Below are 72,089 nucleotides of genomic sequence, written 5' to 3'. Positions count from 1 at the left end.
GCTGCTGAGTCAGGGAGAAATTTGCTTGTTTATTAGTTAGTGTAGGTATTCCACAACATATCTATATATCCTTCTGAACTAACAGTCCTTCTGAGGACTAATCCAGCTTCATATCTTCAGTGGTGATAGTAGGAATCAGGCAGGCAGAGAAATTTGTGAACACTATACAGCACAATAGTGTCCATTGCATGTTCTGTCTGCTCCTGCTGTTACAGATAGGAGAGTGCCGAAGCAAAAAACAACGATCACATGTCCATGATATGAAAAGCGTATATAGACTTTATTTAAACATTTATTTGAATACAGAAAAATAGAGCAGAATGTCAGGAAGACAAATGGGTACCAAATCATCATACAATTAATAAAAGCATGAATAAAAACAAGCAGGTAACACATAAGATGCAGGTGTCATGTCTCACCACTAATTTCCTCCCCTTGAGCAAGGCAACAGCGCCGAAACGCGCGTTGGGGAAGCACGTATCGTGCGGGTTCTCAGCCTCCCACCTAGGTAATTATGTTTAAACTGCTGACTATGTGAGACCATAAGGATATATAATGTTCACCTTGGGATATGGCTATTTATAATATATATTGATTTTCCTCGGGGTGTCCCTCTTCATATATTTGCTATGGTCTCTTAATACTTGATAATAGCGAGGAAATTAGTGGTGAGACATGACACCTGCATCTTATGTGTTACCTGCTTGTTTTTATTCATGCTTTTATTAATTGTATGATGATTTGGTACCAATTTGTCTTCCTGACATTCTGCTCTATTTTTCTGTATTCAAATAAATGTTTAAATAAAGTCTATATACGCTTTTCATATCATGGCCATGTGATCGTTGTTTTTTGCTTCGGCACTCTCCTATTTATAGTTTTTTCAACGATTGGCCACAGATATATATATCCAATGAGTGGGTTGCATCATGGATGGTTTATGTTTACCTTTCTTGATATACAGTACAGACCAAAAGTTTGGACACACCTTCTCATTTAAAGATTTTTCTGTATTTTCATGACTATGAAAATTGTACATTCACACTGAAGGCATCAAAACTATGAATTAACACATGTGGAGTTATATACTTAACAAAAAAGTGTGAAACAACTGAAAATATGTCTTATATTCTAGGTTCTTCAAAGTAGCCACCTTTTGCTTTGACGACTGCTTTGCACACTCCTGGCATTCTCTTGATGAGCTTCAAGAGGTAGTCACCGGAAGAGGATTTCACTTCACAGGTGTGCCCTGTCAGATTTAAAAAGTGGGATTTCTTACCTTATAAATGGGGTTGGGACCATCAGTTGTGTTATGCAGAAGTCTGGTGGATACACAGCTGATATTCCTACTGAATAGACTGTTAAAATTTGTATTATGGCAAGAAAAAAGAAGCTAAGTAAAGAAAAACGAGTGGCCATCATTACTTTAAGAATTGAAGGTCAGTCAGTGCGAAAAATTGGGAAAACTTTGAAAGTGTCACCAAGTGCAGTTGCAAAAACCATCAAGAGCTACAAAGAAACTGGCTCACATGAGGACCGCCCCAGGAAAGGAAGACCAAGATTCACCTCTGCTACTGAGGATAAGTTTATCCGAGTCACCACCCTCAGAAATCGCAGGTTAACAGCAGCTCAGATTAGAGACCAGGTCAATGCCACACAGAGTTCTAGCAGCAGACACATCTCTACAACAACTGTTAAGAGGAGACTTTGTGCAGCAGGCCTTCATGGTAAAATAGCTGGTAGGAAACCACTGCTAAGGAGAGGCAACAAGCAGAAGAGACTTGTTTGGGCTAAAGAACACAAGGAATGGACATTAGACCAGTGGAAATCTGTGCTTTGGTCTGAACGGATGGACTCTACGTGCCTGGTTCCCACTGTGAAGCATGGAGGAGGAGGTGTGATGGTGTGGGGGTGCTTTGCTGGTGACACTGTTGGGGATTAATTCAAAATTTAAGGCATACTGAACCAGCATGGCTACCACAGCATCTTGCAGTGGCATGTTATTCCGTCCGGTTTGCGTTTAGTTGGACCATCATTCATTTTTCAACAGGACAATGACCCCAAACACACCTCCAGGCTGTGTAAGAGCTATTTTACCAAGAAGGAGAGTGATGGGGTGCTACGCCAGATTGGGTCACCAGACCTGAACCCAATCGAGATGGTTTGGGGTGAGCTGGACCGCAGAGTGAAGGCAAAAGGGCCAACAAGTGCTAAGCATCTCTGGGAACTCCTTCAATATTGTTGGAAGACCATTTCCGGTGATTACCTCTTGAAGCTCATCAAGAGAATGCCAAGAGTGTGCAAAGCAGTCATCAAAGCAAAAGGTGGCTACTTTGAAGAACCTAGAATATAAGACATATTTTCAGTTGTTTCACACTTTTTTTGTTAAGTATATAATTCCACATGTGTTAATTCATAGTTGTGATGCCTTCAATGTGAATGTACAATTTTCATAGTCATGAAAATACAGAAAAATCTTTAAATGAGAAGGTGTGTCCAAACTTTTGGTCTGTACTGTATGTATCTATAGTGTGCAACTCTAAACTCTGCTCTAATTCACAATTTTGCGTCCTGCTGTTACAGATATCAGTGGACATAGCCACAGATATCAGGGGCCAGGGCTAATTTTTTTATCTTAATCCTGATTATTTGCTTAAAAAGCAATCCAGAGTACACAATTTTTCTGCTCCATTTGTTTGTTAGTACTGCAGAATACAGCCAGATCTTTTCCATATTAAAGCGAAATTTATAGTGAATGTGAAAATATTGGCCTCCATTTACAGTTTGTTGCAGTGTGTCAGTGAAGCTGTTCACACGTGTTTGCTGTGAAGAATAGTAAACTATAAGCCCGCTATTTAAAACCGTGGTTGTCCGTCTGATGTATCACATATAACTGCGCTCCAAATTCAGCCATTTCTGTCCTCCATTTACAGTTTGTTGCAGTGTGTCAGTGAAGCTATTCATACGTGGTCGCTGTGAAGAATTGGAAACTACAGGGCCGCTGTTTAAAACCGTGGGTGTTCGTCAGACGTATCACATATAACTGCTGTCAAAATTCAGCCATTTCTGTCCTCCATTTACAGTTTGTTACAGTGTGTCAGTGAAGCTATTCACACATGCTCGCTGTGAAGAATAGTAAACTAAAAGCACACTATTTAAAACCGTGGTTGTCCGTCAGACACATCACATACAACTGCGGTCCAAATTCAGCCATTTCTGTCCTCCATTTACAGTTTGTTGCAGTGTGTCAGTGAAGCTATTCACACATGCTCGCTGTGAAGAATAGTAAACTACAAGCACACTATTTTAAAACCGTTGTTGTCCGTCAGATGTATCACATATAACTGCTGTCCAAATTCAGTCATTTTACAGTTTATAGCGGTGTGTCAGTGAAGCTATTCACACATGGTCACTGTGAAGAATAGTAAATTAGAGGGCCGCTATTTAAAACCGTGGGTGTCCATCAGATGTATCACATATAACTGCGGTCCAAATTCAGCCATTTCTTTCCTCCATTTACAGTTTGTAGCAGTGTGTCAGTGAAGCTATTCATACATGGTCACAGTGAAGAATAGTAAATTAGAGGGCCGCTATTTAAAACCGTTGTTGTCCGTCAGATGTATCACTCATAACTGCGGTTCAAATCCTGCCATTTGTAGCGAACATGGAAAATATTGTAATCCATTTAAAATGGGCAAGACGCGTGGCAAGTGGACATGATGGTGATGGTTCATGCAGAGGCCGAGGCCATGGGCAAGATGAAATTGTGCCACAACAAACACCCACAACTTCCTGCTCAACCTTCCTGTCCCAATTACCAGGGAACATCAGTATTGAATATAGAAGAGTGTCAAATGGTTGTTGGTTGTATAGCAAATAATTCTTCCAGTCACTTTGCAATCACCACCACCCTGACTTCCACACGGTCAAGTATCAGTAGCCATGAATCTGGGCCGCATATTCGTCATCCTGATCCTTCTTCCTCCCACCATGCCGAGTGCCCGGAGACAACTGATCCCACACTTGGATCCTCCAAAGAGCTGTTCACATTTCCATTTATAGACTCGGGCCTCTCACCCGGCCAGCTTCAAGCAAAGCAAGAGGAGAACGCGGGTAGCCATGCATAAATATTTGAGCAGCCACGGTCACACAAATGCAACGGTGGGAAAGTGCAATTATTGTCGCAAGAGGTGGATGATGAAAAGGCACAATTGCCAGAAAGTCATGAAGAGGACCAGGGTGCGGAAGTGGAAGACGAGGTTGTGGACGATATAGTCACTGACCCAATCTGGCAGGGGGACGTGCAGAGTGAGGACAGCAGCACACAGGGGGAGGGGGGCATAGCACCACCACAGGCAGGAAGAATCAGTGTGGTGACCATAGTCACAAGGCTGGAAAGCGTTCCTGTAACACCAACACAATGGAACTTGTTAGAGCAATTGTTAGGTCTTCCCGAGTCTGCTTGTTTTTTATAGACTCTGCAGATAACTCCAAAAAGGGCAGTTTCACCATCTGCCAGGCCAGCATCAGCAGGGGTAGCAAAACTAGCAGCCTGACCACCACCAGCATGATCAGTCACATGACAGCAAAGCAGCAAACTAGATGGGCTAAACGACAGGGTCCAGAAACAGTGTCTGCAGGTGACAACACTGCTTCTTTCACTCTTGTGCATTCACTCCAATCCCCTGTCCTTGGGGCATGCAAAGATGCATCCCACCCTGTAACTGTAGTTGCACACTCTCAACTACCACCATCAGCAACCACGCCCACATCCTTCTCCCAGTGCAGCGTTCGGTTGTCCCTACCCCAGTCCTTAGAATGCAAGAGCAAATCCACAGCCAATGCTCCACAGGCAATACTACTAAATTCACACATTTTGCAAATTCTTGCACTAGAAATTTTGTCTTTTGTATTGTCTCGCTGATGGCACACTGGGTTAATATAGTGGAAGCCGGGACCCAGTCGGACTTTGGGACGGAACAAGTCCTCCCGAAGCCGAGTATTGAGGGCCCTGGGTCAATCAGGGTTGCCCCCACAGTCTACAGCTGCTGCACCTCCTCCTCCTCCTCAGAATCCATCTACGAAATGACCACATCAGTCGCAAGATGGAAGCACTGCAGCACTGCCTCAGCCATACAGCAACAGGCTGTTAAGGGGACGATTGCAAACAACTTTATTATATTGGAACGCAACCGAACCCGGGGTCCGCGATGCAGCCTGGAGGACTGCGGCCGAACACCTTCCGGGTGAGAAGGAAACAACCAACTTAAATCGCAATCCCCTCCGTGTTACAGCACACCGGAACGGGAATAGGGATTCGCACAATCTCTGTTAACTGCACGAGAGATGTGTGAGAAATAATATTTCTGTAGTCCTGTTGCGGCACAGGGACTACACTGTTGGCGCTAGCATGCGTGTGTGACTCACGCCGGCGAATACGTGCACTCAGCCGGCGTGCTACCGGACTGAGGAGTACCTCTCCACGTGGCTTACAGGAGGTACCGGGAAAAGGGAGTCTGCAGACTGCTCGGGGTGTAAGGCGACCCCTTTGTCAGAACCAGGCTGTCAGATGAAGCTACCTGCCTATTTCATCTAGCCTGCCTATTTCCACTAAACCTGCCTGCAGAAACTAAAGCACACGTGGAGCCCAAGAGACCAAGCGTCCACACAACACCATCACTGCTCAAAGATCAGAGTGCGCTGCCATATTTGTGGGCGGGCCTTTTAAAGACTAAGCCCTGCCCAACCGTCGCACCATTGGTGACATCACCCGCGACCAATCAGGCGGTGCCAGGTCACCGGATCAGCTGACTCCCAAGCCACCAATCATAGTCCGCCATGTCACGGGCATGCTCAGTGCGGTGTATCCTGGACTTAGTCTGCAGCAGCCCTGTCTCCCTCCCAACCTATGCTTCATGTTGCTAGGCACAAATACCTAAGAGACAACCTGTACATCTCGTGCACCAGCTAGGCATTGGGACCGACGTTGATGCTGAGCAGCATCTGCTCTGGCTGGACCAGAATGGGAAACCACAGAATCTACTGATGATTCTGAACCCATTTCAGATCCAGCAAACGCCTGACGCCTAACACAGTCTGTGCTGAAGCTAATATGCTTAGGTGACAAACCAAACAATGCTGAAGAGTTGTGGATAGCTCTGAAAGAGCAGGCAGATCTGTGGCTGACACTGCTGAACCTAAAGCCGGGCATGGTGATGTGACAATGTCCGGAACCTGGTGGCGGCTCTGAAGCGAGGCGAGCTCACAAATGTACCATGCATGGCCCATGTGCTTAACCTTGTGGTTCAGCGGTTTATCAAAACCCACCTGGATCTGCCAGATCTAATTGTCAAAGTACGCTGCCTGTGTGCCCATTTTAGAAAGTCAGCTACAGCTTCCTCCACCCCTTGCCATGCTTCATCAGAATTTGCAGCTTCCAGCACACGAACTGGTGTGCAATTTGGGAAGGATTTGTTAGCAGCAGAGGGCAGTTGTTGATTACCAGCATCAACACAGCCGTCTGTATTCAGGTCAGCCTCCACACATAGGAGTGGACATGGATGTCAGACATCTGTGCCATCCTCCAAAACTTTGAGGACTCCACCAAGAATCACCCATACAGGGTGATTCCATACAGTTATAGACGGTACTACCCGCACATTTGTCTTACCGTCTGTTCAGCGTGGATGGCCTGAGGACAGGGGTGAGGAGGAGAGCATAGTCAGTCATCTTCTTGGTGAGTAGTGATGAGAGAATATGTTCGAAATCCGATCTCAAATGTTAAGTTCTACACGAATGTGGCACATTCGGATTTGTGATTGGAAAGGCTAGCAAAATTTGTTAAATTCTGGAAAAAAGGTAACTTTTGGCAAATTTACAGTTAGGTCCATATATATTTGGACAGAGACAACATTTTTCTAATTTTGGTTCTAGACATTACCACAATGAATTTTAAACAAAACAATTCAGATGCAGTTTAAGTTCAGACTTTCAGCTTTCATTTGAGGGTATCCACATTAAAATTGGATGAAGGGTTTAGGAGTTTCAGCTCCTTAACATGTGCCACCCTGTTTTTAAAGGGACCAAAAGTAATTGAACAGATTAAATAATTGTAAATAAAATGTTCATTTCTAGTACTTGGTTGAAAACCATTTGTTGGCAATGACTGCCTGAAGTCTTGAACTCATCACCAGACGCTGTGTTTCCTTCTTTTTGATGCTCTGCCAGGCCTTCACTGCGGTGGTTTCAGTTGCTGTTTGTATGTGGGCCTTTCTGTCTGAAGTTTAGTCTTTAATAGAGATGAGCGGTGTTCGACTCGAACTGTTCGCCAATCTCAAATTCGAGCTGTTTTGGGCGGTGATCGAGCCGTTCGGCGAACACGAACGATTTGAAAAAAATTCGGCTGTTCGAGGTGATGTTCAATAACTGTTCGTGCACCAAAATCATAACTGGATTTTTTCACAGTAATGGTGAACATTAATGTTAATACGCAGTTTGAGTGTACAGCGGGGCGGGGGGAGGGGCAGGGTATGGATCTCTGCATAAATAATGAAGATCTCCAGTTTTTTTTCTCTTTCCCGCATTTACAGTGGGGAGGTGCAATCTGTCATCCTATCAGCAGCGCACACACGGAGCGAACTGCTTTTTTTCACACAAGCAAGGGCATGTGTCATTGGCAGTGTATGTCACATGTCCTTGCCCTATAAGACCCAGCCATTTTCCATGTAGCCACCATTTTCTCACTGCTGCAGCTGCGTGTTAGACGGCACCGCTGTTGCTGTGTGCGCTATACTTTGAGTGTTAATTTCAAGCCAATTTTTGCACAAATCTACAGATAGCTTGGTAGTAGGGAATAGTTGTGATTGCAGTCCTTTTGAGGACTAGGTTACATCATTTCCTACAACTTTTATCAGGCAGGTCTGTGCTCTTAAATAGATAGGTTGGGAGAAGGGACTAATTGTATTTGCAGTCCTTTTCAGGGCTAGGTTACAACAGTTCCTATCACTTTTTGCCTGGCAGGTCTGTGCCAGTGCTGTGCAAGTTTTTTTCACAGCATTTGGCTAAATCTAGCTAAGCAAATCCTTTTTGGCCTCTTGCAGTGTGAATTAGTCAGTGGAGTAGCCTATCTGTCTTGCAAGCTACACCACCTGTGTATAGAATACAATTTTTTTTACTGCACCTAGCCAAGTAAAACCTTTTGGGCATAGCATCATTCTATTTGTCCATCTATACTAACCTCCACCAGGTTGCAAATTAAAAAAATTTTTTATCTGCATCTAGCTCTGAAAGAATATTTGGGCTTGTAGCAGTGTGTGGGACTTGTTCTATTTGTCCATCTATACTAACCTCCACCAGGTTGCAAATTAAAATTAATTTTTATCTGCATCTAGCTCTGAAAAAATATTTGGGCTTGTAGCAGTGTGTGGGACTTGTTCTATTAGTCCATCTATACTAACCTCCACCAGGTTTCAAATTCAAAATAATTTTTATCTTCATCTAGACTTGAAAAATTATTTGGGCTTGTAGCAGTGTGTGGGACTTGTTCTTTTAGTCCATCTATACTAACCTCCACGAGGTTGCAAATTAAAAATAATTTTTATCTGCATCTAGCTCTGAAAAAATATTTTGGCTTGTAGCAGTGTGTGGGACTTGTTCTATTAGTCCATCTATACTAACCTCCACCAGGTTGCAAATTAAAAATAATTTTTATCTGCATCTAGCTCTGAAAAAATATTTGAGCTTGTAGCAATGTGTGGGACTTGTTCTATTAGTCCATCTATACTAACCTCCACCAGGTTGCAAATTAAAAATAATTTTTATCTGCATCTAGCTCTGAAAAAATGATTGGGCTTGAAGCAGTGTGTGGGACTTGTTCTATTAGTCCATCTATACTAACCTCCACCAGGTTCCAAATTAAAAATAATTTTTATCTGCATCTAGCTATGAAAAAATATATTGGCTTGTAGCAGTGTGTGGAACTTGTTCTATTAGTCCATCTATACTAACCTTCACCACCTGTGTATGTAATAAAATTGTTTTACTGCATCTAACCCAGCCAATACTTTTGGGCTAATACCACAGTTTGGCCACTCTGCTCTGCTCCGTTCCCATCCATTGTTTTTTTTGCAAACAACTCCAAAGTTGTCAATTAGTTAACCACCAAAATAAGTGGAAAAAGGCCTGCTGCTGGTGGAAAGGGGAATAGGTGTGTTGGGAAGGGAAAAAATGGTTGTGTCCGTGGGGTATGTGTTAAAGCAACAGTAACATCTGCAGAAGAAAGACCATCTTCTAGCCAAACTAAGATGTCTACTTCTTTTAGCGGACAATATGATAAGATCCATTTCTTACGGCCACGCCAAACGCTACAAATTCCAGATGAGGCACAAAGTGCTTCAACGGATATCAAGTGCTACTTTAAGTGGGCTCTCCTCCACCTCAACTTCAACATCACAAATACTCCAGTCCTCAGAGGTGTCACCCCAGTCGCACTTGCTTCCTCACAGCTCCCAAATTTCCAGCTGCCCATCTGAGTATGAGGTAGAACAGATGGTTGAGTCTGCAGAGCTGTTTACTCATACTATAGCCTGGGAATCAGAGGTCGGCTCCAGAGCTTCTGTAAATCCAGACGAGGAAATGATCTGCACTGATGCCCAGATTCTTTATGAGTCGGATCCAGGAACAGACGCAGAAGGTTCTGACCATAATGTAGACCCTCGTTCCCAAACTGTAACTCATGTTGGTGGAGACAATGAGGAAGACTATGATGAGACTCAAATACCTGATTGGAGTGACAACTTGAGTTTTTTGTCAGGGCAGGAAGAGGTTGGCTCTGACGACGACTGGTGTGATAACAAACAGAGTGATGATGACGAGGTTGGAGATCCCACTTACTGTCAACCCACAGTCAGCCAGTCGATGAGGTCAGCAGAGGAGGTGGAGGAGGATGCTAATGACGACGAGGTCAGGTTGCGCCTTCCTGGACAGAGACGTAGTACTGGAAGCACGTCAACAACTGCATCCTCAAACACAACTCTGCCTCTGACCACAAGTCGTGGTGGCTCTTCAGGTCACATGGGTGCTAAGCCTTGCATAGCCTGGGCATTTTTTCAGATCGATAAGGATGACCCAACTCGTGTTATCTGTAACATTGGTCAGCAAAAGCAAAGTAGAGGCCAAAAAATACATAGTTTGAGTACTTCATGCATGACTCGGCACATGGATATGAAGCATAAGTTGCAGTGTGAAGCTCACTGTGCTACAATACATCCTAGCCGGCCGGGCCAACCACCGTCTGCCACATCTTGTGCATCCGCGGCCTCTTCATCCTCTGTGACTGGGGGGACAGCAGTCACACCTGTTTTGGGACGCAGACCTGCCAACTCTTTGATTGGCAGGTCATCATTTTCTTTGGAGGTGGAAACACCAGCTGGTGTTCAGCGCTGTCCGACATCGATAGCCCCACCTTTGGATCAAGGCAACCTAACATGTCCGCCTGCATCTTACTCACAGACTGGCAGTTTGCCGGGGACACCCTTCTTAACCCAGTCTAAGCACAACAGCCAGCCCTTGGTCCCTCAGATGTGGATAAGTAAAAGACCATTTCCTCCTAGCCATGAGAAAGCTAAGAGGTTGAATTTCACCATCTGCAAGCTCTTGGCTACAGAAATGCTGCCTTTCCGCCTGGTGGACACAGTGGATTTTCGAGACCTTATGTCCGTCGCAGTGCCCCAGTACCAGATGCCCAGTCGGCACTACTTCTCAAAGAAAGGTGTGCCTGCTCTCCACCAGCATGTCGCACACAACATCACCGGTTCTTTGAGAATCTCTGTGTGTGACAGGGTGCATTTCACCACAGACGCTTGGATGAGTAGGCATGGACAGGGGCATTACATGTCGCTGACTGGGCAGTGGGTATCTATGGTGACAGCAGGACAATGGGCTGCTGTCCAAGTCTTGCCATCCCCACGAGTTGTGCGTCAATCCTCTTTATCTCGAATATCCTCCACTGCTTCTGCCTCCTCAACCTCCTCTCGGTCCTCCATCTGCACCCAAAGCCTGTCTGGTCATGCCACAAGCTTTCTAACTGCACAGAAGGGATCCTGAACACCTCCTTACTATGCTGGCAGCAGGGCTCAACGTCATCAGGCGGTTTTTACTTTGAAATGTCTGGGAAATGTGACTCACACAGCTGAGGAGTTGTAGTCAGCTCTGGAGAACCAGTTTAATGAATGGTTGTCTCCACTGCGCCTGAAACCAGGGAAGGTCGTGAGCGACAATGCTGCAAACCTCGATGCGGCCCTTCGCTGGGGCAATGTCACACACGTGCCTTGTATGGCTCACGTGTTGAACCTGGTTGTCCAGCAATTTTTAGCCCACTATCCCGGACTAGATGGCCTTCTGCAGAGGGCACGGTTGCTGTGTGCTCACTTCTGCCATTCGCATCCCGCAGCTCAGCGACTTACATCTCTGCAGAAGTCGTTTGACCTGCCACTTCACCGGTTAAAATGTGATGTGCCTACCCGTTGGAATTCAACTCTGCACATGTTGCAGCGACTGTGGCAGCACCAACAAGCCCTGGTGCAATATGTTCTGATGTATAGCCTGGGCCAAAGAGATCCAGAGGTGGGGCAAATCACGCTGGAGGAGTGGTCTCATATCAGGGACCTATGCACCCATCTGCACAGTTTTGAAATGGGGACTAAGATGTTTAGTGCTGACGATGCCATTATCAGCATGACTATTCCAGTGATTTACATGCTGGAGCACATGTTAAACAAAATTCGGAGTCAGGTGGTGGCACAAGAGGAGGTGGAGGAAGTAGAGGAGGAGGAGTTGTATGCGGAAGGGCTAACATCTGCAAGGTCCAGACGGTCGGCAGCACCAAGGCGGCAGGCATGTGAAGGTGGGGGAGATGGTTTTACCATGGCGAATGGTAGCAGCAAAACTAATGAGGAAGGTGCAGGAGCCCAGGAAGAAGTGGAGGACGAACTGATGGAAGACTTATCAGATGAGGGAGACCTTGATCACATTTCTGTTGTGCGAGGTTGGGGGGAGAGGGCAGAGGAAGGAAGCATGATTGTTACCTCGCCACCAACACAACAGGGACTTGGTGCTCCTGGATGCGCAAGACACATGAATGCCTTCTTGCTGCACTACCTGCAACATGACCCTCGAATTGTGAGAATTAGAAATAATCCTGACTACTGGGTTGCCACACTGTTAGATCCCCGGTACAAAAGTAAATTATTCCTGCCATAGAAAGGGATGCACGCATGCAGGAGTATCAGCAGAGACTGTTGCAGAATCTTACATGTGCTTTTCCACAAAACACCAGTGGTGCACGTAGTGAATCTCACAGTTCCAACTTGTCAACCGTGTTCAGCACTCAAAACGTAACAGAAACACAGTATCTGCTGGTAACATCAATTTTTGCGGAATCATTTCACAACTTTTTTAGCCCATCCTTTGCAAGGCCACAGGAGACAAGAAGTCTGACACATAGTCAATGATTAGAGACGATGGTACAGGAGTACCTCCAAGTAAACATTGAAGCCATGACTGTGTCACTGGACCCTTGCTCTTTTTGGGCTTCCAATCTGGATAAATGGCCGGAGCTCGCCACTTACGCCTTGGAAATCTTGTCATTCCCAGCAGCCAGCGTTCTGTCTGAACGTGTGTTCAGCGCTGCTGGTGGTGTGCTGACAGATAAGCGCACGGGGCTCTCCACTGATAATGTAGACAGACTCACGTTCATAAAGATGAACAAATCATGGATCTGAAAGGACTTTTCTACCCCTGTGTCATCCTAGGGAGAGTAAAAGCTTGATGATTTGTTAAAATCACATTACCAACAGTTTTAAGCTTTCAAATTACTAATCATGTTTATCTGTATCTTGGCTGGAAAATAATTTGGGCACTGTAGCAGTGTGCAGTACTGATTCTATTAGGCCATCTATACTAAACTCCACCAGGTTTAAAATTACTAATCATGTTTATCTGTATCTTGGCTGGAAAATAATTTGGGCCTTGTAGCAGTTTGCAGTACTGATTCTATTAGGCCATCTGTACTAAACTCCACCATATTTAAAATTACTAATCATGTTTAGCTGTATCTTGGCTGGAAAATAATTTGGGCCTTGTAGCAGTTTGCAGTACTGATTCTATTAGGCCATCTATACTAAACTCCACCAGATTTAAAATTACTAATCATGTTTATCTGTATCTTGGGTGGAAAATAATTTGGGCCTCGTAGCAGTTTGCAGTACTGATTCTATTAGGCCATCTATACTAAACTCCATCAGATTTAAAATTACTAATCATGTTTATCTGTTTCTTGGCTGGAAAATAATTTGGGCCTTGTAGCAGTTTACAGTACTGATTCTATTTGGTCATCTATACTAAGCTCCACCAGCTTTCAAATTAATAATAATTTTTAGCTGCATCTAGCCCGGAAAATAATTTTGGGGCTCCTAGATGCGCAAGACACATGAGTGCCTTCTTGCTGCACTACCTGCAACATAACCCTCAGAATGTCAGAATTCGAAATAATCCTGACTACTGGGTTGCCACACTCTTAGATCCCCCACACTCTTCGATCAACCTTTTCATTTTAATAAAGAACAAAAAAATGGTCATTTTTGAAATTATAAGCATTAGCAGGTTATTAGAAACAGAAATCAAACAGTTTTCAACTCAAAACTTTATTCTAGGTGATGTTACATTTGCACATAGGACCCCTTGTTCGAAAGGAGCTTCTGAACTCTCTTGTCCATTGAATTTGTCAGGTTTTTGATGGTTTCTGCATCAATTGTTTTGCATGAGGACAGAATACCCTCCCAGAGCTGTTGCTTAGATGTGAACTGCCTCCCGCCATCATAGACACTCCTTTTGATGATGCTCCAGAGGTTCTCAATGTGGTTGAGGTCAGGGGAGCATGGGGGTCACAACATAAGTTTATCCCCTTTTATGCCCATAACAGCCAGAGATGCAGATGTGTTATGTGCAGCATGAGACGGTGCATTATCATGCATGAAAATGATCTTGCTGCGGAATACACGGTTCTTCTTCTTGAACCATGGCAGGAAGTGCTGTTTGAGAAACTCCACATACATTATGGAGTTCATCTTTACCCCTTCAGGAATACTAAAGGGGCCGACAATCTCTCTCCCCATGATTCCAGCCCAAAACATTACTCCACCTCCTCCTTGTTGGCACCGTAGCCGTGTTTGCATGGGGTGTCCATCAACCAGCCATCCTCCACTCCATCCATCTTGACCATCGAGCGTTGCACGGCACTCATCGGTGAACAAAACAGTTTTGAAGTCAGTCTTCATGTATTGTTTGGCCCACTGGAGCCGTTTCTGCTTGTGTGAAATGGATAGAGGAGGTCGACAGGATGGCTTACGCACAGCTGCAAACCTCTGAAGGACCCAGCATCTTGTTGTTCGGGGGACGTTGGAGGCACCAGCAGCTTCAAAAACTTGTCTGTTGCTATGACAAGGCTTTTTTGCCGCTGCTCTTTTAACCTGACGTAATTGCCTGTAGGAAAGAGTCCTCAATTTTCCCTTATCAGCACGCACACGTGTGTACTGTGAATCAGCTACATATTTCTTGATTGTGCGATGATCAGGATGAAGTGTCTTGGCAATGTTGATTGTAGTCATGCCTTGACCTAAACACTCCACAATTTGTTGCTTCTCAGCAGCCGACACATCCTTTTTCTTTCCCATTTTGGCAGAAAATGTAGGCTGCTTAATAATGTGGGACAGCCTTCTTATGTAGTCTTGCCTTTCATTGGACACAATTGCCAAACTAATTAGCACAGGCGTCTGCAATTGCTTACAGTGATATAAAGAGCCCTGACACACATCATTATCAATGAGTTTAACTGACAAACAAAAAAATTCTTACCTTATCACTCCTAAACACTTTTTGCATAATAATTTGGAACACAGTGTACATGTGCTTTTCCACAAAACACCAGTGGTTCACGTAGAGAATCTTACAGTTCTAACTTGCCAACCGTGGTCTGTATGGAGTTGTTCAATAAAGGACCCAAAATTAACATAACATAGACGGGAGAGGTCTCTATGAATAGGAATTCCTAAGTATTTGATACCCTGTGAGGGCCAGGCAAAGGGAAAGTTGGACTGGATGGAATCCTGTATGGATTTGGGGAGGGAGACATCAAGGGCCTCAGACTTCGCTGCATTGATTTTAAAATTTGACCATGTAACAAAGTGATCTATTTCAGCCATAACAGCAGGGATGGATATATGTGATTGAGTGATATATACTAGGACATCATCAGCAAATGCAGAGCACTTGTACTCAGTGCCTCTCACCTCAATCCACCTAATATTGGGGTTATGGCGAATTGATGAGAACAGGTGCTCCGTCACTAGGATGTATACGAGAGGGGACAGAGGATATCCCTGACTTGTCCCATTGGTGATTATGAATGGTGATGAAAATGTTCCAGGTATCTTCAGCCTAGGTGACGTATTGCGATACAGGGCCGTGATTTTGGCTATAAAAGGGTCCCCTAGACCCCTACCCCAAGCTTTTTAAGAGAATAATATATGGCGTGCCAGAAGACTCTATGGAATGCTTTCTCAGCAACCAACGAGAGTATCTAATTACAAATTTTTAACTGCATCTAGCCCAGGAAATACTTTGTGCCTAGTAGCAGTGTCTGCTAGTCAGCGGATTATCCCAGCTGTTATGCAAGCTACACCACCTGTAGTTTGGACACTTAATTTTTTCAAAGGAAGTGGTTCGGGCCCCCGGGACACTCAGTGAAGAGCATCGGGAGGCACCCCAAGTCACAGGGGCTGGGACTGGCGGTAGGACGCCTTGCGGTGGACAGCCAAGCTCGATCCTTAGAAAAGCTTTTTAACTGCAGTAGCTTTAGTGGACGCTACTGGAGCTGGAATTCCCACAGCTTCTGGCATCAGACTTGCCCTCCAATAGATCCTTGTAAAAGTATTTAAAGTGTACTCATTCAAATTAGAGAGACAATTTAAATTAAAAAGCTTAGACCTGCCTCCACCGCAGGGGGGCTCGCTCAACCCACCAGCGGACAGGCACCAGTATTGGGAGAGGGGGGCTGGCCGTCAAGGTCCACCGCAGCTCTGGCACAATCCCGGCGACACGGAGGTCGCATGGGCAGGAACGGACTGGCCATGTCGGCTTCGCACTTTTTTGGTTTTAGAAGGGCATGACATGCCTATATCTGTGTCTCCCCCTCCTTTTACTCCTCCACCTCTTTTCTTTTCGCATGACTATATGTACTTGTCACTTTTCCATGTGGTAGTTGTGTCTTCTGAGCAGTTTGTCAGCTTTTGGACACCTTTGAAGTGTTTTCTATGTGTTTTCTATGTGTTCCTTTGTTTTTTTGTTTGCCTGCCATTGGTTTTAACGGTGTTCGAAGATGTTCGGCGAACAGTTCGGCGAACAGTTCGGCGAACATATGGGTGTTCGACGAACCGAACCGAACTCGAACACTACTAGGGTGGCTCAACACTAGTCTTTAACAAGTGAAATGGATGCTCAATGCATTCAAGTTTTTGCACTTGCTAATGTGATAAAGCATGCAAGCCCTTGTAGGCCATTTTTTGTTTTTTTGTGGGGTTGGAATTCAGCTATATTCAGAACTTGTCAGTGCAGAGCTTCTGAGTGCAGAACACAAAAAACTTTTTTTTCATTTGCTAATATGATAGTGCAAGCTGTGTTTGCCCAGTTTGTCATGTTTTTGGTTGTTGAACTTCCGCTTTATGCACAGTAAAACAAATATTCTTTGCTGTTGCTAGCCACAGTCAACCAAAGATTTTTTTGTGTCGCAGACGTGTTACACTCTGCTTTAAGCCACTTACTGATTTTAATGGCGATGAAATTCAGCTGTATTCAGGGCTAGTGCAGAGTCAAAAAAAAAATTTTTTTGGCTGTTGCTAACATTATACAGCAGCCTAGATCTGAGTTTGAAATAGTTTGGAGGATATCTCCTATATTATACAGGCATCATCCACAGTTAAAAAATAATTTGTTCGGTTCCTAACGTTAAGGGACATCTCAGTTTGAAATAGTTTAGAGAATATCTCCTATGTTATACAGGCCTCATCCACAGTAAAAAAAATACTTTGGTTCTTAACGTTTACAGCAGGGACATCTCAGTTTGAAATAGTTTGGAGAATATCTCCTCTGTTACAGGCGTCATCCCCAGTAAAAAAAAAAAACTTTGTTCGGTTTTTAACACTATACAGCAGGAACATCTCCGTTTGAAATAAGTTGGAGAAAATCTCTTATGTTATATAGGTGTCATCCACCGTAAAAAAAAATCCTTTGTTCGAGTAGTAACGTTATCTACAGTAGCAAGCCATATCTTACCTTGTCATTTAGTGCCGCTGAAATTCAAGTGTGTGCAGAGCTGTTGCAGAGGAAAAAATCTATTTTTGTTTCGTTAATAGAATGCTCTTACTACAGTATCTGAGCAACATGAGTGGGAAAAAGAGAGGTTGTAGTGGAATAGGTTTGGTATTTAAGGTATACGTGGTGTAGGTGGTAATGTTAGTGAAAGCACCAGTGAAACAACACCGTCATGTCCTATCCAAAGACAACTGACAACTTCTGTTAATGGATGAGCAACTACACTCCCTTTCTTTGGCATCTGCACAGTGATAAGCTTTGTTGATAAGGGCCAGAAACAGCAGGTGCTCCAGTGGATGGCAAACGCTGCTTCAAGTGGACTCTCCTCTACTTCCTCCACCTCAACATGGCACACAGTACAGTCCACAGAGGTGGCACCCCAATTACCTTTGCTTCCCCCCATGCCACAACTGTCCAAGCACCCAACTGTCTGTAGCAAACGACAGATGGGCAAGTCTGTAGAACTGTTCACCCATTCTATACCATGGGCATCAGAAGTAGAGATGAGCGTTGTTTGACTCGAACTGTTCGCCAATCTCAAATTCGAGCTGTTTTGGGCGGTGTTCGAGCCGTTCGGCGAACACGAACGATTTGAGAAAAATTCGGCTGTTCGAGGTTATGTTCGATAACTGTTCGTGCACCAAAATCATAACTGGATTTTTTCTCAGTAATGATGAAAATTAATGTTAATACGCAGTTTGAGTGTACAGCGGGGTGGGGGGAGGGGCAGGGGATGGATCTCTGCAGGAATAATGAAGATCTCCATTTTTTTTTCTCTTTCCCGCATTTACAGTGGGGAGGTGCAATCTGTCAGCCTATCAGCAGCGCACACACGGAGCGAAGTGCTTTTTTTCACACAAGCAAGGGCATGTGTCATTGGCATTGTATGTCACATGTCCTTGCCCTATAAGACCAAGCCATTTTCCCCGTCGCCACCATTTTCTCACTGCTGCAGCTGCGTGTTAGACGGCACCGCTGTTGCTGTGTGCGCTATACCTTGTTAATTTCAAGCCAATTTTCGCACAAATCTACAGATAGCTTGGGAGTAGGGAATAGTTGTGATTGCAGTCCTTTTAAGGACTAGGTTACAGCATTTCCTACGACTTTTATCAGGCAGGTCTGTGCTCTTAAATAGATAGATTGTGGGAGTAAAGACTAATTGTAATTGCAGTCCTTTTCAGGACTAGGTTACATCAGTTCCTATCAGTTTTTGCCAGGCAGGTCTGTGCCAGTGCTGTGAAAGTTTTTTTCACAGCATTTGGCTGAATCTAGCAAAGCTAATCCTTTTTGGCCTATTGCAGAGTGTGTTAGTCAGTGGAGTAGCCTATCTGTGTTGCAAGATATACCACCTGTGTATAGAATACCAATTTTTTTACTGCACCTAGTGAAGTAAAATCTTTTGGGCATAGCATCATTCTATTAGTCCATCTATACTGACCTCCATCAGGTTGCAAATTGAATATAATTTTTTTCTGCATCTAGCTCTGAAAAAATATTTGGGCTTCTAGCAGTGTGTGGGACTTGTTCTATTAGTCCATCTATACTGACCTCCATCAGGTTGCAAACTGAATATAATTTTTTTCTGCATCTAGCTCTGAAAAAATATTTGGCCTTCTAGCAGTGTGTGGGACTTTCTCTATTAGTCCATCTATACTGACCTCCATCAGGTTGCAAATTAAAAATAATTTTTATCTGCATCTACCTCTGAAAAAATATTTGGGCTTCTAGCTGTGTGTGGGACTTGTTCTATTAGTCCATCTATACTGACCTCCATCAGGTAGCAAACTGAATATAATTTTTATCTGCATCTAGCTCTGAAAAAATATTTGGCCTTCTAGCAGTGTGTGGGACTTTCTCTATTAGTCCATCTATACTGACCTCCATCAGGTTGCAAATTAAAAATAATTTATATCTGCATCTAGCTCTGAAAAAATATTTGGCCTTCTAGCAGTGTGTGGGACTTCTCTATTAGTCCATCTATACTGACTTCCATTAGGTTGCAAATTAAAAATATTTTTTTGTCTGCATCTAGCTCTGAAAAACTATTTGGCCTTCTAGCAGTGTGTGGGACTTTCTCTATTAGTCCATCTATACTGACCTCCATCAGGTTGCAAACTGAATATATTTTTTTTCTGCATCTACCTCTGAAAAAATATTGGGCTTCTAGCTGTGTGTGGGACTTATTCTATTAATCCATCTATGCAGACCTGCATCAGGTTGCAAACTGAATATAATTTTTTTCTGCATCTACCTCTGAAAAAATATTTGGGCTTCTAGCTGTGTGTGGGACTTGTTCTATTAGTCCATCTATACTGACCTCCATCAGGTTGCAAATTGAATATAATTTTTTTCTGCATCTTGCTCTGAAAAAATATTTGGCCTTCTAGCAGTGTGTGGGACTTTCTCTATTAGTCCATCTATACTGACCTCCATCAGGTTGCAAATTCAAAATAATTTTTTGTCTGCATCTAGCTCTGAAAAAATATTTGGCCTTCTAGCAGTGTGTGGGACTTTCTCTATTAGTCCATCTATACTGACCTCCATCAGGCTGCAAATTAAAAATAATTTTTATCTGCATCTACCTCTGAAAAAATATTTGGCCTTCTAGCTGTGTGTGGGATTGTTCTATTAGTCCATCTATACTGACCTCCATCAGGTTGCAAACTGAATATAATTTTTTTCTGCTTCTAGCTCTGAAAAAATATTTGGCCTTCTAGCAGTGTGTGGGACTTTCTCTATTAGTCCATCTATACTGACCTCCATCAGGTTGCAAATTAAAAAATAATTTATATCTGCATCTAGCTCTGAAAAAATGTTTGGCCTTCTAGCAGTGTGTGGGACTTTCTCTATTAGTCCATCTATACTGACCTCCATCAGGTTGCAAATTAAAAATATTTTTTTGTCTGCATCTAGCTCTGAAAAAATGTTTGGCCTTCAAGTTGTGTGTGGGACTTGTTCTATTAGTCCATCTATACTGACCTCCATCAGGTTGCAAACTGAATATAATTTTTTACTGCATCTAGCTCTGAAAAAATATTTGGCCTTCTAGCAGTGTGTGGGACTTTCTCTATTAGTCCATCTATACTGACCTCCATCAGGTTGCAAACTGAATATATTTTTTTTCTGCATCTACCTCTGAAAAAATATTGGGCTTCTAGCTGTGTGTGGGACTTATTCTATTAATCCATCTATGCAGACCTGCATCAGGTTGCAAACTGAATATAATTTTTTTCTGCATCTACCTCTGAAAAAATATTTGGGCTTCTAGCTGTGTGTGGGACTTGTTCTATTAGTCCATCTATACTGACCTCCATCAGGTTGCAAATTGAATATAATTTTTTTCTGCATCTTGCTCTGAAAAAATATTTGGCCTTCTAGCAGTGTGTGGGACTTTCTCTATTAGTCCATCTATACTGACCTCCATCAGGTTGCAAATTCAAAATAATTTTTTGTCTGCATCTAGCTCTGAAAAAATATTTGGCCTTCTAGCAGTGTGTGGGACTTTCTCTATTAGTCCATCTATACTGACCTCCATCAGGCTGCAAATTAAAAATAATTTTTATCTGCATCTACCTCTGAAAAAATATTTGGCCTTCTAGCTGTGTGTGGGATTGTTCTATTAGTCCATCTATACTGACCTCCATCAGGTTGCAAACTGAATATAATTTTTTTCTGCATCTAGCTCTGAAAAAATATTTGGCCTTCTAGCAGTGTGTGGGACTTTCTCTATTAGTCCATCTATACTGACCTCCATCAGGTTGCAAATTAAAAAATAATTTATATCTGCATCTAGCTCTGAAAAAATATTTGGCCTTCTAGCAGTGTGTGGGACTTTCTCTATTAGTCCATCTATACTGACCTCCATCAGGTTGCAAATTAAAAATATTTTTTTGTCTGCATCTAGCTCTGAAAAAATGTTTGGCCTTCAAGTTGTGTGTGGGACTTGTTCTATTAGTCCATCTATACTGACCTCCATCAGGTTGCAAACTGAATATAATTTTTTACTGCATCTAGCTCTGAAAAAATATTTGGCCTTCTAGCAGTGTGTGGGACTTTCTCTATTAGTCCATCTATACTGACCTCCATCAGGTTGCAAATTAAAAAATAATTTATATCTGCATCTAGCTCTGAAAAAATATTTGGCCTTCTAGCAGTGTGTGGGACTTTCTCTATTAGTCCATCTATGCTGACCTCCATCAGGTTGCAAATTAAAAATATTTTTTTGTCTGCATCTAGCTCTGAAAAAATATTTGGCCTTCTAGCAGTGTGTGGGACTTTCTCTATTAGTCCTTCTCTACTGACCTCCATCAGGTTGCAAACTGAATATATATTTTTTCTGCATCTACCTCTGAAAAAATATTTGGGCTTCTAGCTGTGTGTAGGACTTGTTCTATTAGTCCATCTATACTGACCTCCATCAGGTTGCAAACTGAATACAATTTTTTTCTGCATCTACCTCTGAAAAAATATTTGGGCTTCTAGCTGTGTGTGGGACTTGTTCTATTAGTCCATCTATACTGACCTCCATCAGGTTGCAAATTGAATATAATTTTTTTCTGCATCTAACCCAGCCAATAGTTTTGGCCTAATGCCACAGTTTGGCCTCTCAGCTCTGCTCGGTTCCCATCCATTGTTTTTTTGTGCAAACAGCTCCAGAGTTGTGAATTAGTTAACCACCAAAATGAGTGGAAAAAGGCCTGCTGCTGGTGGAAAGGGGAATAGGCGTGTTGGGAAGGGGAAAAAAAGTTGTGTCCGTGGGGTAGGTTTTAAAGCAACAGTAACATCTGCAGAAGAAAGACCATCTTCCAGCCAAACTAAAATGTCTACTTCTTTTAGAGGACCATGTGATAAGATCCCTTTCTTATGGCCACGCCAATCGCTACAAATTCCAGATGAGGCACAAAAACAGCAGGTGCTTCAACGGATATCAAGTGCTCCTTTAAGTGGGCTCCCATCCACATCAACTTCAACATCACAAATACTCCAGTCCTCAAAGGTGTCACCCCAATCGCACTTGCTTCCTCACAGCTCCCAAATCTCCAGCTGCCCATCTGAGTATGAGGTAGAACAGATGGTTGAGTCTGCAGAGCTGTTTACTCATACTATAGCCTGGGAATCAGAGGTCGACTCCAGCGCTTCTGTGAATCCAGACGAGGAAATGATCTGCACTGATGCCCAGAATCTTTATGAGTCAGATCCAGGACCAGACGCAGAAGGTTCTGACCATAATGTAGACCCTCATTCCCAAACTGTAACTCCTGTTGGTGGAGACAATGAGGAAGACTATGATGAGACTCAAATACCTGATTGGAGCGACAACTTTAGTTTTTTGTCAGGGCAGGGACAGGTTGGCTCTGAGGACGACGGGTGTGATAACGCACAGGGTGATGATGATGAGGTTGGAGATCCCACTTACTGTCAACCCACAGTCAGCCAAGAGATGAGGTCAGCAGAGGAGGTGGAGGAAGATGCTAGTGAAGACGAGGTCAGGTTGCGCCTTCCTGGACAGAGACGTAGTACTGGAAGCACGTCAACAACTGCATCCTCAAACACAACTCTGCCTCTCACCACAAGTCGTGGTGGCTCTTCAGGTCGCATGGGTGCTAAGCCTTGCATAGCCTGGGCATTTTTTCAGATCGATAAAGATGACCCAACTCGTGTTATCTGTAACATTTGTCAGCAAAAGCTAAGTAGAGGCCAAAAAATACAGTTTGAGAACTTCATGCATGAACCGGCACATGGACATGAAGCATAAGTTGCAGTGGGAAGCTCAGTGTGCTACCATGCGGCCTAGCCGGCCGGGCCAACCACCGTCTGCCATATCTTGTGCATCCGCAGCCTCTTCATCCTCTGTGACTGGGGGGACAGCAGTCACACCTGTTTTGGGGCGCAGACCTGCCACCTCTTTACCCGCAACAGCCAGCGTGATTGGCAGGTCATCATTTTCTTTGAAGGTGATAACACCAGCTGGTGTTGAGCGCTGTCCGACATCGATAGCACCACCTTTGGATCAAGGCAACCTAACATGTCCGCCTGCATCTTCCTCACAGACCGGCAGTTTGCCGGGGACACCCTTATCAACCCCGTCTAAGCACAATAGCCAGCCCTCGGTCCCTCAGATGTGGACAAGTAAAAGACCATTTCCTCCTAGCCATGAGAAAGCTAAGAGGTTGAATTTCTCCATCTGCAAGCTCTTGGCTACAGAAATGCTGCTTTTCCGCCTGGTGGACACAGAGGATTTTCGAGACCTTATGTCCGTCGCAGTGCCCCAGTACCAGATGCTCAGTCGGCACTACTTCTCAAAGAAAGGTGTGCCTGCGCTCCACCAGCATGTCGCACACAACATCACCGCTTCTTTGAGAAACTCTGTGTGTGACAGGGTGCATTTCACCACAGACACTTGGACGAGTAGGCATGGACAGGGGCGTTACATGTCGCTGACTGGGCACTGGGTAACTATGGTGACAGCAGGACAAGGGGCTGCTGTCCAAGTCTTGCTGTCCCCACGAGTTGTGCGTCAATCCTCTTTATGTCAAAGTTCCTCCACTGCCTCCTCAACCTCCTCTCGGTCTTCCACCTGCACCCAAAGCCTGTCTGGTCATGCCACAAGCTTTCTAACTGCGCAGAAGGGATCCTGCACACCTCCTTACTATGCTGGCAGTAGGGCTCAACGTCATCAGGCGGTTTTTACTTTGAAATGTCTGGGAAATGTGAGTCACACAGCTGAGGAGTTGTGGTCAGCTCTGGAGAACCAATTTCATGAATGGTTGTCTCCACTGGACCTGAAACCAGGGAAGGCCGTGTGCGACAATGCTGCAAACCTGGGTGCGGCCCTTCGCCGGGGCAATGTCACACACGTGCCTTGTATGGCTCACGTGTTGAACCTGGTTGTCCAGCAATTTTTAGCCCACTATCCCAGACTAGATGGCCTTCTGCAGAGGGCACGGTCGCTGTGTGCTCACTTCCGCCGTTCGCATCCCGCAGCTCAGCGACTTACATCTCTACAGAAGTCATTGGGCCTGCCACTTCACCGGCTAAAATGCGATGTGCCTACCCGGTGGAATTCAACTCTGCACATGTTGCAGCGACTGTGGCAGCACCGACAAGCCCTAGTGCAATACGTTCTGACGTATAGCCTGGGCCAACGAGATCCAGAGGTGGGGCAAACCACGCTGGAGGAGTGGTCTCAGATCAGGGACATATGCACCCTTCTGCACAGTTTTGAAATGGCGACGAAGATGTTTAGTGCTGACGATGCCATTATCAGCATGACTGTTCCGGTGATTTACATGCTGGAGCACATGTTAAACAGAATTCGGAGTCAGGTGGTGGCACAAGAGGAGGTGGAGGAAGTAGAGGAGGAGGAGTTGTATGCGAAAGGGCTAACATCTGCAAGGTCCAGACGGTCGGCAGCACCAAGGCGGCAGGCATGTGAGGGTGGGGGAGATGGTTTTACCAGGGCGCATGGTAGCAGCCAAAGTAGTGAGGAAGGTGCAGGAGCCCAGGAAGAAGTGGAGGACGAACTGATGGAAGACTCATCAGATGTGGGAGACCTTGATCACATTTCTGTTGTGCGAGGTTGGGGGGAGAGGACAGAGGAAGGAAGCATGATTGTTACCTCGCCACCAACACAACAGGGACTTGGTGCTCCTGGATGCGCAACACACATGAGTGCCTTCTTGCTGCACTACCTGCAACATGACCCTCGAATTGTGAGAATTAGAAATAATCCTGACTACTGGGTTGCCACACTGTTAGATCCCCGGTACAAAAGTAAATTTGCAGAAATTATTCCTGCCATAGAAAGGGATGCACGCATGCAGGAGTATCAGCAGAGACTGTTGCAGAATCCTACATGTGCTTTTCCAGAAAACACCAGAGGTGCACGTAGTGAATCTCACAGTTCCAACTTGCCAACCGTGGGACCGTCAAGTGTTCAGCACTCAAACCGTAACAGAACCACAGTATCTGCTGGTAACATCAATTTTGCGGAATCATTTCACCACTTTTTTAGCCCATCCTTTGCAAGGCCACAGGAGACAAGAAGTCTGACACATAGTCAACGCCTAGAGATGATGGTACAGGAGTATCTCCAAGTAAACATTGAAGCCATGACTGTGTCACTGGACCCTTGCTCTTTTTGGGCTTCCAATCTGAATAAATGGCCGGAGCTAGCCACTTACGCCTTGGAGATCTTGTCATGCCCCGCAGCCAGCGTTCTGTCTGAACGTGTGTTCAGCGCTGCTGGTGGTGTGCTGACAGATAAGCACACGTGGCTCTCCACTGATAATGTAGACAGACTCACGTTCATAAAGATGAACAAATCATCGATCCGAAACGACTTTTCTACCCCTGTGTCATCCTGGGGAGAGTAAAAGCTTGATGATTGGTTAAAATCACCCTACCAACCGTTTTAAGCTTTCAAATTACTAATCATATTTATCTGTATCTTGGCTGGAAAATAATTTGGGCTTTGTAGCAGTGTGCAGCACTGATTCTATTAGGCCATCTATAATAAGCTCCACCAGATTTAAAATTACTAATCATGTTTATCTGTATCTTGACTGGAAAATAATTTGGGCTTTGTAGCAGTGTGCAGCACTGATCCTATTAGGCCATCTATACTAAGCTCCACCAGATTTAAAATTAATAATAATTTTTAGCTGCATCTAGCCCGGAAAATAATTTTGGGGCTCCGAGATGCGCAAGACACATAAGTGCCTTCTTGCTGCACTACCTGCAACATGACCCTCATATTGTCAGAATTCGAAGTAATCATGACTACTGGGTTGCCACACTCTTAGATCCCCCAAACTTTTCGATCAACCTTTTCATTTTAATAAAGACCAAAAAAATGGTCATTTTTGAAATTATAAGCATTAGCAGGTTATTAGAAACTGAAATCAAACAGTTTTCAACTCAAAACTTTATTCTAGGTGATGATACATTTTCACATAGGACCCCTTGTTCGAAAGGAGCTTCTGAACTCTCTCGTCCATTGAATTTGTCAGGTTTTGGATGGTTTCTGCTTCAATTGTTTTGCATGAGGACAGAATACCCTCCCAGAGCTGTTGCTTAGATGTGAACTGCCTCCCGCCATCATAGACACTCCTTTTGATGATGCTCCAGAGGTTCTGAATGGGGTAGAGGTCAGGGGAGCTTGGGGGTCACACCATAAGTTTGTCCCCTTTTATGCCCATATCAGCCAGAGATGCAGATGTTTTATGTGCAGCATGAGATGGTGCATTATCATGCAAAAAAATGATCTTGCTGTGAAATACACGGTTCTTCTTCTTGAACCATGGCAGGAAGTGCTGTTTGAGAAAATCCACATACATTATGGAGTTCATCTTTAGCGCCTTCAGGGATCCTAAAGGGGCTGACAATCTCTCTCCCCATGATTCCAGCCCAAAACATTACTCCACCTCCTCCTTGTTGGCGCTGTAGCCGTGTTTGCGTGGGGTGTCCATCAACCAGCCATCCTCCACTCCATCCATCTGGACCATCGAGCGCTGCACGGCACTCATCCGTGAACAAAACAGTTTTAAAAATCAGTCTTCATGTAATGTTTGGCCCACTGGAGCCGTTTCTGCTTGTGTGAAGTGGATAGAGGAGGTCGACAGGATGGCGTATGCACAGCTGCAAACCTCTGAAGGACCCTGCATCTTGTTGTTCGGGGGACGTTGGAGGCACCAGCAGCTTCAAAAACTTGTCTGCTGCTATGACGAGGCTTTTTTGCCGCTGCTCTTTTAACCTGACGTAATTGCCTGTAGGAAAGAGTCCTCAATTTGCCCTTATCAGCACGCACACATGTGTACTGTGAATCAGCTACATACTTCTTGATTGCCAAGACACTTCATCCTGATCATCGCACAATGTTGATTGTAGTCATGCCTTGACCGAAACACTCCACAATTTGTTGCTTCTCAGCAGCCGACACATCCTTTTTCTTTCCCATTTTGGCAGAAAATGTAGGCTGCTTAATAATGTGAGACAGCCTTCTTAAGTAGTCTTGCCTTTCATTGGACACACCTGCCAAACTAATTAGCACAGGTGTCTGCAATTGCTTACAGTGATATAAAGAGCCCTGACACACATCACCATTAATGAGTTTAACTGACAAACAAACAAATTCTTCCCTTATCACTCCTAAACACTTTTTGCATAATAATTTGGAACGCGGTGTACATGTGCTTTTCCACAAAACACCAGTGGTTCACGTAGTGAATCTTACAGTTCTAACTTGCCAACCGTGGTCTGTATGGAGTTGTTCAATAAAGGGCCCAAAATTAAGATAACATAGATGGGAGAGGTCTCTATGAATAGGAATTCCTAAGTATTTGATAACCTGTGAGGGCCAGGCAAAGGGAAAGTTGGACTGGATGGAATCCTATATGGATTTGGGGAGGGAGACATCGAGGGCCTCAGACTTCGCTGCATTGATTTTAAAATTTGACCATGTAACAAAGTGATCTATTTCAGCCATAACAGCATGGATGGATATATGTGATTGAGTGATATATACTAGGACATCATCAGCAAATAGAGAGCACTTGTACTCGGTGCCTCCCACCTCAATCCACCTAATATTGGGGTTATGGCGAATTGATGAGTGCTCCGTCACTAGGATGTATAAGAGAGGGGACAGAGGACATCCCTGCCTTGTCCCATTGGTGATTGTGAAAGGTGATGAAAATGTTCTGATGCACCCCCTGGGCCTTGGGACACCCGGAGCCAGACCCTTTTTGGTGGATGCTGGTGGTTGTAGTCTTCGTGGCGGCGACCCGGTTCTGTGGCTCAGGGCGGTCAAACCAGTGGCGGAACTATTTATGTGGTTTTGATGTTTAAATGTCCGACTACGCCACCCGTGGATTGCGGTCAGAGTGAACCGCCGCTGCAGGGCAGACCGCTGAGGCTGGTGTTGTGGGTGCAGCAGAGCGTAGCATAACTCCCCACGGGAGGAGTATAGGCTCAGGGCAGTGTATGCAGAGGATGGGGGTGATGGTGCAGGGCAGCAGCAGAAACAACACGGAGTCAGTGATGCAGTCCAGGGCCTTTACTCACAGTTCTTATTATCCAGACCACGTCTGCAGGTAACGGCTGCCCACGCCGTACTGTGCTCACCAGGTGAGGGGCTCAGACAACTCCCAGATAACTTTGGAGCGCTTCACAGGACCCCCTTTGTGTGTCCTTTGTCTGGCCTTTCTTACCAACCCTTCTGTCCGGCTGCTTCGGGCCTCCTCTTGGTAAACTTGGCGCCAGTTTCCCTGACCCTATGTGGTGCCTTCCTAGCGGGTGTAGCGAGGGGCTGCGCCACATAAAATGTCACAGCCTCTGGTTTCTAGCTGAGGGTCATTTCCTGCCTCCACTAGTTTTGGGGACCGGTCTCCCCCTTTGGCCGACCACTCCACGCAGGTGGATTCGGGCGTGCGGTGGCGACTCGCCCGTCTGCACCCCTGGGATCCCTTCATTCCTCGTTCCTGGAGCCTTCTCTGCTCCTCTTCCTTCCTTCTCCCTCTTCCAGGCCTGGGCTTCTGTTACTAGGCCCGCCTCCGGAGCAGAGCTCATGCAGAGCCCCTGCTCCCTGCCACTTCTGCTCAGACTTCTCTGCACTGAACTAAGATGGTGCCCACCTTTTATACTCCCTTCTCAATGCACCCAGGAACTGCTTCCTCCCTGCTCCTGCACTACAGGGTTCCCCTTCCTCAGTGTTCCCTCCCCCCACTCCAGCCAGGGACAGGGACTGTCGTGCCCATCTCAGAGGCATATTGGTCGCCCTGCCCCACGGCAATGTGGTGTAATGCATGCAGGTGTCGGGTCCTGATCCACACTCCATCCTTACCTGAGAGTGAGATATCACACCTCTGGGTGAGGTGCAATACGTCTGTAGCAGCCGAGCCCTCAGGGTGCTACAGTTCCATTTATCTTCAGCCTAGGTGACGTATTGTGATACAGGGCCGTGATTTTGGCTATAAAAGGGTCCCCTAGACCCCTACCCCAAGCTTTTTAAGAGAATCATATATGGCGTGCCAGGAGACTCTATGGAATGCTTTCTCAGCATCCAACGACAGTATCTAATTACAAATTTTTAACTGCATCTAGCCCAGGAAATACTTTGTGCCTAGAAGCAGTGTCTGCTAGTCAGCGGATTATCCCGGCTGTTAAGCAAGCTACACCACCTGTAGTTTGGACACTTAATTTTTTCAAAGGAAATGCTTAGGGACCACGGGATACTCAGTGAAGAGCATCAGGAGGCACCCCAAGGCATAGGGGCTGGGACTGGCAGTAGGATACCTTGCGGTGAACAGCCGAGCTCGATCCTTATAAAAGCTTTTTAACTGCAGCAGCTTTAGTGGACGCTACTGGAGCTGGAATTACGCGGCTGCTGGCATGAGACTTGCCCTCCAATAGATCGTTGTAAATGGATTAAAAGAGTATTAATTCAAATTAGAGAGACAATTTAAATTAAAAAGCTTAGAGCTGCCTCCACCACAGGGGGGCTCGCTCGACCCACCAGCGGACAGGCACCAGTATTGGGAGAGGGGGGCTGGCCGTCAGGGTTCACCGCGGCTCTGGCACAAACCCGGCGACACGGAGGTGGCACGGGCAGGAGCGGACTGAACGTGTCGGCTTCTCACTTTTTGGATTTTAGAAGGGTATGACATGCCTATATCTGTGTCTCCCCCTCCTTTTACTCCTCCACCTCTTTTCTTTTCGCATGACTATATGTACTTGTCACTTTTCCATGTGTTAGTTGTGTCTTCTGAGCAGTTTGTCAGCTTTTGGACACCTTTGAAGGTGTTTTCTATGTGTTTCTATGTGTTTTTGTTTGCCTGCCATTGGTTTTAACGGTGTTCGAAGGTGTTCGACGAACATTTCGACGAACAGTTCGGCGAACACACGGGTGTTCGACGAACAGTTCGGCGAACACACGGGTGTTCGACGAACCGAACCGAACTCGAACACTACGGGGGTGTCTCAACACTAATCAGAAGTGTACTCCAAACATTCACAGAGTCAAGAAGAGGAGGGAAGCTTCTGCACTGATGCCAATTTGTTTTTATGTTGGATTCAGGACAGGACGGAGTAGGATCCGAGTAGGTTCCTGACCCTCATCACCAGACATTAACAAACGGGGAGGGGGGCAAACTTGATGAGAGTCAGATACCTGAGGCTCCTGCAGACTGTACTGTGCTGTCAGGGCAACAAGAGGAGAAGGGTCACTCTGATGGCGAGGAATGGGATAAAATATTGGATGATGACGAGGTTGAAGATCCTACTTGGTGTGAACCCAGAGTCACGCAGCTGAGTAGGTCATCTGAGGAGGTGGAGGAGGAAGACATGGAGGTTACCTTCTGCCCTACAACACAGACACGGAGTGATGCAAGCACGAGGAGGCCTGCATCCTTAGCCACAACTGTGGCTGTGGCCAGCAGCGGTTGCAGGTTTGAAGCTCGCAGGGGTGGCAAGGTTGCCTAGCTTGGGCCTTTTTTGAGACCGCAAAGGATGAGCCAACTCACGTTATCTGCACACTTTGCAAGGAAAAACTCAGTAGAGGGAAAAGTGCAATAATTTGACTACTACATGCTTGAACCTTTACATGCGCACACAACATGTGTTACGTTGGGAATCTTACTGCGCTAAAATGCAAACCAGCAGACCTAAACAACCATCAGCTGCCCCATCAAACACATCTTCTGCTTCTTCCTCCTCCTCTGTTATTGTGCCAAGTATTGGCACACAGGTCTTCCACCGCAAAACTTCTGGTTCTGTAACTGCTCCAGTCAGGCTGAGTGAGAGCCCGTCAGCTGCAACGGAAGCGGACATGCCTGCTGTGTTTGTTTCACTGAGCACATGACACGTTTCTCAATCCACCGTAACATCTGCATCTCACTCACAGTCCAGCAGTTTGTCCATTTCACCATACTCTGCCCTGTCTCAGCACCGCAGCCAGCCCTCGGTCCCACAGTTGTGGTCACGTACAAGATTGTTTCATCCTACACATGAAAAAGCTAAGAGGTTGAACTCCACCATCTCAAATATGTTGGTCATGGAGATGCTGCCTTTCCACCTGGTAGATACAGACAGTTTCCGAATCATGATGGCCGTCACAGTCCCCCAGTATCCATTGCCCAGTCGCCATTACTTCTCTAAAAAAGCTGTTCCTGTGATACACCAGCATATCACAGACAACATCACCCGTTCCTTGATTAAATCTATATCTGCCAGGGTGCATTTCACCACAGACACCTGGACGAGTAAGCATGGCCAAGGGTGCTACATCTCGCTGACTGGGCATTGGGTGACTCTGGTGGCTGTGGGGGCAGGCAGTGAAGGGGCTGCTCCACAAATCTTGGAATCCCCAAGGCTTGCAGAAGAAACCTCTGTATTTCACACTTCCTCCACTGCTTCTGCGTCCCCCACCTCCTCTAGGGCCTCCACCTGCACAATCAACCTCTGCCTTAACGAGACACGTGTTCCAACAGTGCAGAGCGGATCCACACCACCTCTGTACTGCGCAGCCAGGGCTCACCACAATGAGGCAGTCTTCAAATTAACATGACTTGGAGATCTCAGTCATACAGCTGAAGAGTTGTGGACTGCTCTCCAGGCTCAGTTTCAGCAATGGCTTTCTCCGCTGAACCTTGAGCCAGGGAAGGCAGTGTGTGATAACGGTGCAAACCTGTTGGTGGCCCTACGCCGAGGCAAACTCACACACGTGCCTTGCATGACTCGCGTCCTCATCCTGGTGGTACAGCGTTTTCTCCACCACTATCCCGGCCTGGATGAGCTGCTTCAGAAAGTACGGAAGCTGTGTGCTCACTTCCGCCATTCGCATCCCTCATGTCATCGACTTGCATCGATACAGAGGTATTCCTCCATGCCAGTTAACAGGTTGATATGCAATGTGCCAACGCAGTGGAATTCCACTTTGCACATGTTGCAGCAACTGTGGCAGCAGCGACCTCTGATGCAGTATGTCATGTCGTATAGCCTAAGCCAACGCAGTACAACAGAGTACAAGTCTGACATGTGGAGAACAACTGGAGAGGATGGTGGAGGACTATCTAGAGCTCAATACGAATACCATCAGTGAGGATTTTGACTCTTTTACATTTTGGTCTTCAAAAATGAATGACTGGCCTGAGCTCGCCTGTCACGCCATGGAGGTTTTATCATGCTCGGCAGCCAGCATTCTCTCTGAACGTGTGTTCAGTGCTACTGGTGGTGTCCTGACGGATAAGCGCACCCATCTGTCCCATGAATGTGTTGACCGCCTAACTTTCATCAAGATGAACAAGTCATGGATCTCAAAGGACTTTTGCACCCCAATTGCAGACTGTACAGAGTAGGTGATGTTGTAGTTTTAAGTGTGCTGCATTGGAATTGCAGTCTGTGATATGGCTTGTGTGCCTGCTCTTGCTGCTGCTGCAGGTTCTAGGCCTTCATTTTTGGAAATATGGGGAATCCTGATTGGATCTCCATCTATTGGGCTGGCTGTAGTGGAAGAGGTGTCAATCCCCCTTATACTACTTATACTCTAGTGAAATTGATGCCACTTTGGTGGTTTTAGGCCCAAATGTTTTCAAATGGGAACAGTCCTGATTGGGTCTTCATCTACTGTGTTGGCTGTAGGGGAAGAGGTGTCATTCCTAATTGTACAATTTCTACTCTACTGAAATTGATGCAGCATTGTTGGTGACTGCAGGAATTTTTGGAAATGTGGGGAATCCTGATTGAGTCACCATCTATTGGGCTGGCTGTAGTGGAAGAGGCGTCAGTCCCCATTTATACTACTTACACTCTAGTGAAATTGATGTAACTTTCGTGGTTTTAGGCCCAAATGTTTTCAAATGGGTATAGTCCTGATTGGGTCTCCATCTACTGTGTTGGCTGTAGGGGAAGAAGGTGTCGTTCCTAATTGTTTAATTTCTACTGTACTGAAATTGATGACACTTCGGTGGTACTAAGCCCTAATTTAGGGAAATGTGAACACTCCTGATTGGGTCTCTCAGCACCGCAGCCAGCCCTCGGTCCCGCATTTGTGGTCACGTAAAAAATTGTTTCCTCCCACACATGACAAAGCTAGGAGGTGGAAATCCACCATCTCCAATCTGTTGGCCACAGAAATGGTGGTATCAGGTCCTAATTTTTTGATTTGTGAACACTCCTGTATGGCTGCTTTTTTTTAACCGGAGAACCTGAAGGAAACCTCCGCAAACACGGGGAGAACATACAAACTACTTGCAGATGTTGTCCTCTATCATCATAAAGGAGTTAGCTAGTTGTCTAGGAGACCGGCCACCGCTGCTGTCTACCTTGTAAACATTGTGTTGAAGCTTGCAAGGTGTCCGTGACAGAGGAGCCAGAAGACCGCAGTGTCTGATTGCTTCCACTCCAGCAGTCATTAAAAAGAAGCCTTACGCCTTCATATTAATCGGTGCAGGGGTTAATCTGCTCAGTTGTGATCTCATGGAAGCTTAACATGATATATGCTCTCGACATATTTGTCCCGTGCATCTCCCCTACTATGATAACGCTGTACCCCAACACATCAGACTGTCGCCCACTGTGGAAACCTTGAAATGGAAGCTGTAGACCCACTTCTTGTGATAAGCGTATAATCTGCGGTAACCCTCGCTCCAGCATACCGTTGCACGACTTGCTGTACCCTGACCTACTGTATCCTCACCCATCCCTTGTATATTGTTTGTATGCCCTGGCGGGCTGGGTCCTCTCTCCTCTTGTACCATTCTGTGAACCCTTTTTACATGTAACGCGCGACGGAATAAATATCACTGTAATAGTAATTATAATTATAGTACTTGTACTCCGAGTCAATTGATGGCACGTTCCAGGTGTCTACCCCAAATTTAATGTGTTTAATGTGTTTTGGCAGCTTTTGGGCCGGTTTTAAGGTCTTGCGTATGCGTTTTTTTTGTCCCCCCCCATTGAATCCTATGGCGTTCGGTAATGTTCGCAAATTTGGCCATTGTAATCCGAATCGAATATTGAAACATTCACTCATCTCTATTGGTGAGGAAATGGAAGTTTTGCCTGTAACAGTCTGGCACATATGGCTGAGTTTATGTTATGCTGCCTTATCCGTGACCCTCGCGTTCTCCAAATTTTGGGTGACAGTCATTACTGGTTGGTGACACTTTTAGACCCACGCTACAAGGAGAAATTTCTATCTCTTATTCCCGCAGGTCTGCTAAAATGGGGCAGTACCAGAAGGCCCTTGTTGCGGAATTATTAAAAAAAATCCCATCTGAAAACGCTGGAGGTCACAGTATGTTGGACAACCAAGGAGTACAGGCTAGAGAAACACAAATCCAATCCAGCAGAGGAAAAGGAACACTGTCAAAGTTCTGCAGGTTTTCTGAGACCCTACCATCGCACAAGCCCTGGGTAGTCTCATAAGGAGGGAAAAGTTTGGGAAGATGCAAAAGGAGTACCTTGCCGTCCGTACCAATGTCCTCATTGATTCCTCTGTGCCTTAAAATTATTGGGTATCCAAGCTGGACACATGGCATGAACTGGCTCTCGATGCCTTGGAGGTCCTTGGAGGTCCTGGCCTGCCCTGTCGCTAGCATTTTGTCAGAGCTCGTTTTAATTGCCGCCGAGAGAATTATAACTGATAGTCGCATCCGCCTGTCAACTGAAAATGCTGACAGGCTGAATTTTATAAAAGTGAACATGGGCTGGATTGGGCCAGACTTCTCAACACCAATGATAGCAGCATAACTAGCATAACATAAACTCAAATACAGTGTATTTTTTTGGGGGAGGGCTAACTCTATTCCCATGCACCTGTCTTCACACCCAGATAAGGATATACACATCCTGATTTTGTCTATTTGCTATTGATCTCCTCCTTCTCCTCATCCACCACCATATCACCACAATATCTACCATGTCACCATATCTACGTCTCCTGCAAGGTGCATTGGAGTGCCTCCAAATTTTTGGCACCTGTTGCATTCACTGCATAGGCAAACAATATGGGAGACCCGCTTCCTAATAATGGCAAAAATTTTTTCATGAGGCCCTCCGACCTCTACGTCTTTTGCAAGGGGCATTGGAGTGCCTTCAAATTTTTGGCAAACGTTGCATTCACTGCATAAACAAAGAATATGGGAGAGCCACTTCCTAATAATGGGAACATTTGTTTCAGGAGCTGCTCCTACCTCTATGTCTCTTGCAAGGGGCATTGGAGTGCCTCCTAATTTTTGGAAGCTGTTAAGTTCATTTCATAGGCAAACAGTATGAGAGACCCAATTTCTAATAATGGCAACATTTTATCTAAGAGGCCCTCCGACCTCTACTTCTCTTGCAAGGGACATTGAAGTGGCTCCAAATTTTTGACAGCTGTTGCAATCACTGGATAGGCAAACAGTATGGGACACCCACTTCCTAATAATGGGAAATTTTTTTCAGGAGGCCCTCCTCTACATCTCTTGCAAGGGGCATTGGAGTGCCTTCAAATTTTTGACAGCCATTGCAGTCACTGCATATGCAAGAATAGTATAGGAGATCAGCTCCTTTCTAACAGAAACATGTCGTGCTCGTTATTGAGACCCACCTCTGTGTGTATTTAAATTATTATTGTGGTTTTTCATAAATTGTGGCAGCCGTTGTACTCACTGCATACCCTATAACTATATAGTAGACCCGCTCCTTTGTAATGGGAACATGTCATTACTGTGGCCCACCTCTATGTGTCTTTAAATTGTTATTGGGGTTTTTCCCAAATTTTGGCAGCCCTTGCAGTCACTGCATGGGCATTATCACTACAGGAGACCCACTCCTTTATAATGGGAACATTTTTTTTTACTGAAGCCCTCCTTTATGTCTCTTCAAAGGTGTACTTTGGTGCTTCCAAATTTTAATAATTGGAGCAACAAAGCATAGTTGGCTGATGGCTCTCTCACAATAGTGATGGCCGGCTGCTGGCCCTTTAAGAATAGTAAGGGCCGCCTGATGGCCCTATAAAAATAGGCTTTGTGACTTTCAGAGTCACTCCTTCATAAATGAAACAGGATGTGTCTGATCATGTCTCACACACCACATGGCCAGATAAGGTAGTAAAATGTTAAAATGACATTTACCGGTGAATGTATTTTTCACCCTTGAAAGCAATACAAAAGTGCAAAAATGCTTTAAAAACGCTACATGTGAACATAGCCCAAGGTGTGGATCAGCATTTTTTTTGCATATTTATTCTGCCTTATATTCAAGTCATTACCCTGGAAAAGATGATCCTTAAAATTTTTCCAAGGAAAATCCATTTTGGTTTCATTTTTGTATGTTTTATTTTGAGTCCGTAAAAGTGGCATAATACTCTGACAATTTGTTGCCAGCAGTAACCAGGGAGCCAGAGATGCTTTCAGGGGTCTTCCCCATGCTGTTCCCATGTCATTTGAACACTGTTCCCATCGATTTGGGCAATTTTTAGGCCCTCTGCAGACCGCCGGACAATCACAAAGGATGTTCTACTATAATCACCAGTAGAAAATCCTTTTAAACTATCCATCTAATCTTTCATAAACTTTTAGCAGTATATCCATAGCTGTACAAATACTGCTCTTGTTGAAGTTCAGTAGAGATTTCATGTTCAATGATCTGACCGTATGTGGTGATCAGTCATTTGATATTTGATGGTAAGTATTTTTATTAGCAATGATCAATGTAATAATGTTCTTGTGTTATCACTGAATCATGCAAATGTACTTTTAATGAAATAATCCCGTATTTTATTTTGGTTACAGTTGGCAATTGATTCTACCTATAATATATATCAAACAATATTCATCAAGCAGTGACAATAGAACAGCTCAAAAACATACAAAACATTAATTATATTTCATTCATTTCCAGATAGCAGATTATTTTCCAATGTAAAAGCGAGAATATACTAAAACTGCCAATATTCTCTGTTTTTAGGAAGTCCTTGAAATAAAACAATAAATGCAATCAAGGGAAAATATATTATGTCCTGTTTTGTTTCTTTTGTAAAATATAATTAAAAAGGCAAATTAGCAAATCTATGAATAGCTGACACATGAAAAATTGCATTTTCATCGGAATTTGAATTTCATGATACACATTCTTTGAAGTTTGCAAAATTACCTCTTCTCGTGTTATTGCAATAAGGGCCTGTCAGTCAAGATGAATCATATACACTGACCCGTTCACAAATGAAGAAAAACTGATGCCTGGGTTGGGGACATACCTTTAGTACTTGGGATATAAAAGTGGCCTTTAAAATTCAAATGATAATTCCAGTAACCAGAATATAGATATGATGAGAAGCAATGTGAGGTCTAGTTGCCTTTAAAACAAAATATCCTGCTAAGTAAGTTCTGTCAAAGTAACAATATAATTTGAATTTAAAATTATTTCAAATTTCAATTATGCAGAACATATGAAATAACAAAAGAACAAAGATGACATGAAAATACTTACAGGGAATCTGTCAGCTCATTCTACTGCCCCAAACCGAATACATGTGTGTTTAGCTTATAAGAACACAAGTGAATCAATACCTTTAATAAATAAAACACTCTACTACTACTGCAGCATGTCAATCACCTAGTGCGGGGTGTATCAAAATATTTTGGACAATGCAGCATATCAAATAATTTTAGGCAGTATGCTTCCAACTTTGGTGAAACAGTGTGGGTAAGGTCGTTTCTGATCCATCATAAATATGCATAGATTCCCCTAGCAAGGGCCATAAAGGCATGGTTGGGTGACTTTGGTATGGAAAAACTTGACTGGACCACATAAAGCCTGGACCTTAACCCTATTCAACACCTTTGAAATTAACTTGAATGGAGATTGCAATTTGGGGATTGAAACCCTCTCATTCCATAAAGGTATCTGACCACACAATATTTTTGGTGAATTGCCAATAATTCCCAATTGCAAAACCTTGTAGAAATGAAAGATAACAGAAAAACTTCTGCAATGATGTCTGCAGAATAATGCTGGATTATAAATTAAGGCGCAAATCCTATGAAAAAATTACTATTGAATCCAAGTTATTAGACTGTGATGGCCACTCTAGAATCTTCTAGGACTTCTTCATAAGACAAGCCTTGATCAACTTTGAGGTATGCTTTGGTTCATTATTAGTGATGAGCGAGCATGCTTGCCACTGCTAGGTACTCGCCCGAGCATCTCAGTACTCGAGATACTCGGAGCTCGCCGAGTACTTGCGCAATGCTCGGGCGGGAGCTCGGGTCCCCGTCCTGCATGTTTGGCGCTATTTAGAGCACCAATCATGCAGATGATCTCGGCTCATCTGGATACCGTCACAGCCAGACACTGAGGAGCGCAAGCATGCCTGCGCTTCTCAGTGTCTGCAGCATGGCAAGCTGGATGGCAGCTTTCGGCTGCGATCCAGCATGTCATGTGAATGTAGCAGAGCTGAAGCTGTCCTGGGAACCATGGAAAGGTAAGGATGAGGTTGCTTTATTATTTTACTTTTATTACAGAAGACATTGGCTTCAGCTGGAATGGGCGTGAGGGTAAGTATGGTTTAATTTAGAACATTAAAAAATTGTGTGTTTATTTCTATTAAAGGACTTTATTCTGGGTGTTGTGTTTTTTTAAAATACTTTACTAGAAATTCATGGCGGTCATGTCTAATATTGGCGTGGCCTCATGAATTTCGGGCTGAGGGCCAGCTGATAATACCAAGCTGGCCCTAACCCCTTTATTACCCAGTGAGCCACCGCACCAGGGCCCTGGATGAGTTGGGTACAGCGCCAGAAGATGGCACTTCTATGAACGCGCCATTTTCTGGGGTAGCTGCGGACTGAAATTTGCAGTGGGTGGGGCCCAGAAAGCTTGGGCCTCCCTGCGCTGTGGATCCCAGCCCCCAGCTGCCTAGTTGTACCTGGCTGGAAACAAAAATAGGGCGAAGCCCCACGTATTTTTTTTTTTTATTATTATTTCATGAAATTCATGAAGTAATAAAAAAAAAAGGGCTTCCCTATATTGTTGTGTCCGGCCAGGTACAAATAGGCAGCTGGTGGTTGGGGGCAGCCCGTTCCTGCCTGCTGTACCTGTCTGGACACAAAAATAGGGCGAAGCTGTCTGCCTAGCCTTTGCTAGCTATTAAAATAGGGGGGACCCCACGTCATTTTTTTCGGGGGTCCCCCATTTTAATAGCTGGTAAAGGCTAGGTATTCAGCTGGGGGCTGATATTAGTAGCCTGGGAAGCTCCGTGGGTATTACCCCCTTCCCAGGCTTCAAACATCTGCCCCAGCCATCTGCTTAACCTCCGCTAGAGACTAAAATTACTGGGAACCCCACACCAATTTTTTTTTAAATAAATCCTTTATTTTAACACTAAATGACAAGTACAATAATCAACACTATCACTGTACTTATTATATATGTGACTGACATGTTTCTATCTATCTAATCTAAGTGTGATGCTCTATTCTTTCTGTTCTAAATTGTCGGGTACCGATGTATGCCGCTGATGAATTGCCGGCAGGCTTTTTTAAAGAGACGGGTGCATGAAAATCGGAGAGAACTAGTGTGTTCCAAGTCCCCTGCTATGTTTTTCATGTACCCTCCTATATACCCTGCCTGCCTGTCTGGCTATATGTTCTGCCTGCCTGACATTTAATTGAGCACCGTTCCCATCAATTTGGGCAATTTTTGACCATCTGCAGACCACCGGGGGGAACCACCAGAAAAATGCTCAAGTTTCCCATAGACTTACATTGGGCTCGTTGCTTGGGTCGAGCACCCGAGTATTCCAATGTGCTCGACCCGAGCTTCGAGCACCCGAGCATTTTAGTGCTCGCTCATCACTATTCATTATCCTTAAAGTTCAGTAATACCAAAACTTCAGCTTCTTCACAGAAGACATGACATATTCTTATACGGTTTCCTGATACTTGATTGAATTCATTTTGCCAACTACATATTGCCGGTTTTAAGTGGCAGTATTCATAAACTGTAGGCCATTGCCCATAAGGGCTGATCTTGGTACATCCATGTTTGAACATACTAACACTACACTGCACTCCTGAGCAATGCAAGTTAAACTTCGAAAGAGCTGACAACTGTGATCCCTCCAATCAATGAACATGTGTTTTACTACAGAAAACTGATTATAAGATGTAATAGTTCTCTGCTATGAGCCTAGTCAGGGTCACATGAATCCTGCATTGAGCAGAGGGTTGGACACGATGACCCTGGACGTCCCCTCCAACTCTAACATTCTATGATTCCATGATTCTATTTTAACTGCCAGCAGTCTGCTGCAAGCTTTTAGTTATAGTTTTCTATATACCCAGGTCTGCTGTTAGCAATAAAATCTTAGTGATCGAGTTTGTTTATGACAGTTGTTACTGACCTTGAACCGTTTGGCTAATTTCTTTATTATTCTGTCCCTGACTCCATCATCCTAGTATTAATTTTCCATTTTCTGACCCAGATTTTGTTCAGTTTTTCCACCTTTACTTATGGCCCAATTAGACTACCCTCTTCTGCCAGATCACTCTACCATCAAATAGCGACTCTGTGGACATGGTCCAAGAGACCCATATTTCTGTATAAGGGTTAAAGGATGCTGTCCAAGTTAATACTGGGACATTCTCAATGTAGTTAGTTTAGCTAAACCTATCCAAGAAAACCCCTATTAAGAATTGCCAGTGGAGATGACTACATTTATTAAAGTAGAATTGAATTCTCTTCAAATTTTACAAAAATTTGTATTCTCCAGAATTCAAACTTTTAGCAATTTGCTCCATGCAAATTCAGCAAAGTTGTGGCCAGTGTCTGATACATGCTGCCTGTGGACCGGGCAGCATGTATCAGCGGTCAGGCTCCTTTTAATTTTTTTTTCAGATTTACTATGCATTTAATATCACCTTGCATGATTTATAGCTATTTTACATTTGATAACGCATTCAAAATATGATGATAAGGTTAGGCCACATAATTGTTGGTTATCTCAATATTTTTATGTTTGAAATTGTATTTGTGTTATTATAATGAATATGCATTTGAATTTTTAGAAAATCTTGTTCTATTTATATTTTTGGTGCATATTTCGGTGCTGTGTGTGCAGCTACAGCTTTCTGCTTCAAGATATTTTTGGCATATTGGTATAGTTAATGCATTTTGTGTTAATAAATCCTACATCTGTATATTATAAAACTGGTTGAATGTTCTTACTTATGACAGGTCTTATGAGAGTGTTTTTCATTGGATATGTTATTGTCTTCAAAGACATTGTCCCATTTTAATATAAAATTTGAAGTGGTACTTAATATAACTTTCAACTTTCTATCCAGTGCGCATGACATGCTATTTGTAGCTGCCAGCAAATCAAAATCTTATCTCTCAAGAAGAACTGTGAAGACTGTCTCTACTTTTAAATTATTTTAAAGAATCTTGTTATCAGTGTTCATTCACATATTTTGTATTCAGATTTGCATTGAGTCAATGCCACAATACAAAATAGGATATTTGTATTTTATGAAAAGGATCTAGTTGGACTTTTCTTATTTTGTAATTCTGGAAATATTAACTTCATATATCACTGACAATGCACAGGTCAGGTTGTTATTATTTTTTAATGCCATTTAGACTTTTTAATAAATGATTTACTGGTAATCATACTTCAAATCTGTCGGGACAAAACTGATACAATATCACTCATTGCAGTTAATATGTATTAATACAAATATATCAGCCTTATATAGGACAATTAATTGTGTTCATGATGCTTTTTACATTCACATGTGGAATGACATATTATACAACACATTTTAGAGTGAAATGATGGCTAATTCAATTCAGCAAAGTAACTTGCACTTGGAGCAACATACTGACTTTTTTATACTGTATATTTGTATTCATTATTTGTAATACAAAGTGTATCGAGTTATCCCTTAATGGCATACTACGTGACAATTAGGTAAATCAGCATTGAAATAATATGTGCTGTCTCATAGCAACAAATTATGGTCATGTTCTACTATACATTAAATAATACAAACAAAATTGATATGCTACCAACGAAGTGAATTGCAAAAATTACATATTCTGGAGAACACAAGTTTTTGTGCAATTTTAAGAGAATTCAATTCCAGTCAAATAAATTTCTAGCAATTAGTACTGTTTGGGGTTTCTTGCCCTCCATCAGTAAAAAGCAGAGTACTAGTTGGCCGTATGCCTTGGATACAGATCAGGGGAAACTTGGTTGCATTGAGGAAACCCAGCTGTGAATGGAGACTTGAAAATGCTTCATTTTGAAAAAAAGTATACAAAGTAGCTCAGAATATTACAGCAGGGATCTGTCAAAATGCCGGTATAGAATAATAAAGGAAGTTTTCTACTTTATGGAAATTTGAATGATGCTTGTTTTTTAAACTATCTTCTAGAATTTTTTAAGGATAGTATAGAAGATTGTCTTGTGAATTATCAATGCAGCTCAACTTTGACCATTTTAAATTTCCTGTTGCTGTTGTAACATGATCCTGATAATGAGTTATTTTCCTATCTACCAATAAACATAAACCACCAATACAAGACAAATAAAAAAAATATTAGCAAGTTTCCTTTTCTATATGATTTTTTTATGTTTTAAACTAATAATATTAATTTCTATGAATATTCATCATAATCTAGCACCTTCCTACGCATTGCAATTTTAGCACATAATGTAAAAGACTTTGCTTGAAAAGAATTCAGTTTACTAATACACTTGTCAATCATTAAACTGTCAATTGTGTTCTAAATCACAGTCGTATCCATGCAACTCTATTATATTATGTATAAGCAAATATTACATTGTGTCATATATTGTGCATTCCTGACTAATATTTTAATAGGCCGTTGGTCACACAAAACAAAAAAAATACATGATTTATTTTTTTATTCAATACCGAAATTTATTATATATGTAATATATACAAATTACTGCTACATCAGAAAGGGCTTTGAATTTCATAGTAAAGTATGAAGCCACTACTCTATCTGGAAAATGCATTGGTCCCTGGTTCTAATTTATTACCTACTATAAATTTCAAATATGCCATATATGTCAAAACAAGGAACAAATGAGTACATTTATTAGCAGTACAGAGTCGAGCCAGAGATCAACTGAATATTTTTCTGGTAACATTTATTTATTGTCCATGATTTTCAGTGGCATGCCAAAGAAATGTCTGAAATATATGTTGTAGGTGTAAAATACTAGGTACGGAACTCCTGCAAACTGAAAAAATGAAAAGTGAAAGATATTTAATGATCAAGTATGAATTGAATACTTACACAGATTTATAGCAAACTTCTTCCTCAAGTCATAAATGTATATTCTACCCTTACAAATCGATGTGAACTGTGTTATCTAATACATATAATAGTTAATATAAATAGGCAGTATATTTACCTTCTGCAATAGAATACTTAGAAGTAGGGAAATCAGAATAAATTATTCACACACACAGAACTGCATCAATATTCTAACTTTTCCACACATAGTAGTAAAGGAAAACAGCCATTAGAAATATTGATTTCATTTTTAAGCCTTATATTTTTGGCTGATTCAAAACTATTTAGGAGTGGTTTGGTGGATAAAAGCATCAAATTCTATATATATTTGAAGAAATAGATTAAATGTATGCATTCTTGAGTCATTTCCAAATGTAACTACTTTCCAAGCATCCCTACTCTGAGAGGGTCTGTACAATATTAGTCAGGTTTGTCTGATAACAAGAAAATCACAAAGGTATGCCTCAACAGAAACTTACAAATTTTATATGCACAGATAATATTACGTTATCAAAAATATAAGATAATTAAAATTATTTTCAAAATATATATTCATGGTGCTAAAATGAATAATAAAAAATGCCTAATAATGTTATAAAAGCAAATTGGCTGCTGATAACCATATTTGCCTATAAGCCTACTCTCACTGAAAAAAAAGTAATCACATGGAAAAGTTGATTAACAATTGGAGGAGACTGATGCACAGATCTTGAGCACAGGATCCTACACTAGTAGTGATTTTGTGCTCAGCAAAGCTGTCGAGTCTATATGGAAGGTTGCTGTGACAAGTACAATAAAACCTGTAATACTATTACTAAGTAGTAAAATAAATATAGAAGTATCTGCCACCATTATTTATTATGTTTTGTTTATGTAGCACCTTCGTATTCCACAGCAATTTAAACATTATTATCACTGTCCCATTGGACCTCACAATCTAAATTCCCTATCAGCATGTCTTTGGAGTTTGGGAAGAAACTGGAGTATCCAGAGAAAACGAATGCAAACAGTAAGAGATAGCATACAAACTCCATGCAGATGTTGTCCTTGGAGGGATTTGAACCCAGGAACACAGCGCTGCAAAGCTACAGTGCTGACATTGGAGCCACCATGCTCCTATGATGATGTGCGGAAAAACTCCATGCATGATTCCAGCTTAAAATCGTCAATTAACTCTAGGAGTTTTACAAAAGGAAATAAGAATATATTTCCGAAAATGCTCTAAATAACATAATCATTCCTATTATGGCTTAAACAAAGTATTTCATATGTTTTGCAATCAGAGGAAAATGCATTTGATTCATTACTTAAAACACATTATCATTTCTGAAAAGATGTGATATCTGCATTTCTCAAAAGCTCTGGCAACAGTGTTCCTATTTTTAAAGACTAGCCCTTTATCATTTCTGTCATCTCTTGCTGTAGGCTAATATGCGCTTGTTGATATATTGGTCTCTTGTTTTCATATCTCTGCTTCTCTTATTTTAAAGATTGATTCTCGTGAGCTTCTGTATTATTTCTGAGGTTGAGAGCTACATTTCTTAATCTGCACTGTGTCAACTGGTGACTTTTGAATGGAAAACAAATAGGGAACTATTTCATGCTATTATTAGGAGTATGTCTTATATTTACTTTTTTTATCAGATGCCTGTCAGTAACATATAGCTTGGTTTATTTAATTTGATCTAGATTTGTATTGTGTTGAGTATTTGCCCTGTTTTCATTACTGCCATAATTCTGTGCTGTTGATGGATGCTGAATGTCCCTTTCTGACATAAAGAGCATGTACTCTTGAGACAACATGAATCAATAGCGATGTGCCGAACTGTACAAAACTCATTTAGTTGGTCACCACACAGTAAAGCTTCCCAGCTTGCAGAAACCTGTAAAAAGTAATACTGTATATATGAGTAAGTTACCATACACAGTATTTTTTATAGAAATGTTCTTAATTATATTACTGAAATTATTTATTACAATCAAATGAAATAAGCACTTAAAGAAGCACTCCTATCTAGATTTATTTATTAAATGTGTGTATATATGCATGTAATTTAGTGTGAGTGTATTAATATTCTCAACTACAGCTGCTCTCTCCAGTGTCCAGTGCTGTTCTGCTCCTCTTCTCTGTGACGTCACCATAATTGCGGCTAGTCAGCTCGCTCTATGCTCTATGCATGAGCCGAAAGTCTCTGAACGCAACATAACCCGGAGAGTCTGCAGAGGGATGATGTCACTGAGAAGAGGAGAAGAACGTGCGCTGAACAGCATTGAGAGTAGCGGTAGGTGAGTATATTAATACACTCAAAATATATTACATACATAGATGAAACATTTAAAAAAATATATAGATTGGAATAGTATTAGATGTTCACTTTTGCCACTTTGTATTCTGTGGCAATCATTTTATATTTTTTTAACTGTATTGATAAGTTTCCTCCTTTAAGTTAAAGTAGTGCTCCAGTCAAATTTTCATAATTATTAAAAGTGCACTTAATTCATGTAGTCTAACATACCAAGCTAATTGTTTCTCTTCAAAATAATCACATAACTTTACACAAACTTTAGCAGCATTAATTGTTTACAGTCGTTTCTTCCATATTTTGTCTCAATCTTACTGCCGCTTATTAGAATGAAGTTTCCAAAAGTGTTCTGGACAAAGTAGTGCCCCCTACATTTTGAACTTTCTGACACTAATGGTGGTATCCTTGACACACACCATAATGTTGTATACTTCAATGGTATCACTACTGTCAACTCCTCACTGATAAAAGGTACTATATATGTGCGGATCTCCCAAAATTCTAATTCATTAAATCATGCAGATTTCCCAGGAGCTTCTATTGAATGTTTCCTATTATGCTGTGTGGTATCTCTAGACCTCAAAGCATAATAAATGTAAGATGTAAAAGACAACAGCAAAAAATTATACTTACCTTAGTACCTGTCATGCCGTTCTGCTGCTCACTGCTCACATCTAGTCCACAAAGACCCGTCTTTTTCCCTCCATTGCGTGCTGCATCTCCCAGCTTGTTCACTCTAGGCTGGAACTTTATGCTGGGATGTGTCACAAACAGTGACCTCTGAGGCCTGATTGTGGCCAGAGATACAGGCTCAGAGCAGACAGTCTATTACAACAGAAAGAAGAAACTATTCTATCTGCTGTCATATCTTCAGCTTGTTTACTCAAGGCCGGAACTTCTAGTCACCACCAGCCACCATTTTGCTGAATCCACACAAATTAAATTTACAAAAATCTGCATTTTGTAAAAAAAACAAACAATTTATTTGCATATTTACATATTCAAGTAAAATTCAACTCCACTGGAATAAATTCCCTCATATTTACTAGGTACCTATCAAAGATCTAAGTGACAAAGGCCCGATCATTTATTTCAAAATTAAGATTTACAACATTCTTCAGGAAATTATTACACAATTCCCAAGTGGCATCTATCCCTTTCAAATCCATGCTTACTCTAGTTCTCTCTGTATTTGATCCAATAAAATGAAGCCGCGAGATTCCTTTCTTCTTGAAACCCTACAACCAGCACTAGCAATTCTCTTCCTCCTGCCCCACTCTGATTGTCATTAATGTTTAACTATAATGCAACATTCTTGATTCTAGTACATTTTCTACATTTGTAAACATTTTGTTATAGTACATTACAGAAAAAATATCTCTTCTGTCATAAACTGCCTTCAACCTAGCTATATAATTTATACTTCATCTTTATCCAATTTCTGAGAAGATACATTTTCATTTTTGCTCTTCTTTCTCCCCTTTTTACAATAAACATAACTTTTTTATTTTATTTCACTTTACTGTAAGGTAAATATAGCAATATGATGGCTTTATATTGTATATGATGACTTGTGGTTTTGTATGATACCATTCATTTTACCATATAATTTACAGAAAAATGCAAAAAAAGATACACGTGGGGAAAAGTAGTGAAAAAATTCAATCCTGCCATTGTTTCTAAGTGACTTAGCATCATGATTGCTCAGGTCAGTGTGATCTCTTCATGCATTAGGTCTTCCACTCCCACTTCCACGCCCACCAAAACCTGAATACATATATTTTTCTTCTTTTTTCTATATTGTACACACTTGTTTTTTAACCTTGAGAAAGGTTCTGGTCCGGTGTCGAAATGGGTTAGACATTAAAAAAACATTTTGGAACACAAAGGCTTCCCATTTATCACATTCAATGTGATATCGTCCTCCTCTTCTATAATACATCTAGAAGATTTTCTCGTCCAGCAATAGGGCCACAGCAGTGGATACACACTTCTACCATTTTTTTGCTTTCACATAACATTGCCAGGTGAACGTATGCTCATGCCTTTCACTATCTCTTCCAGGCGATACTGCTCTGTGTGTATGTGTGCTTTTGTCCTCCACACAGATCTTTGATCTAGGGAAAATATATATTCTTATACCGTGTTATCCAGTAAATCTAAATATTTTTCACACAGATCTTTAAAATTGAAGAATGGGTAGAGTACCTGAAGCTGAGAGCTTCTTTCTCTAATAGGTCAATTGGTAAAGATGCTGGGTCTATATTATTTTTAATTCACAAATCATTCTACTGTTAGTCCTCTTTTCTGCTCCAGATTCAGATACTGTAGTTCTGTAAAAAATGGTGCATTCTAAATCAGCACGCAGTTGGAGGTCCAACTGCTGGGATCCCCACCGATCCTGATAATATGGCTCTAAAATTTATTATGCTCCAGCATATTCCACAACAATTTCCAGACATTATCACCACTGTTCCATTTCGGGCTCACCATCTAAATTCCCTGTCAGTATGTCTTTGGAATGTGGGAGGAAACCAAAGCAAACATGGCAAGAAGATACAAATTCTTTGCAGATATTGTCCTTGATGGGATTTTAACTCAGGATCCAGCCCTGCAAAGCAACACAGCTAACCACTGAGCCACCATGCTGCTCATCTTAAAATTCTCCATTAAATGGGTAAATGGCCAAACATGTTCCATTTATTGTCTATAAAACTGCTGGAAACAGCTGATTGCTGTGCTCAGCTATTTTCAGTAGTCCTATGAATAATAAATGAAGTGATAGTCACAGCTCTATTCAAATGGGGCATTTCAGAGCCCCTCCATTCTTAGTAAATTTACTATATGTGTATATGCAAAATCTATTCCCTATATATCTTTTTGTAAGATAACATTTTGTTAATCACTCTTCACTTTCACTTGAGAGCTTCCTGCTACATGAATGAACATCATTTAGTAAGAAATCTGTGATATAAACTCAGTTCATTATCAATAAATATATGCTATAAAATGATCTTTCACATATGTTTCCTATGTATTCATTACGTATTAGTAAAGCATTTTTTTTTTCGAAATTCTTTATTGTCAGGTCATTTCAACCTTTAAACAAAAATCAATAAGCTTACAAGCTAGAGAAAACTGTTAAAATTTAACATCTTTGTTTGTATTGAAACAAATCTGAATACCTCACAGAAAGTGGAACAGCACGCTAAACATGATTTTACTATGAGATAGAAAAAAGACAATATTTGAGCATTCACTAGACCCTTTTAGAAGTATACGGCTGCTGAAATGTCATACTGATAATGAAATGTCATCGTTAGGTCAAGTCAATTTTTGAGAAAAGGAATGGCAGTTTTTTTTTTATTCTCCGTATTTGCCCATTATTTTTTTCCACGTCAATATTGAGAAATGTGTATGAATGAAGAGCTAAAAATGAATAAAACATATCTTTGTGTAATTTTGTAAAGAATATATATCAATACTTAAACATTTCTACATCGAATTCTATTCTAGATTCAAATATTTCCTTTACAAACCGACATGACTTTAATAATACAACTTACAGTATTTTAAGTAGAGTTCTGCCCGCCACTGATTGACAGCGAAAGTGAGAACAACATGTCCTCTGGCTACTCTGCAGGGGTTGAATATATTATTATTTGTTCTAATGTGAGCAAAATCAAAACAAACTGAAAAGTTGCATCTACTACTTCATATGTTTGGTTAATAATTCATGAGAAAATATACAGTGGTGTATGACTTGAATATCATATTCATAGCTAAAGTGACTTTCATTTTTGTTTCTTCTTAGAGAAATATATCGCTACAAAATTGATTATATTTATCTGAGATATTTTTTATTTTGTTCAATGTCTACATTTACAAACACACTAAATTAAATCTAATTTAAAACAAACAAAAACAATCCTTTCAATATTATTGTCTGATTTTGTGGAAAAATAATTCAATAAAAATTGTAATGCAGCATAGAGAAGTGTTTGTTATTATCTGTCAAGGGCATGGGGAAACCAGGTGTCCACCCAAATAGTAAATTGATCTTCTACATGTAAACAGAAAATGGCGCTGATGAATGCCTTTTAAATTTAAGAAATAAGGCTTGATCACATAACCTACAAGCTTTACTTTTAGGCCTGCTATGCATACAGACTTAACTCTAGGTTGTGTACTTTGGAAATGAATGAGTTAAAATAATATTCTAATGAAGTTAAGAAGCTAAAAAACAAAATTTTCCTCAAGTTTTTTTTAGATAATTTAGCTTCATCATTTCCTAATCACATATCATAGATGAACAATGCTTACTTATCTATTATTAACTTGAATGAGCAAAAAAAAACCTAAATACTAACTATAAAGCATTAAATATGAGCAGATTGATTCATGAATAGGAATGAGCAAACTTGAACTGTAAAGTTTGGGGTTTGTACCGGACACCTAGTACTGAATTCAGGACACTGGCATTTTCACAGAAGTCCGCGTTACTGTTCGGGTTTGGTGGCAAATAAAGTTTGTTGAAAGGTTGCAGCACAGTTAATCAACAAGCATTTAGGCTGTGGGCACTTCTAGAGCCATCACAGCTATGCCAAGTATTGGCATGACAGTGATTGACTGGCGCAACACGTGACCCAGCCTGTATAAAAGTAGGACTGTAGATGGTACTTACTAATCATCGAGATTAGCTGCTGGCACTGCCTTTCCTAATTTTCTACCAATGATGTCTTAGATGTGCTTGATAGAAGACAAGTCCGGAGATGTTTCAGCCCATGGTAGCAAGTTTAAGCAATGCAGTTGGCTTACATTAGCTCAACATGCGAGCTGGTATTATCATGTTGAAAAACGGTTCCTGAAACACTTTCACTTTCCCTCATCAAGGCCTCTTCATTTTCTTTATGTTGTTGCCCATGTGGTCCCATACCATCTATTGCTAATACTTCATTCAAGTTAAAGTGTGTCCTCCATCCCAGCTGCTATTGATCAATCTCATCTAAACCACTAAACCATGAGAGCCTTCGAGAGTGGTAGCCTGAGGTCACTGTACATCTGGCTCTTAACCAATTTGGGCTAACATTTTCATGGTTTTTGTAGACACTGATTGACACCTTAGGCTTGATATTTGACATGTAATTTTACTTGCGGTACAGAATGAATCACTTCACACCATTCTTTGAATTTGTCGAAACCATTTAGGCAACGGCATGAAGAGTCCTTCATGAGGAACATTATATTAGTCCTATTTCTGGGATTATCATTTGGGGTGGCATAATGTATGGTAGCTGTACCCATCTAATCACCATTCAAGGTACACAAGCAGATCATTGTTAAATTAATTTGGTTATTATGACACTAGTGGTACAGTCATTTCTGCAAAGTGTCCCAGGAGACATTTTTCAACACATCACTAGACCACATGTTGCTTGTGTTACTGTGAGCATGCATAAATGTGCTATCATGGCATACATCATCTCCGGGTATGATTAACATTTAACACATTTGGGATGTCAGTGACTGGCAATTGAAAAGGGAGCTGTCAGCAGTGGATTTTGCATGGCTTGCATTAACAAGTACATTCAGAGTAGCAAAACTTTCCTCATACAACTGATCTCATAATGATCTCATTGATGACATGTGAAGGCATGTAAGTGTGCTTATTTCTACACAATAGGCTTAAACTTGGTACTGAATAAATTGAGATTAAAATTTTATTTGAATTGTTTCATAATTTGCATATTATTGACATGTCTATCAATCATATGATCATCATAAATCCAGAACATTTCTGTCTTGCTGTTGTAATTTCAATGTAGAGTAGTGTACTAATTTTGTGAATAATACCTACTCTATGGTCCGACAAAGACCAAAAATATTATTCTGTAAAACTTGTCCTTCAGATATGATTATCATCTGAAGACCTTAACTACCTGAATTTTGTTTTATTGCATTTTCAGATGTAGAATATTCTGAAGTAATTTACACAACTACTATATATAAGAAGAGTTGGGATACCATTATATTCCTATGGAATCCAGTAATCTGGCAAAGTGAAGATGAAGTATTCCAAACTATTAGGCGCTGCAGGGTAGAAATCTATTTTTATTATTTTTGCTCTTCTTGTAATTTACTATTGAATGTGTTTACACTTAATGTTATTTTCTTGTCCTCTTACATATTGGACACCAATTATTTGGTTGATAGTACATTTCATACATTTTAAAGATGGATTTTTTGAGCGCTTATATTTTCTACCTTTTATAAGACAAGGAAAGGTTTAATAGGAGATAATTACAGAAATTGGGTTTTTCTCAATTATTTCATTTTTTTTAACATGGGCCTTAAAAGTAACAGGAAGGCAGTGGGGATCTGGCTGTCAATTAGCATGACATTGGCAGTTATGCCTTCTTAACAGAAAAGAGTGGAAAAGAAGCAGCTGACTTGTTGACATGATGTCAGCGGAAGCCGCAGAATTCTCTGTGACTGCCCAGAGCCAGATGAGATTGGCGGTAGGCAGAATAGGCCAGGTAGTTAACAACTACCTGCCTATCAGTTCATAGAATCATAGAATCATAGAATGGTAGAGTTGGAAGGGACCTCCTGGGTCATCTGGTCCAACCCCCTGCTCAAAGCAGGATTCACTAAATCATCTCAGACAGATGTCTGTCCAGCCTCTGTTTGAAGACGTCCATTGAAGGGGAACTCACCACCTCTCGTGGCAGCCTGTTCCACTCATTAATCACCCTAACTGTCAAAAAGTTTTTTCTAATATCTAATCTGTGTCTCCTCCCATTTAGTTTCATCCCATTGCTTCTAGTCTTTCCTTCTGCAAATGAGAATAAAGATGATACTTCTACAATGTGACAGCCCTTGACATATTTGTAGACAGCTATTAAGTCTCCTCTCAGTCTTCTTTTTTGCAAGCTAAACATTCCCAAATCCTGCAACCGTTCCTCATAGGACATGGTTTGCAGACCAGTCACCATTCTGGTCGCTCTTCTCTGAACTTGCTCCAGTTTGTCTATGTCTTTTTTAAAATGTGGTGCCCAAAACTGTACACAGTATTCCAGATGAGGTCTGACCAAAGAGGAGTAAAGACCAATAATGACTTCACGTGATCTAGACTGTATGCTTCTGTTAATACATCCCAGAATTGTATTTGCCTTTTTTGCTGCTGCATCACACTGTTGACTCATGTTCAGTCTATGATCTATTAGTATACCTAAGTCTTTTTCACATGTACTGTTGCTTAGCTCTATTCCTCCCATTCTGTATATGCTTTTTTCATTTTTATTGCCCAGATGTAGTACTTTGCATTTTTCCCTGTTAAAAACCATTCTGTTGGTTGCTGCCCACTGCTCCAGTTTATTTAGGTCTTTTTGAATCCTCTCTCTCTCTTCTCTAGTATTAGCTATCCCTCCTAGCTTTGTGTCATCAGCAAATTTAATCAGTTTACCCTCAATTCCTTCATCTAAATCATTGATAAAGATGTTGAACAATACAGGTCCCAGGACGGAGCCCTGTGGTACCCCACTTGAGACATTCATCCAGCTGGATGTGAAGCCATTTACAATCACCCTTTGAGTCCGATCACTAAGCCAGTTATGAATCCACCTAACAGTTGCCTGGTCCATTGCATACTTGGTCATTTTTTCAATAAGGATGGTGTGAGATACTTTGTCAAATGCTTTGCTGAAGTCAAGATATACTATATCTACAGCATTTCCCTGATCCACCCAGTCATGACTTGTTAGTTATAAACCCATGCTGACTCTGGTTAATCACTTCATTCTTATCCAGGTACTTACATACATGTTGTTTAATAATTTGTTCAAAGATCTTTCCTGGTATAGAAGTCAGACTCACCGGCCTATAGTTCCCTGGGTCCACCTTCTTCCCCTTTTTGAAGATAGGAACAACATTTGCTCTTCTCCAGTCTTCTGGGACTTCTCCTGTTCTCCAAGAATTTTCAAAGATTATGGAGAGTGGTTCTAAAATTTCTTCTACGATCTCCTTCAGTACTCTGGGGTGTAATTCATCTGGACCTGGAGACTTGAACTCATTTATGTTAGCTAAATATTCCCTCACAATCTTTCTGTTTACAGATAGCTTGGATTCTTCTATTCCTTTAAAAGGACAGTGAAGATCAGTTGATGTTACATTTTCTTTCTGAGAGAAAACAGATGCAAAATAGGAATTAAAAAGTTTGGCCTTCTCAACATCCTCTCTTACCATTTCTCCATTTTCATCCTGTAAAAATCCTATAGCATCTTTGACTTTTCTTTTACTTTTGACATACCCCCAAAATCCTTTTTTATTGCTTTTGACATCTCTTGCAAGCCTTAATTCATTGTCAGCTTTAGCTAACCTGATACATGCCCTGCAGGATCTGCAGACTGCATTATAATCTTCTTTAGATATGCCTCCCTCTTTCCATTTAATAAACATTTCTTTCTTTCTTTTTAGCATGTGTTTAAGTTCTGTGTTCATCCATCCTGGTTTCCTTAAATGCTTCCCATTCTTACCAGTTCTTAGGCCAATAGTAAAAAATATAAATTTGTCCCAGATAACCACTTTAATAGAGGATAATATTAAGGATGAGCGAATCTGCTGAAATTCGAATTTGTCAGATTTGCTTGAATTCGGCATGGAAAATCAATTGTCATCAAGTCTAATCAATATTACTCAAAGATCCCTGCCTAAAGTGCACGACGCAAGGACCTTACAATGTGCATGTGGCCTAGTGTGAGCAGCTAGGAGCAGTAAATCTGTGCGCATACATGTTGTAAGGTCGCATTGAGTTTATGCTATCACCGTGACCTTACAATTCCCACTCTGGGTTGAGACTTCCAGCCACAATTAGGTCTGGGATTACCCTGTACCTTGTGTAAACATGAGGTGTGCAGGGGCAGTAAGAAGATGTGTCAAGGACTGAACAGGGGAAATGAGCAGAGGTGATAGAGGTGAGATGAGTGTTAGTTTCTTTTTCTTTTGTACATTTGGTATGCAGTGGGACATCTCCAGAACCCAGAACATTATAAGGGACATGTAAAATCCATGCTATTTGGAAAATTTGAATCTTGGAAGATTCACTCATTTCTACAGCTAAAAGCAACATCTTACCTGATAACATCTGTGGCTCTTCTTTTGATGATACAGGCTAGTATGACATTACTTAGCTTAACATTGCAATAATAGCTTCACAACACACCAACTAATTAAAAAAGGAGTCCTGAATGCTGTCAGGTAGGAGGATGTACTCTGCTCCTGTCCAGTGGCCACAGACTTCTGACATAGTCGATAGACCGGGTCCTGTGAATCGATTAGCACTAACTCTTTAATAAATATATTACAACCACCTCTTACTTGACTGCATCTGCAGCTCTTCTTTTGATAGGACAGTCTATAATGACCTCACTTTGCTTTAGGCAGCAAAAGGGGAATTATGCCATGCTGGCTAATCAAAGGAGGAGCCTGGGATACCATTATGTAGGATGTGTCTCTCAGGGCTCTCGTCCAGTAGCCAAAGACCATGTGGCCCATGAACCAGGTCCCTAGTATTGATTAAAACCAATTGCTGTATGTATATGTATACTGTATATATGTACAGTATATTGCGAGTTCAATGTTAGGTGCTTAGTTTACTAGCACCAAGTAAGGGCTTCTGTAACTTCCATATGAACACAGAATAGGTAAATGCCAGAGAATAAAGACCTATCTATATGGTTAGTGTTACTTAGTAACATTAAATTCATCCCTTCTTTCCTAAGTGGAATCTGATTACTGTGAATAATCGATATCTCTTCCAGCTATAATTTTTTTTACTGTGTATTTATGTTCCAGACATTTCTTCCTATGCATTTATTAAATTGCTGGGTATTTTCTGTTTACTTAATTGCTACAAAAATAAAACAGGTCACGTAAAATGTGAGATTATATTCTGTTCCATGACACTTTTTTTTTACTGATAAGGGGTTTAAAAATGTCAACATTCATTATGTTCTGCCATTTTTATTTGCATTTTTTGGGCATTTAACTGCTTTATCTTAATGTGCTAAACATAATCCTTTTACCTCATTAAGAAAAAATCAATGCCTTATCAAAAGGCTCATTACAATCAGCTCAATGGCCAAATTTACTTGTATTAAGAGCTACAAAGCTCTAATTTTTTTAATCTACTGCTTTTAATAGAGACTGACACATATGCTAACAGCTGCATAAAAATTACGATACGCATATGACTTGCCCCAGGGGGGAGGATATAAGATGGAAGCTCGGTACCCGGGCCTTTACCTTCTGTAGGGTGTCACGGCAGTCGGCTCCCGGGCCCGTCCTCTGGGTCACTCTTTAAAAGGGGTTTTAGTGTTTTTGTTAACAGTTTGTCTCGTGATGCCATCTGTGGTTTCTGGTAATAGTGACAAGCGCTGCTGCAGACCTCTAGGGGGTGATGGGATGGCAGCTGGGATGTTTCTGCTCCCCACAGGGGGAGCAGTACCCCGGGGCAGGATTGATGGGAATCCTGGGCGTTGTAGTGCAGGCGCGGTAGCGTGATGGAAATAACTGACAGAGACAGTGGCGTGCAGTCATCTGAGTTTACTCACAGTTCTCTTTAGGTTCCTCGGGTACACTGTCCAAGTGTTGTTAGAACCCTCCTGTTTGTTTTTGTTTCTTTCTTGTGTTTTGCGGCCACCTGACCATCTTCCTATATATTCCAGCTCGGCCCTTCTGGCCTTGCTGGACTACAGTGTTGTTTAGACTATCCTTCTAGCCAGGTGCATTTGTGCCTATCTATCTCTAGTTTGCTTGGTCCTCTGGACCTCTAGTACTTTTGCCAGTTAATCTTTTGCGCTGCATCAACTTCTGTTAGGAGGTATCCCATTTTTTGTCCCAGTCCTTAGTTCTTTTAGGGACCCCTCCCTTTCTCTATAGGTCTCCGTTCAGACTAGCCGAGGATGAAGGCAGGTCTGTTCACAAGGAACAGGTCGCCCGCTACAAAGTAGGGACTCAGCTTAGTCTTACTGTAGGGACAGCTCTCCCCTTCTTTCCCTAGTTTATGTTGCAGATCATAACAAGTGTCAGCCTCCCGCGTCGCACTGCGTTTGCCAGGCAGGGGTTCAGCAGTCCTCCAGGCCATTCAAGGGTACTTGACGGGACCCCCTTTCTTTATGTTCCTTTCCTCAGCCGACTTCCCGCACTGGGTCTTCTCCCTCCCTCCCTGCGCCTCGCAAACTAAGTCCCAAGATGATGTCCTCGGATCCTTCAGGGCAACCTAGAGTTCCCTGGTCCTAAAGGGCTACCTTTCTTTGCCATTCGGATGCGAGTGTGGCGACTGCACCATAAAGGACAGAAGCCTCCGGATTTCTAGTTGAGACTTGAAGTAACATGACTAGTCCAGTGACCGATTCCCTTCTTGCGGCCGGATCCCTCTGACTCTTGACCAATTCGGGGGTACGGGTGCCGTCCCGCACTCTCCGTACCCCCCTGGGATCCCTTCAGCCAATGGAGCCTTTCTCCTCTGCTCCCCTCCTGGGCCTCTCTCACTAGGCCCACTATGGAGCAGAGCTCCTGAAGAGACTCTGCTCCCCTCCTCTCCTCACTACTCGCTGACCAACTGCACCTTTCCTCTCTCCTCTCTAACTAAGATGGCTCCCTATATATATATTCTTCACGTGCTCCCCTGTTCTATGTCCTCCACCCACACCCACTACTGGTTCCCCCTCTCTTTGGTTCCCGCCATTCCAGCCAGGGACAGGGCTCAGCAGAACACAGCGCATCTTGCGTTTCCAGCCAGCCTGGAGTAGTGAAGTGTTGAATGCGGGTGTTGGGGTTCCCGGGCAGTACCCTTTCATTACCTGAGAGTGAGGCACCACTAGATGTAGTACCTCTGTGGCAACTGAACCCTCAGGGGCGCCACACATAATGCTTATAAATTTAAAGGGAACCAGTCACATGATTCATGCTGCCCGAACTATGGACATTATGAATCACAGATTGACTCCTACATTACAGACATGTATGTTTGTATAAAATGCTACGTCCAATAGGTATGTTCACATGCTTAAATAATAAAAAAACATTGAACAATTACATGCGAACCTGGTTCTCTGGAAATGTTTTACTTATGACATAGTTTTTATATGGTCAGGAGACAAAGTCTCCCTTAGAGCGTTTTTTAAAGAAATTAATAAAAATGATTTTTACTTACATTTTACGACCTTATACAGCACACAAACAAATTTTTAGACCTCAATATTTATATTGATAAAGGCAGCTTATGCACACACTTTTATAAAACCAACAGACAGCAAAAGCTATATTTCATTAACAAGCTGTCACCTACCTCGTTGGCTATTAAATGTCCCAAAGAGCCATTATACTAGACTCCACAGAAACTGTAACAAAATCCAGGATTTTGAAAAAGAAGCAGAGACTTTAACTACTAAATTCAGAGAAAAAGGTTATGATGACAATTTTCTCCAGAAAATTAAAACTGAAATTATAAAGACCCCACATTAAGATTAATATATGGAATAAATTCCACCAAAACGAACGAAGTAAGTGATTTTAATATCCCAATCATCACTGAGTATAATTCCCAGAACAAGATTTTGAGAAATATTATCAATAAATATTGGGATATCCTGAAAGATGATAAAACCATAAGGGAATTTGTACCAAATAACCCACGGTTTGTATACCAAAAAGCACCGAATATTGGCATTCTGGTGGCCCCTACCATTCAGGTGCCACAAAAATCAGGAGGACAAGTTACTACTTTTTTGAAACTAAAGGTTTTTTCCCTTGTAATAGCTGTAAAATATGTTGCACCCTATTTTTAAAAAAAAATTTCATCACGATAATAAAAATTTAATATCAATGACCAATATTACTTGTCAGGCTAAAGGAGTCATCTATTGTTTAGAATATCCATACCATAAAAAATATATTGGGCGTACAAAAAGAATGTTTAACAAACGTGTGGGTGAACATGTACATAATATTTAAAAAAAAATTGAAGGCCACCCACTTTCGAAGCATTATGCAACTAAATATGGAGGATCCATGAAAGGGACAACAGTGTGGGGTATTCAAACTGTTAAGAAAGGCTGGCGTGGAGGTGACTATATAAAAAAGATGTCTCACATAGAAAGTGAGATGGATTTTTCATCTGAACACCTTAAAATACAATGGACTAAACAATGATATAAAAATGTTTGCATTTCATTAAGTCAGCACCCAGCAAAAACTGTTAAATACAACCTATGATCTGTGAGGAAGCGGATAAATAATAACATAATTGATCATCTATAAATAAGTGCTCTGCGCTCCAAAGGACCATCCCTGAGGTAGAAAGCCGGTAACGAACTAGGCTCAGCAGGTCACGGAGCATCCGGGTACTTACACATCAGCCGGACAAACTAACCTGTTTGACCTGATTTCAGATGAGTGCCGCTTTCCGGAGTGCCGCCTGAGCAATGGAGCCACAAGGAAACAGCGCGGAGCACCACTACATTGCATCAAGTCTATCTACTTACGGACAGCCGAAAGGAGTATCACTCCCATCATCTACATCTCAAAGTCACTAGTTTAGACCCACAAGGTCCATACAGATAGCGGCAAACACAGAATACCGCAATACAATAAGGGGACAGAGTCTAGCGCTAGTCTAATTTTATAGAGCTGGACTTGATATTATACCCTTCATGAATCTATATAGAAGGAATATAGAATATAGAAGGAATGTCGGATTTTGGAACAGCCTTATAGGTAGTGTTGAGCCACCCCCGTAGTGTTCGGGTTCGGTTCGGTTCGTCGAACACCGGGATGTTCGAGGAACTGTTCGTCGAACTGTTCGTTGAACACCTTAGAACACCGTCGAACACCGTTAAAACCAATGGCAGGCAAACAAAAACACATAGAAACACATAGAAAACACCTGCAAAGGTGTCCAAAAGCTGACAAACTGCTCAGAAGACACTCTCTTTAAAAAAGCCGGCCGGCAAATTCAGCAGCGGCATACACCGGTACCCGACAATTTAGACAAGAAGGAATAGAGCATCACACATAGATTAGATAGATAGAAACATGTCAGTCACACATATAAGAAGCACAGTGACAGTGTTGGTTACTGCACTTGTCATTTAGTGTAAAGGATTTATTAAAAAAAATATTAGTGTTTTCATGCACCGTCTCTTTAAAAAAGCCGGCCGGCAATTCAGCAGCGGTACCCGACAATTTAGAACAGAAAGATAGAGCATCACACATAGATTAGATAGATAGAAACATGTCAGTCACATATATATGAAGTACAGTGATAGTGTTGGTTACTGTACTTGTCATTTAGTATTAAAATAAAGGATTTATTATTAAAAAAATTGGCGTGGGGTTCCCCTTAATTTTAGGCTCTAGCGGAGGTTAAGCAGATGGCTGGGGCAGATGTTTGAAGCCTGGGAAGGGGGTAATACCCACGGAGCTTCCCAGGCTACTAATATCAGCCCCCAGCTGAATACATAGCCTTTACTAGCTATTAAAATGGGGGACCCCCCAAAAAAATGACGTGGGGTCCCCCCTAATTTAATAGCTAGCAAAGGCTAGGCAGACAGCTGGGGGCTGATATTAATAGCCCAGGAAGGGAGCCATGAATATTGGCCCCCTCCCAGGCTAGAAACACCAGCCGTCAGCCGCCCCAGAAATGGCGCATTCATAGGATGCGCCAATTCTGGCACTTAGCCTCGCTCTTCCACGCTGCCCTGGTGCGGTGGCAGGGGGTAATAGGGTTGGGGTTGATGTCAGCTTATAATGCCAGCTGACATCAAGCCCAGGTTAGTAATGGAGAGGCGTCTATAAGACACCCCCATTACTAACCCCATAGTCAAAGTTAAAAAAAACACAAACACCCAGAATAAAGTCCTTTAATTGAAATAAAGACACAATCCTTTATTGTTCTAAATTAAACCATACTTACCATCACGCCCATTCCAGCTGAAGCCAACGATCTCCTGCAATAAAAGAAAAATAATAAAGCAACCTCATCCTTACCTTTCCATGGTTCCCACGACAGCTTCAGCTCTGCTACATCGAGATGACAGGCTGGACCGCAGCAGAACGCTGCCATCCAGCCTGTCATCCTGCAGACACTGAGAAGCGCAGGCTTGCTTGCGCTGCTCAGCGTCTCTCTGTGACGACATCCAGATGAGCCGAGTTCATGTCCAATGAACTCGGCTCACCTCATGCACGTCACTGACAGCGTGGGAAAATTCTCACGCTGAAGCGGTGAGTGCAGGAGAATTCTCCCACGCTGTCAGTGACGTGCATAAGGTGAGCTGAGTTCAATGGACATGAGCTCACCTCATGCACATCACTGACAGCGTGGGAGAATTCTCCTGCACTCAGTACTTCAGCGTGAGAATTTTCCCACGCTGTCAGTGACGTGCATGAGGTGAGCCGAGTTCATTGAAATTCATGAAATAATTAAGAAAAAAAGGGCTTCCCTATATTGTTGTGTCCGGCCAGGTACAAATAGGCAGCTGGTGGATGGGGGCAGCCCGTTCCTGCCTGCTGTACCTGGCTGGACACAAATATAGTGCGAAGCCCCACTTCAATTTTTTTTAATTATTTCATGAATTTCATGAAATAATTAAGAAAAAAAGGGCTTCCCTATATTGTTGTGTCCGGCCAGGTACAAATAGGCAGCTGGTGGATGGGGGCAGCCCGTTCCTGCCTGCTGTACCTGGCTGGACACAAATATAGTGCGAAGCCCCACTTCAATTTTTTTAAATTATTTCAGGAAATTCATGAAATAATTTAAAAAAATTTGACGTGGGGCTTCGCACTATATTTGTGTCCAGCCAGGTACAGCAGGCAGGAACGGGCTGCCCCCAACCACCAGCTGCCTATTTGTACCTGGCCGGACACAACAATATAGGGAAGCCCTTTTTTTCTTAATTATTTCATGAAATAATTTAAAGAAAATTGACGTGGGGCTTCGCCCTGTTTTTGTGTCCAGCCAGGTACAACTAGGCAGCTGGGGGCTGGAATCCGCAGTGCAGGGAGGCCCAAGCTTTCTGGGCCACCCCCGCTGCAAATTGCAGTCCGCAGCCACCCCGGAAAATGGCGAGTTCATAGAAGCGCCATCTTCTGGCGCTTTACCCAACTCATCCAGGGCCCTGATGTGGTGGCTCACTGGGTAATAAAGGGGTTAGGGCCAGCTTGGCATTATCAGCTAGCCCTAAGCCCGAAATTCATGGGGTCACGCCAATATTAGACATGACCACCATGAATTTCTAGTAAAGTATTTAAAAAAAACACAACACCCAGAAAAAAGTCCTTTAATTGAAATAAACACACAATTCTTTATTGTTCTAAATTAAACCATACTTACCATCACGCCCATTCCAGCTGAAGCCAACGATCTCCTGAAATAAAAGAAAAATAATAAAGCAACATCATCCTTACCTTTCCATGGTTCCCACGACAGCTTCAGCTCTGCTACATCGAGATGACAGGCTGGAACGCAGCAGAACGCTGCCATCCAGCCTGTCATCCCGCAGACACTGAGAAGCGCAGGCTTGCTTGCGCTCCACAGTGTCTCTCTGTGAGGGCATCCAGATGAGCCGAGGTCATGTCCAATGAACTCGGCTCACCTCATGCACGTCACTGACAGCGTGGGAAAATTCTCCTGCACTCACCGCTTCAGCGTGGGAGAATTCTCACACTGAAGCGCTGAGTGCAGGAGAATTCTCCCACGCTGTTAGTGACGTGCAGTAGGTGAGCTGAGTTCATTGGACATGAGCTCACCTTATGCACGTCACTGACAGCGTGGGAAAATTCTCCTGCACTCAGCGCTTCAGCGTGGGAGAATTCTCACGCTGAAGCGCTGAGTGCAGGAGAATTCTCCCACGCTGTCAGTGACGTGCAGGAGGTGAGCTGAGTTCATTGGATATGAGCTCACCTTATGCACGTCACTGACAGCGTGGGAGAATTCTCCTGCACTCACCGCTTCAGCGTGAGAATTTTCCCACGCTGTCAGTGACGTGCATGAGGTGAGCCGAGTTCATTGGACATGAACTCGGCTCATCTGGATGTCGTCACAGAGAGACGCTGAGCAGCGCAAGCAAGCCTGCGCTTCTCAGTGTCTGCGGGATGAGAGGCTGGATGGCAGCGTTCTGCTGCGGTCCAGCCTGTCATCTCGATGTAGCAGAGCTGAAGCTGTCGTGGGAACCATGGAAAGGTAAGGATGAGGTTGCTTTATTATTTTTCTTTTATTGCAGGAGATCGTTGGCTTCAGCTGGAATGAGCGTGACGGTAAGTATGGTTTAATTTAGAACAATAAAGGATTGTGTCTTTATTTCAATTAAAGGACTTTATTCTGGGTGTTTGTGTTTTTTTTAACTTTGACTATGGGGTTAGTAATGGGGGTGTCTTATAGACGCCTCTCCATTACTAACCTGGGCTTGATGTCAGCTGGCATTATAAGCTGACATCAACCCCAACCCTATTACCCCCTGCCACCGCACCAGGGCAGCGTGGAAGAGCGAGGCTAAGTGCCAGAATTGGCGCATCCTATGAATGCGCCATTTCTGGGGCGGCTGATGGCTGGTGTTTCTAGCCTGGGAAGGGGCCAATATTCATGGCTCCCTTCCTGGGCTATTAATATCAGCCCCCAGCTGTCTGCCTAGCCTTTGCTAGCTATTAAATTAGGGGGGACCCCACATCATTTTTTTGGGGGGTCCCCCATTTTAATAGCTAGTAAAGGCTATGTATTCAGCTGGGGGCTGATATTAGTAGCCTGGGAAGCTCCGTGGGTATTACCCCCTTCCCAGGCTTCAAACATCTGCCCCAGCCGTCTGCTTAACCTCCGCTAGAGCCTAAAATTAAGGGGAACCCCACGCCAATTTTTTTAATAATAAATCCTTTATTTTAATACTAAATGACAAGTACAGTAACCAACACTATCACTGTACTTCATATATATGTGACTGACATGTTTCTATCTATCTGATCTATGTGTGAAGCTCTATTCTGTCTGTTATAAATTGTCGGGTACCGCTGTTGAATTGCCGGCCGGCTTTTTTAAAGAGACGGTGCATGAAAACACTATTATTTTTTTTGATAAATCCTTTACGCTAAATGACAAGTACAGTAAGCAGCACTTTCACTGTACTTCGTATATATGTGGCTGACATGTTTATATCTATCTAATCTATGTGTGAAGCTCTTTTCTTTCGGTTCTAAATTGTCGGGTACAGGTGTATGCCGCTGCTGAATTGCCGGCTTTTCATGTTTCACTGTTGGCACTGTTCCCATCGATTTGGGCAATCACTGTAATGCCACAACCACCATGGCTGTGGCATTACAGTGAGTGGCAGACAATCCCTGCATGATTGGTGCTCTAAATAGCACCAGACATGCAGGACACGCTTTTGGTGCACGAACAGTTATCGAACATAACCTCGAACAGCCGAATTTTTTGCAAATCGTTCGGGTTCGTCGAACAACTCGAACACCGCCCAAAACAGCTCGAATTTGAGATTGGCGAACAGTTCTAGTCGAACACCGCTCATCTCTGCTTATAGGTGATATGTCCCACAGAGAACCACAGTTTTAAATAGCAGGCCTGTAATTTACTAATACTATTCTACACAGACACCTAGTGTGAATAGCTTGACCGACACACTACAACAAAATGAAAATTGAAGAAATGTCTTATTTTGGAACACTCTTATAGGTGTTATGTCTGACAGAGAACCACAGTTTAACATAGCAGGCCTGTAATTTGATAATACTATTTTTCACAGACACCTAGCGTGAATAACTTGACCGACACACTGCAAAAGCATGAAAATGGAAGAAATATCTGATTTTGGAACAGTCTTATAGGCGATATTAAATCAAAAACCTGGCACTCAAATAGACTTGAAGATTTTTAAAGAAATAATTGTTTAATGATAAAGTAGTACAGTAAGCAGACGTTTCGGTCCCAAGGACCTTCATCGGTGTACAGAAGATGTGGACACCGCGTTCTCCATCCATTGCAGCCACATATGGTCACTATACCCCACAGTTCACTGCATGCAGGCTTCTGCCTTATCCATTAGATCCACATCTTCTGTACACCGATGAAGGTCCTTGGGACCGAAACGTCTGCTTACTGTACTACGTTATCATTAAACAATTATTTCTTTAAAAATCTTCAAGTCTACTTGAGTGCCAGGTTTTTGATTTAATATTACGTCGGGCTTGCAACCCTACCTGAGCACCTCACTACTCCAGGAGTGCGGTAGTTTCTCTATTTTTATAGGTGATATGTCTGACAGAGAACCACGGTTTTAAATAGCAGACCTGTAATTTACTTATAACATTCTATACAAACACCTAGTGTGAATAGCTTGACTAACACACTGCAACCAAATGAAAATGGAAGAAATGTCTGATTTTGTAACACTCTTATAGGTGATATGCCTGATAGAGAACCAAGGTTTTATATAGCAGGCCTGTAATTTACTAATAAAATTCTACACAGACACCTAGTGTGAATAGGTTGACCGACATACTGCAACAAAATGAAAATGGAAGAAATGGCTGATTTTGGAACACTCTTATAGGTGATATGTCTGACAGAGAACCACGGTTTTAAATAGCGGCCTGTAATTTACTAATAATATTCTACGCAGAGACCTAGTGTGAATAGCTTGACCGACATACTGCAACAAAATGAAAATGGAAGAAATGGCTGATTTTGGAACACTCTTATAGGTGATATGTCTGACAGAGAACCACGGTTTTAAATAGCAGGCCTGTAATTTACTAATATTATTCTACACAGAGACCTAGTGTGAATAGCTTGACCGACACACTGTAACAAAATGAAAATGGAAGAAATGGCTGATTTCTGAACACTCTTATAGGTGATATGTCTGACAGAGAACCAAGATTGTAAATAGCAGGCATGTAATTAACTAATAACATTCTACATATACACCTAGTGTGAATAGCTTGACTGACACACTGCATCAAAATGAAAATGGAAGAAATGGCTGATTTTGGAACACTCTTATAGGTGCTATACCTGACAGAGAACCATGGTTTTACATAGCGGGCCTTTAGTTTACTAATAAAATTCTACACAGACACGTAGTGTGAATAGGTTGACCGACACACTGCAACAAAATTACATTGAAGAAATGTCTGAATTTGGAACAGTCTTATAGGTGACATGCCTGACAGAGAACCACGGTTTTAAATAGCAGGACTTTAATTTACTAATTATATTCTACACAGACACCTAGTGTGAATAGCTTCACCGACACACTGCAACAAATTAAAAATCGAAGAAATGGCTGATGTTGGAACAGTCTTAGAGGTGATATGTCTGAAAGAGAACCACGGTATTAAATAGCAGGCCTGTAATTTACTTATACTATTCCACACAGAAACCTAGTGTGAATAGCTTGACCGACACACTGCAACAAAATTACATTGAAGAAATGACTGATTTTGGAACAGTCTTATAGGTGACATGCCTGACAGAGAACCACGGTTTTAAATAGCAGGACTGTAATTTACTAATCATATTCTACACAGACACCTAGTGTGAATAGCTTCACCGACACACTGCAACAAATTAAAAATCGAAGAAATGGCTGATGTTGGAACAGTCTTAGAGGTGATATGTCTGAAAGAGAACCACGGTATTAAATAGCAGGCCTGTAATTTACTTATACTATTCCACACAGAGACCTAGTGTGAATAGCTTGACCGACACACTGCAACAAAATGAAATTGAAGAAATGACTGATTTTGGAACAGTCTTATAGGTGACATGCCTGACAGAGAACCACGGTTTTAAATAGCAGGACTGTAATTTACTAATAATATTCTACACAGACACGTAGTGTGAATAGCTTTTCCGGCAAACAGCAGTGGAGTGAAAATAGAAGAAATGTCTGATTTTGGAACACTCTTATAGGTGATATGTCTGACAGAGAACCATGGTTTTAAATAGCAGGCCTGTAATTTACTAATAATATTCTACACAGAGACCTAGTATGAATAGCTTGACCGACACACTGCAACGAAGTAAAAATGGAAGAAATGGCTGATTTTGGAACAGTCTTATAGGTGTAATGTTTGACAGAGAACCACGGTTTTAAATAGCAGGCCTGTAATTTATTAATGCTATTCTACACAGAGACCTAGTGTGAATAGCTTGACCGACACACTGCAACAGAATGGAAATGGAAGGAATGTCGGATTTTGGAACAGTCTTATAGGTGATATGTCTGACAGAGAACCAAGGTTTTAAATAGCAGGCCTGTAATTTACTAATTCTATTCTACACAGACACCTAGTTGAATAGCTTGACCGACACACTGCAACAAAACAAAAATGGAAGAAATGGCTGATTTTGGAACACTTTTATAGGTGATATGTCTGACAGAGAACCATGGTTTTGAATAGCAGGCCTGTAATTTACTAATACTATTCTTCAAAGACACCTAGTGTGAATAACTTTACCCACACCCTGCAGCAGAATGGAAAAGGAGGCCAATATTTTCCACGTTCATTTTAAATTTCTGGATTTTTTTCGCTGCAGTGATATCCTGCAGTGATAACAAGCAAATGGAGCAGAAAATGGTGTACTCTAGATTGCTTTCTAAGCAAATAACCAGGATTAAGATTGGCCCCTTATATCTGGAGCTATGTCTACAAATATATGTAATTATTACAGCGGGAGCAGACAGGACGTTCAATGGATCCTCTTGTGCTGTATCATACACTGCAGTCTGCCACATACACTGCCTTCCCGCATAGCACTGATTATATGCAGCTGGATTAGTTCTCAGAAGGACTGTTAGTTCAGATGGATATATATATATATATATATATATATAAGTTATGGAAAACCTATACTAACAGGATGCTTAATGGACACTCTTGCACTATATGCACTGCAGTATGCCACATACCCTGCCTCCCTGCCTAACTCCTGCTATCACCACTGAATACATGCAGCTGGATTAGTCCTCAGAAGGACTGTTAATGCAGTTGTATATTATATATATATATATATATATATATATATATATATATATATACACAGCTCTGGCAAAAATTAAGAGACCACTGCACAGTTTTCTAAAAATCACCATCTCTATATGTCTGACAGCCATTCCATTCCAGTGTCAGTTGAATTCCATCCAAAGTATACCTTCTCTACTTAGGTGATCACCTGAACCAAATCTTATGTAACAAGGGAAAGTATAAAAACACTGCTGTGGTCTTCACAATCCTCTAGCAATAGAACAAGCTGGATGGCAAAACAAGTGCTAGGAATAGCCAAAAAGTACTTTGAATGAAAAAATAACTTTTAACAATGCCAAAGGAGTTGAAAAGAAAAGTCTTGAGTGAGGAAAAGAAGGGCTCAATTCTAGCTTTGCTAGCAGAGGGATACAGTGAGCATCATTTTGCCTCCATCCTTAAAATTTCGAAGATGTAAGTCCATTACAACAAGGTCAAGTAGCAGACATTGGGGACAACAAAGCTACAGACCAGCAGAGGACGAAAGCGACTCTCCACTGACCGGGATGACCGTCATCTTATTGGAATGTTACTCAGCAACTGCAGGATGACATCAAGTGACCTACAAAAGAAATAGCAAATGGCAGCTGGGGTGTAGTGCACAGCAAGAACAGTTCGTAACAGGGTCCTAGAGGCAGGCCTCAAGTCATGTAAAGCTAGAAAAAAGTCTTTCAGCAATGAGAAGCAAAGGAGAACAAGGCTGAAGTTTGCCAACGACCATAAGGATTGGACCATAGAGGACTGGATTAAGGTAATCTTCTCTGATGAGCCTAATTTTCAGCTTCGCCCAACACCTGGTCGTCTAATGGTTAGACGGAGACCTGGAGAGGCATACAAGCCACAGTGTCTTGCACCCACTGTGAAATTTGGTGGAGGATCTGGGGATGTTTCAGCAAAGCTGGAATTGGGCAGGTTAATCTTTGCAAAGGACGTATGAATCAAGCCGCATACAAGGTTATCCTTGAAAAACACTTGCTTCCTTCTGCTCAGGCAATGTTTCCCAACTCTGAGGACTGTTTTTTCCAGCAAGACAATGCCCCAAGCCACACAGCTAGGTCAATCAATGTGTGGATGACGGAGCATCACATCAAGACCCTGTCATGGCCGGGAATTGGATGTTTCGCCCCCAGCAGTACGCCCCCAGCAATTCGCCCTCGGGTACATTTCGCCCCCGCACATTTTGTCCCCAGCATTTGGCCCCCAAGATGTTTTGCCCCCGCACATTTCACCCCGACACATATCGCCCCGAGTTCGCCCTGGCCCGGGGGCAAAACGTGCGGGGGTGAAATGTGCAGGGGCGAATCTTCCTGGGGGCGAAATTATAGGGGCAAAATGTACCTGGGGACGAACTGCTGGAGGCAAATTGCTGGGGGCGAACTGCTGGGGGAAAAACTTCCTATAACCGTCATGGCCAGTCCAATCTCCAGACCTGAACCCCATTGAAAATCTCTGGAATGTAATCAAGAGATGATTGCATCGAAAATAAACTCCAATCCAGTAGTTATTTTTGGGGGGGTCTATTCCCATGCACCTTTTCTCTCCCAGACATGGTTATATGCTTCAGGAATTGTTATGTTTTATGTCGCCCTCCTCCTTCTCCTCATCCTCCACCACCATATCACCAGAGTGACCATCATGCCCTGCTCACATAATTTTTTTAAGGGTGTTTCTGATTAGAGATGAACGAATATTTCAATATTAGTTTCGGATTACGATTGCTATTTTTGTAATATTCGCCAATGTGATTGTTGAATATTCGCTGAACATTGCCGAACGCTATTGGATTCAGTGGGGCCACTGCACTGCAGTGGTGACCGCACGATACATTGACCACGCATGTGCCGGGAGCCACAGGTGACAGCGTGTGCGCACTGATGCTGGTAATCACACAGCCTCAGTGCGCACGCACCAGCGGCCCGACATGTGCAAATGTTGCGGCGCCCCTCAAATATCGTGCTTGCCGGGAACAGTATTCAAATCTCGTGGGCGGTGCCAGCACTAACTGAATGCAACGACTGCCCATGACTGAATGTGAGAATCACTCCCTATAACTGAATATGAGCAGGTAAGATAAAGTATACAAAACGATATAACAACATTATACTACCACCGATTTTCACAAAAACAGCTTGTTAGTGATGCATATTGAATCACTTACAAGCCAATGGGGACAGTTTACATAACTACTAGGACGTGACAGGTTCCCTTTAAATTCAACATGAATATGGCACATTCGGATTCGTGATCCGAAATGTGACCAAAATTTCTTAAATTCGGGAAAAATTTGCAAAGTTTGGTGAATAAATGAAGAAACATGATTGCGGGGCAACTACAGCGTTTTTAACAGTTTTGCTAGCATAGTGCTTGTGTATGATGAGAGGAGGGACATGGTAGATGAGTGGGGGGCTGGTGATAGTACAGAACAGGTCAGATGAGTGGTGCGCTTTTTTTTTTCCTGTAGGCGGTAACTTTAAGTCAGGAAAGCGAGGCTAGCCAATTAGAGCGCAGGAAACATCCACAGTGTCCAGACACAAGGGCTTCTGCAATTGACTGCTGAAATCACATGTCCTTTCTATATAAAAAGCGGTCATGTTCCCTCAGCGCCATTAGATCCATGTTACTGCCGGTGTCAGACGCTGCTGAGTGTGCACTTGTGTACTGAGAGATATTAGCTAGATAGATGGCACTAGTGTGGAAGTCAGATAGTGTAGATAAGTCCTGTGCTGTGTACCTGTTCAATCGAACTTGCAGCACTTTTTTTTTTCTTGTGCAATTACTGAGATTCTGACAGAAAGAGCTGGGCTCATGCCATAGAACAGTGTTGTGCATCGGTTGTACTGTGCTCCATGCAGGAGTATACCTTCAATCTATTTTTGCACTTGCTAATGTGACAAAGCAAGCAAGCCCATGTAGACCACTTTTTGATTTTGTGGGATTGAAATTCAGTTATCTGCAGAGCTAGTCAGAGAAGAGTTTCTGAGTGCAGAGCACAAAAGCTTTCTTTTTTTATTTGCTAATGTGATAGTGCAAACCGTGTTAGCCTAGTTTGTAATTTTTTTGGTGGGTGAACTTCAGCTGTATGCATTGTGAAACAAATGTATTTTTTCTGTTGGAAGGCAGAGTCCGCAAAATTTTTTTTGGATTCGCAAAAGTGATGCACTCTGCTATACTTTAGCTACCACGAAAGTGGTGATGAACTTCAGCTGTTTTCAGAGTAAAAATATATATTTTTTTCTGTTGCTAGCCACAGTCTACCAAAGATTTTTTTGTGTGGCTAACGTGATAAACTCTGTTTAAAGCCACCTACTATCTTAGTGGTTAGTGAACTTCAGCTATTTTCAGAGTAAAAAAATGATTTTTTTTCTTGCTAGGCAGAGTCCACAACAGATTTTTTGCGTGGCAAACGTCATACACTCTGCTATATGTCAGCTACTACGTTAGTGGCAGTGAACTTCAGCTGTTTTCAGAGTTAAAAAAAAGTTTTTTTTCGGTTGCTAGGCAAAGTCCAAACAAACGTGTTACACTCTGCTAGAAACCACCTAGTCCTTTTGGTGGGGGTGAAATTCAGCTGTATTCAGAACTTATGCATTGTAAAAAAATCAAATTTTTGCTGTCCCTAATAGTGATGAGCGAGCATGCTCGCTACTGCTCGGTGCTCGCCCGAGCTTCTCACTGCTCGAGATGCTCAGCGCTCGCTTGGGTCCCCTCCCCGTATGTTTGCTGTTCTTTAGAGCGCCAATCAACATGCAGGGATTGTCTGCCACACACTTTAATGCCGCAGCCACGTTGGTTGTGGCATTACAGTGATTGGTTGGCCGCATGGCATCATCAGGTCTATATCAGACCTGGTGCTGCCGTGCTAGTCACAGTCTCCTCTGCAATCAGGCAGTGTAGGGAGAGGTGCTGCTGAGCTAGGGAGAGATTCAGTTGTTTATTAGTTAGTGTTAGTATTCTACAAGATTC

Source organism: Phyllobates terribilis, unplaced genomic scaffold (assembly GCF_046119375.1).
Source record: "Phyllobates terribilis strain yellow unplaced genomic scaffold, ASM4611937v1 Scaffold_1__5_contigs__length_1240528914, whole genome shotgun sequence".
Classification (NCBI taxonomy): domain Eukaryota; kingdom Metazoa; phylum Chordata; class Amphibia; order Anura; family Dendrobatidae; genus Phyllobates; species Phyllobates terribilis.
This window is presented reverse-complemented; position numbering follows the sequence as displayed.